The sequence below is a fragment of the Lampris incognitus genome, chromosome 18 (assembly GCF_029633865.1).
Source record: "Lampris incognitus isolate fLamInc1 chromosome 18, fLamInc1.hap2, whole genome shotgun sequence".
Classification (NCBI taxonomy): domain Eukaryota; kingdom Metazoa; phylum Chordata; class Actinopteri; order Lampriformes; family Lampridae; genus Lampris; species Lampris incognitus.
Window position 1 is genome coordinate 2,068,583 of NC_079228.1, and position 72,089 is coordinate 2,140,671.

General features: G+C 41.6%; 1 protein-coding gene across 1 annotated transcript; it reads right to left on the reverse strand.

The window, feature by feature from the left end:
• Nucleotides 1–22,551: 22,551 nt before the first annotated feature.
• On the reverse strand, nt 22,552–58,837 carry pex11b (peroxisomal biogenesis factor 11 beta). Its single transcript, XM_056298834.1, has 4 exons — nt 58,640–58,837; nt 27,077–27,192; nt 26,790–26,991; nt 22,552–23,735 (listed from the first exon to the last, which is right to left on the reverse strand). The coding sequence occupies exons 1-4, from the start codon at nt 58,693–58,695 to the stop codon at nt 23,309–23,311; spliced, it is 801 nt and encodes a 266-aa protein (XP_056154809.1). The 5' UTR covers nt 58,696–58,837; the 3' UTR covers nt 22,552–23,308.
• Nucleotides 58,838–72,089: the final 13,252 nt, after the last annotated feature.

A 72,089-nucleotide genomic window follows, 5' to 3' on the forward strand; every position in this document is an offset into this window, starting at 1 on the left:
TCACATGACGTGTATCATCATAGTTTAGATCACATGACGTGTGTTATCATAGTTTAGATCACATGATGTGTGTTATCATAGTTTAGATCACATGACGCGTATCATTATAGTTTAGACCACATGACGTGTGTCATCATAGTTTCGATCACATGACGTGTATCATCATAGTTTAGATCACATGATGTGCATTATCATAGTTTAGATCACATGATGTGCATTATCATAGTTTAGATCACATGATGTGCATTATCATAGTTTAGATCACATGATGTGCATTATCATAGTTTAGATCACATGATGTGTATCATCATAGTTTAGATCACATGACGTGTATCATCATAGTTTAGATCACATGACGTGTATCATCATAGTTTAGATCACGTGTATCACCATAGTTTAGATCACATGACGTGTATCATCATAGTTTAGATCACATGATGTGTATCATCATAGTTTAGATCACATGATGTGTATCATCATAGTTTAGATCACATGACGTGTATCATCATAGTTTAGATCACATGACGTGTGTTATCATAGTTTAGATCACATGATGTGTATCATCATAGTTTAGATCACATGACGTGTATCATCATAGTTTAGATCACATGACGTGTATTATCATAGTTTAGATCACATGTGTATCATCATAGTTTAGATCACATGACGTGTATCATCATAGTTTAGATCACATGATGTGCATTATCATAGTTTAGATCACGTGTATCATCATAGTTTAGATCACATGATGTGTATCATCATAGTTTAGATCACATGATGTGTATCATCATAGTTTAGATCACATGACGTGTGTCATCATAGTTTAGATCACATGATGTGTATCATCATAGTTTAGATCACATGACGTGTATCATCATAGTTTAGATCACATGATGTGTATCATTATAGTTTAGATCACATGATGTGTATCATATTAGTTTAGATCACATGACGTGTGTTATCATAGTTTAGATCACATGACGTGTATCATCATAGTTTAAATCACATGACGTGTATCATCATAGTTTAGATCACATGACGTGTATCATCATAGTTTAGATCACATGACGTGTATCATCATAGTTTAGATCACATGACGTGTGTTATCATAGTTTAGATCACATGATGTGTGTTATCATAGTTTAGATCACATGATGTGTGTCATCATAGTTTAGATCACATGACGTGTATCATCATAGTTTAGATCACATGACGTGTATCATCATAGTTTAGATCACATGACGTGTATCATCATAGTTTAGATCACATGACGTGTGTTATCATAGTTTAGATCACATGATGTGTGTTATCATAGTTTAGATCACATGACGCGTATCATTATAGTTTCGACCACATGACGTGTGTCATCATAGTTTCGATCACATGACGTGTATCATCATAGTTTAGATCACATGATGTGTATCATCATAGTTTAGATCACATGATGTGTATTATCATAGTTTAGATCACATGACGTGTGTTATCATAGTTTAGGTCACATGACATGTATCATCATAGTTTAGATCACATGATGTGTATCAACATAGTTTAGATCACATGACGTGTATCATCATAGTTTAGATCACATGATGTGTATCATATTAGTTTAGATCACATGACGTGTATCATCATAGTTTAGATCACATGACGTGTGTTATCATAGTTTAGATCACATGATGTGTATCATCATAGTTTAGATCACATGACGTATATCATCATAGTTTAGATCACATGACGTGTATTATTATAGTTTAGATCACATGTGTATCATCATAGTTTAGATCACATGACGTGTATCATCATAGTTTAGATCACATGATGTGCATTATCATAGTTTAGATCACGTGTATCATCATAGTTTAGATCACATGATGTGTATCATCATAGTTTACATCACATGACGTGTGTCATCATAGTTTAGATCACATGATGTGTATCATCATAGTTTAGATCACATGACGTGTATCATCATAGTTTAGATCACATGATGTGTATCATCATAGTTTAGATCACATGATGTGTATCATATTAGTTTAGATCACATGACGTGTGTTATCATAGTTTAGATCACATGACGTGTATCATCATAGTTTAGATCACATGACGTATATCATCATAGTTTAGATCACATGACGTGTGTTATCATAGTTTAGATCACATGATGTGTGTTATCATAGTTTAGATCACATGATGTGTGTCATCATAGTTTAGATCACATGACGTGTACCATCATAGTTTAGATCACATGACGTGTATCATCATAGTTTAGATCACATGACGTGTATCATCATAGTTTAGATCAAATGACGTGTATCATCATAGTTTAGATCACATGACGTGTGTTATCATAGTTTAGATCACATGATGTGTGTTATCATAGTTTAGATCACATGACGCGTATCATTATAGTTTAGACCACATGACGTGTGTCATCATAGTTTCGATCACATGACGTGTATCATCATAGTTTAGATCACATGATGTGTATCATCATAGTTTAGATCACATGATGTGTATTATCATAGTTTAGATCACATGACGTGTGTTATCATAGTTTAGGTCACATGACGTGTATCATCATAGTTTAGATCACATGATGTGTATCAACATAGTTTAGATCACATGACGTGTATCATCATAGTTTAGATCACATGACGTGTATCATCATAGTTTAGATCACATGATGTGTATCATATTAGTTTAGATCACATGACGTGTGTCATCATAGTTTAGATCACATGACGTGTGTCATCATAGTTTAGATCACATGACGTGTATCATCATAGTTTAGATCACATGACGTGTATCATCATAGTTTAGATCACATGACGTGTATCATCATAGTTTAGATCACATGATGTGTGTTATCATAGTTTAGATCACATGATGTGTGTCATCATAGTTTAGATCACATGACGTGTATCATCATAGTTTATATCACATGACGTGTATCATCATAGTTTAGATCACATGACGTGTATCATCATAGTTTAGATCACATGACGTGTATCATCATAGTTTAGATCACATGACGTGTATCATCATAGTTTAGATCACATGACGTGTGTTATCATAGTTTAGATCACATGATGTGTGTTATCATAGTTTAGATCACATGATGTGTGTCATCATAGTTTAGATCACATGACGTGTATCATCATAGTTTAGATCACATGACGTGTATCATCATAGTTTAGATCACATGACGTGTATCATCATAGTTTAGATCACATGACGTGTGTTATCATAGTTTAGATCACATGATGTGTGTTATCATAGTTTAGATCACATGACGCGTATCATTATAGTTTAGACCACATGACGTGTGTCATCATAGTTTCGATCACATGACGTGTATCATCATAGTTTAGATCACATGATGTGCATTATCATAGTTTAGATCACATGATGTGCATTATCATAGTTTAGATCACATGATGTGTATCATCATAGTTTAAATCACATGACGTGTATCATCATAGTTTAGATCACATGACGTGTGTCATCATAGTTTCGATCACATGACGTGTATCATCATAGTTTAGATCACATGATGTGCATTATCATAGTTTAGATCACATGATGTGCATTATCATAGTTTAGATCACATGATGTGTATCATCATAGTTTAAATCACATGACGTGTATCATCATAGTTTAGATCACATGACGTGTATCATCATAGTTTAGATCACATGACGTGTATCATCATAGTTTAGATCAAATGACGTGTATCATCATAGTTTAGATCACATGACGTGTGTTATCATAGTTTAGATCACATGACGTGTGTTATCATAGTTTAGATCACATGACGCGTATCATTATAGTTTAGACCACATGACGTGTGTCATCATAGTTTCGATCACATGACGTGTGTTATCATAGTTTAGATCACATGACGCGTATCATTATAGTTTAGACCACATGACGTGTGTCATCATAGTTTCGATCACATGACGTGTATCGTCATAGTTTAGATCACATGATGTGTATCATCGTAGTTTAGATCACATGATGTGTATTATCATAGTTTAGATCACATGACGTGTGTTATCATAGTTTAGATCACATGATGTGCATTATCATAGTTTAGATCACATGATGTGCATTATCATAGTTTAGATCACATGATGTGTATCATCATAGTTTAGATCACATGACGTGTATCATCATAGTTTAGATCACATGACGTGTATCATCATAGTTTAGATCACGTGTATCATCATAGTTTAGATCACATGACGTGTGTCATCATAGTTTAGATCACATGATGTGTATCATCATAGTTTAGATCACATGATGTGTATCATCATAGTTTAGATCACATGACGTGTATCATCATAGTTTAGATCACATGACGTGTGTTATCATAGTTTAGATCACATGATGTGTATCATCATAGTTTAGATCACATGACGTATATCATCATAGTTTAGATCACATGACGTGTATCATCATAGTTTAGATCACATGACGTGTATCACCATAGTTTAGATCACATGACGTGTATCATCATAGTTTAGATCACATGATGTGTATCATCATAGTTTAGATCACATGATGTGTATCATCATAGTTTAGATCACATGACGTGTATCATCATAGTTTAGATCACATGACGTGTGTTATCATAGTTTAGATCACATGATGTGTATCATCATAGTTTAGATCACATGACGTGTATCATCATAGTTTAGATCACATGACGTGTATTATCATAGTTTAGATCACATGTGTATCATCATAGTTTAGATCACATGACGTGTAGCATCATAGTTTAGATCACATGATGTGCATTATCATAGTTTAGATCACGTGTATCATCATAGTTTAGATCACATGATGTGTATCATCATAGTTTAGATCACATGATGTGTATCATCATAGTTTAGATCACATGACGTGTGTCATCATAGTTTAGATCACATGATGTGTATCATCATAGTTTAGATCACATGACGTGTATCATCATAGTTTAGATCACATGATGTGTATCATTATAGTTTAGATCACATGATGTGTATCATATTAGTTTAGATCACATGACGTGTGTTATCATAGTTTAGATCACATGACGTGTATCATCATAGTTTAAATCACATGACGTGTATCATCATAGTTTAGATCACATGACGTGTATCATCATAGTTTAGATCACATGACGTGTATCATCATAGTTTAGATCACATGATGTGTATCATTATAGTTTAGATCACATGATGTGTATCATATTAGTTTAGATCACATGACGTGTGTTATCATAGTTTAGATCACATGACGTGTATCATCATAGTTTAAATCACATGACGTGTATCATCATAGTTTAGATCACATGATGTGTATCATCATAGTTTAGATCACATGACGTGTATCATCATAGTTTAGATCACATGATGTGTATCATTATAGTTTAGATCACATGATGTGTATCATATTAGTTTAGATCACATGACGTGTGTTATCATAGTTTAGATCACATGACGTGTATCATCATAGTTTAAATCACATGACGTGTATCATCATAGTTTAGATCACATGACGTGTATCATCATAGTTTAGATCACATGACGTGTATCATCATAGTTTAGATCAAATGACGTGTATCATCATAGTTTAGATCACATGACGTGTGTTATCATAGTTTAGATCACATGACGTGTGTTATCATAGTTTAGATCACATGACGCGTATCATTATAGTTTAGACCACATGACGTGTGTCATCATAGTTTCGATCACATGACGTGTGTTATCATAGTTTAGATCACATGACGCGTATCATTATAGTTTAGACCACATGACGTGTGTCATCATAGTTTCGATCACATGACGTGTATCGTCATAGTTTAGATCACATGATGTGTATCATCATAGTTTAGATCACATGATGTGTATTATCATAGTTTAGATCACATGACGTGTGTTATCATAGTTTAGGTCACATGACGTGTATCATCATAGTTTAGATCACATGACGTGTGTCATCATAGTTTAGATCACATGATGTGTATCATCATAGTTTAGATCACATGACGTGTATCATCATAGTTTAGATCACATGATGTGTATCATTATAGTTTAGATCACATGATGTGTATCATATTAGTTTAGATCACATGACGTGTGTTATCATAGTTTAGATCACATGACGTGTATCATCATAGTTTAAATCACATGACGTGTATCATCATAGTTTAGATCACATGACGTGTATCATCATAGTTTAGATCACATGACGTGTATCATCATAGTTTAGATCAAATGACGTGTATCATCATAGTTTAGATCACATGACGTGTGTTATCATAGTTTAGATCACATGACGTGTGTTATCATAGTTTAGATCACATGACGCGTATCATTATAGTTTAGACCACATGACGTGTGTCATCATAGTTTCGATCACATGACGTGTGTTATCATAGTTTAGATCACATGACGCGTATCATTATAGTTTAGACCACATGACGTGTGTCATCATAGTTTCGATCACATGACGTGTATCGTCATAGTTTAGATCACATGATGTGTATCATCATAGTTTAGATCACATGATGTGTATTATCATAGTTTAGATCACATGACGTGTGTTATCATAGTTTAGGTCACATGACGTGTATCATCATAGTTTAGATCACATGACGTGTATCATCATAGTTTAGATCACATGATGTGTATCATCATAGTTTAGATCACATGACGTGTATCATCATAGTTTAGATCACATGATGTGTATCATATTAGTTTAGATCACATGACGTGTGTCATCATAGTTTAGATCACATGACGTGTGTCATCATAGTTTAGATCACATGACGTGTATCATCATAGTTTAGATCACATGACGTGTATCATCATAGTTTAGATCACATGACGTGTGTTATCATAGTTTAGATCACATGATGTGTGTTATCATAGTTTAGATCACATGATGTGTGTCATCATAGTTTAGATCATATGACGTGTGTTATCATAGTTTAGATCACATGATGTGTATCAACATAGTTTAGATCACATGACGTGTATCATCATAGTTTAGATCACATGATGTGTATCATATTAGTTTAGATCACATGACGTGTATCATCATAGTTTAGATCACATGACGTGTGTTATCATAGTTTAGATCACATGATGTGTATCATCATAGTTTAGATCACATGACGTATATCATCATAGTTTAGATCACATGACGTGTATTATTATAGTTTAGATCACATGTGTATCATCATAGTTTAGATCACATGACGTGTATCATCATAGTTTAGATCACATGATGTGCATTATCATAGTTTAGATCACGTGTATCATCAGTTTAGATCACATGATGTGTATCATCATAGTTTACATCACATGACGTGTGTCATCATAGTTTAGATTACATGATGTGTATCATCATAGTTTAGATCACATGACGTGTATCATCATAGTTTAGATCACATGATGTGTATCATCATAGTTTAGATCACATGATGTGTATTATCATAGTTTAGATCACATGACGTGTGTTATCATAGTTTAGGTCACATGACGTGTATCATCATAGTTTAGATCACATGACGTGTATCATCATAGTTTAGATCACATGATGTGTATCAGCATAGTTTAGATCACATGACGTGTATCATCATAGTTTAGATCACATGATGTGTATCATATTAGTTTAGATCACATGACGTGTGTCATCATAGTTTAGATCACATGACGTGTGTCATCATAGTTTAGATCACATGACGTGTATCATCATAGTTTAGATCACATGACGTGTATCATCATAGTTTAGATCACATGACGTGTATCATCATAGTTTAGATCACATGACGTGTGTTATCATAGTTTAGATCACATGATGTGTGTTATCATAGTTTAGATCACATGATGTGTGTCATCATAGTTTAGATCATATGACGTGTATCATCATAGTTTAGATCACATGACGTGTATCGTCATAGTTTAGATCACATGATGTGTATCATCATAGTTTAGATCACATGATGTGTATTATCATAGTTTAGATCACATGACGTGTGTTATCATAGTTTAGGTCACATGACGTGTATCATCATAGTTTAGATCACATGACGTGTATCATCATAGTTTAGATCACATGATGTGTATCAGCATAGTTTAGATCACATGACGTGTATCATCATAGTTTAGATCACATGATGTGTATCATATTAGTTTAGATCACATGACGTGTGTCATCATAGTTTAGATCACATGACGTGTGTCATCATAGTTTAGATCACATGACGTGTATCATCATAGTTTAGATCACATGACGTGTATCATCATAGTTTAGATCACATGACGTGTATCATCATAGTTTAGATCACATGACGTGTGTTATCATAGTTTAGATCACATGATGTGTGTTATCATAGTTTAGATCACATGATGTGTGTCATCATAGTTTAGATCATATGACGTGTATCATCATAGTTTAGATCACATGACGTGTATCATCATAGTTTAGATCACATGACGTGTATCATCATAGTTTAGATCACATGACGTGTGTTATCATAGTTTAGATCACATGATGTGTGTTATCATAGTTTAGATCACATGACGCGTATCATTATAGTTTAGACCACATGACGTGTGTCATCATAGTTTCGATCACATGACGTGTATCATCATAGTTTAGATCACATGATGTGTATCATCATAGTTTAGATCACATGACGTGTATCATCATAGTTTAGATCACATGACCTGTATCATCATAGTTTAGATCACATGACGTGTGTTATCATAGTTTAGATCACATGATGTGTATCATCATAGTTTAGATCACATGACGTGTGTTATCATAGTTTAGATCACATGACGTGTATCATCATAGTTTAGATCACATGATGTGCATCATCATAGTTTAGATCACATGATGTGTATCATCATAGTTTAGATCAAATGACGTGTATCATCATAGTTTAGATCACATGATTTGTATCATCATAGTTTAGATCACATGATGTGTATCATCATAGTTTAGATCACATGACGTGTATCATCATAGTTTAGATCACATGATGTGTATCATCATAGTTTAGATCACATGACGTGTGTTATCATAGTTTAGGTCACATGACGTGTATCATCATAGTTTAGATCACATGACGTGTACCATCATAGTTTAGATCACATGACGTGTATCATCATAGTTTAGATCACATGACGTGTATCATCATAGTTTAGATCACATGATGTGCGTTATCATAGTTTAGATCACGTGTATCATCATAGTTTAGATCACATGATGTGCATTATCATAGTTTAGATCACATGATGTGCATTATCATAGTTTAGATCACATGACGTGTATCATCATAGTTTAGATCACATGACGTGTATCATCATAGTTTAGATCACGTGTATCATCATAGTTTAGATTACATGACGTGTATCATCATAGTTTAGATCACATGATGTGCATTATCATAGTTTAGATCACATGATGTGCATTATCATAGTTTAGATCACATGATGTGCATCATCATAGTTTAGATCACATGATGTGTATCATCATAGTTTAGATCACATGACGTGTATCATCATAGTTTAGATCACATGACGTGTATCATCATAGTTTAGATCACATGATGTGCGTTATCATAGTTTAGATCACGTGTATCATCATAGTTTAGATCACATGATGTGCATTATCATAGTTTAGATCACATGATGTGCATTATCATAGTTTAGATCACATGACGTGTGTTATCATAGTTTAGATCACATGACGTGTGTTATCATAGTTTAGATCACATGACGCGTATCATTATAGTTTAGACCACATGACGTGTGTCATCATAGTTTCGATCACATGACGTGTGTTATCATAGTTTAGATCACATGACGCGTATCATTATAGTTTAGACCACATGACGTGTGTCATCATAGTTTCGATCACATGACGTGTATCGTCATAGTTTAGATCACATGATGTGTATCATCATAGTTTAGATCACATGATGTGTATTATCATAGTTTAGATCACATGACGTGTGTTATCATAGTTTAGGTCACATGACGTGTATCATCATAGTTTAGATCACATGATGTGTATCAACATAGTTTAGATCACATGACGTGTATCATCATAGTTTAGATCACATGACGTGTATCATCATAGTTTAGATCACATGATGTGTATCATATTAGTTTAGATCACATGACGTGTGTCATCATAGTTTAGATCACATGACGTGTGTCATCATAGTTTAGATCACATGACGTGTATCATCATAGTTTAGATCACATGACGTGTATCATCATAGTTTAGATCACATGACGTGTATCATCATAGTTTAGATCACATGATGTGTGTTATCATAGTTTAGATCACATGATGTGTGTCATCATAGTTTAGATCACATGACGTGTATCATCATAGTTTATATCACATGACGTGTATCATCATAGTTTAGATCACATGACGTGTATCATCATAGTTTAGATCACATGACGTGTATCATCATAGTTTAGATCACATGACGTGTATCATCATAGTTTAGATCACATGACGTGTGTTATCATAGTTTAGATCACATGATGTGTGTTATCATAGTTTAGATCACATGATGTGTGTCATCATAGTTTAGATCACATGACGTGTATCATCATAGTTTAGATCACATGACGTGTATCATCATAGTTTAGATCACATGACGTGTATCATCATAGTTTAGATCACATGACGTGTGTTATCATAGTTTAGATCACATGATGTGTGTCATCATAGTTTAGATCACATGACGCGTATCATTATAGTTTAGACCACATGACGTGTGTCATCATAGTTTCGATCACATGACGTGTATCATCATAGTTTAGATCACATGATGTGCATTATCATAGTTTAGATCACATGATGTGCATTATCATAGTTTAGATCACATGATGTGCATTATCATAGTTTAGATCACATGATGTGCATTATCATAGTTTAGATCACATGATGTGTATCATCATAGTTTAGATCACATGACGTGTATCATCATAGTTTAGATCACATGACGTGTATCATCATAGTTTAGATCACGTGTATCATCATAGTTTAGATCACATGACGTGTATCATCATAGTTTAGATCACATGATGTGTATCATCATAGTTTAGATCACATGATGTGTATCATCATAGTTTAGATCACATGACGTGTATCATCATAGTTTAGATCACATGACGTGTGTTATCATAGTTTAGATCACATGATGTGTATCATCATAGTTTAGATCACATGACGTGTATCATCATAGTTTAGATCACATGACGTGTATTATCATAGTTTAGATCACATGTGTATCATCATAGTTTAGATCACATGACGTGTATCATCATAGTTTAGATCACATGATGTGCATTATCATAGTTTAGATCACGTGTATCATCATAGTTTAGATCACATGATGTGTATCATCATAGTTTAGATCACATGATGTGTATCATCATAGTTTAGATCACATGACGTGTGTCATCATAGTTTAGATCACATGATGTGTATCATCATAGTTTAGATCACATGACGTGTATCATCATAGTTTAGATCACATGATGTGTATCATTATAGTTTAGATCACATGATGTGTATCATATTAGTTTAGATCACATGACGTGTGTTATCATAGTTTAGATCACATGACGTGTATCATCATAGTTTAAATCACATGACGTGTATCATCATAGTTTAGATCACATGACGTGTATCATCATAGTTTAGATCACATGACGTGTATCATCATAGTTTAGATCAAATGACGTGTATCATCATAGTTTAGATCACATGACGTGTGTTATCATAGTTTAGATCACATGACGTGTGTTATCATAGTTTAGATCACATGACGCGTATCATTATAGTTTAGACCACATGACGTGTGTCATCATAGTTTCGATCACATGACGTGTGTTATCATAGTTTAGATCACATGACGCGTATCATTATAGTTTAGACCACATGACGTGTGTCATCATAGTTTCGATCACATGACGTGTATCGTCATAGTTTAGATCACATGATGTGTATCATCATAGTTTAGATCACATGATGTGTATTATCATAGTTTAGATCACATGACGTGTGTTATCATAGTTTAGGTCACATGACGTGTATCATCATAGTTTAGATCACATGACGTGTGTCATCATAGTTTAGATCACATGATGTGTATCATCATAGTTTAGATCACATGACGTGTATCATCATAGTTTAGATCACATGATGTGTATCATTATAGTTTAGATCACATGATGTGTATCATATTAGTTTAGATCACATGACGTGTGTTATCATAGTTTAGATCACATGACGTGTATCATCATAGTTTAAATCACATGACGTGTATCATCATAGTTTAGATCACATGACGTGTATCATCATAGTTTAGATCACATGACGTGTATCATCATAGTTTAGATCAAATGACGTGTATCATCATAGTTTAGATCACATGACGTGTGTTATCATAGTTTAGATCACATGACGTGTGTTATCATAGTTTAGATCACATGACGCGTATCATTATAGTTTAGACCACATGACGTGTGTCATCATAGTTTCGATCACATGACGTGTGTTATCATAGTTTAGATCACATGACGCGTATCATTATAGTTTAGACCACATGACGTGTGTCATCATAGTTTCGATCACATGACGTGTATCGTCATAGTTTAGATCACATGATGTGTATCATCATAGTTTAGATCACATGATGTGTATTATCATAGTTTAGATCACATGACGTGTGTTATCATAGTTTAGGTCACATGACGTGTATCATCATAGTTTAGATCACATGACGTGTATCATCATAGTTTAGATCACATGATGTGTATCATCATAGTTTAGATCACATGACGTGTATCATCATAGTTTAGATCACATGATGTGTATCATATTAGTTTAGATCACATGACGTGTGTCATCATAGTTTAGATCACATGACGTGTGTCATCATAGTTTAGATCACATGACGTGTATCATCATAGTTTAGATCACATGACGTGTATCATCATAGTTTAGATCACATGACGTGTATCATCATAGTTTAGATCACATGACGTGTGTTATCATAGTTTAGATCACATGATGTGTGTTATCATAGTTTAGATCACATGATGTGTGTCATCATAGTTTAGATCATATGACGTGTGTTATCATAGTTTAGATCACATGATGTGTATCAACATAGTTTAGATCACATGACGTGTATCATCATAGTTTAGATCACATGATGTGTATCATATTAGTTTAGATCACATGACGTGTATCATCATAGTTTAGATCACATGACGTGTGTTATCATAGTTTAGATCACATGATGTGTATCATCATAGTTTAGATCACATGACGTATATCATCATAGTTTAGATCACATGACGTGTATTATTATAGTTTAGATCACATGTGTATCATCATAGTTTAGATCACATGACGTGTATCATCATAGTTTAGATCACATGATGTGCATTATCATAGTTTAGATCACGTGTATCATCAGTTTAGATCACATGATGTGTATCATCATAGTTTACATCACATGACGTGTGTCATCATAGTTTAGATTACATGATGTGTATCATCATAGTTTAGATCACATGACGTGTATCATCATAGTTTAGATCACATGATGTGTATCATCATAGTTTAGATCACATGATGTGTATCACATTAGTTTAGATCACATGACGTGTGTTATCATAGTTTAGATCACATGACGTGTATCATCATAGTTTAGATCACATGACGTATATCATCATAGTTTAGATCACATGACGTGTGTTATCATAGTTTAGATCACATGACGTGTGTCATCATAGTTTAGATCACATGATGTGTATCATCATAGTTTAGATCACATGACGTGTATCATCATAGTTTAGATCACATGATGTGTATCATTATAGTTTAGATCACATGATGTGTATCATATTAGTTTAGATCACATGACGTGTGTTATCATAGTTTAGATCACATGACGTGTATCATCATAGTTTAAATCACATGACGTGTATCATCATAGTTTAGATCACATGACGTGTATCATCATAGTTTAGATCACATGACGTGTATCATCATAGTTTAGATCAAATGACGTGTATCATCATAGTTTAGATCACATGACGTGTGTTATCATAGTTTAGATCACATGACGTGTGTTATCATAGTTTAGATCACATGACGCGTATCATTATAGTTTAGACCACATGACGTGTGTCATCATAGTTTCGATCACATGACGTGTGTTATCATAGTTTAGATCACATGACGCGTATCATTATAGTTTAGACCACATGACGTGTGTCATCATAGTTTCGATCACATGACGTGTATCGTCATAGTTTAGATCACATGATGTGTATCATCATAGTTTAGATCACATGATGTGTATTATCATAGTTTAGATCACATGACGTGTGTTATCATAGTTTAGGTCACATGACGTGTATCATCATAGTTTAGATCACATGACGTGTGTCATCATAGTTTAGATCACATGATGTGTATCATCATAGTTTAGATCACATGACGTGTATCATCATAGTTTAGATCACATGATGTGTATCATTATAGTTTAGATCACATGATGTGTATCATATTAGTTTAGATCACATGACGTGTGTTATCATAGTTTAGATCACATGACGTGTATCATCATAGTTTAAATCACATGACGTGTATCATCATAGTTTAGATCACATGACGTGTATCATCATAGTTTAGATCACATGACGTGTATCATCATAGTTTAGATCAAATGACGTGTATCATCATAGTTTAGATCACATGACGTGTGTTATCATAGTTTAGATCACATGACGTGTGTTATCATAGTTTAGATCACATGACGCGTATCATTATAGTTTAGACCACATGACGTGTGTCATCATAGTTTCGATCACATGACGTGTGTTATCATAGTTTAGATCACATGACGCGTATCATTATAGTTTAGACCACATGACGTGTGTCATCATAGTTTCGATCACATGACGTGTATCGTCATAGTTTAGATCACATGATGTGTATCATCATAGTTTAGATCACATGATGTGTATTATCATAGTTTAGATCACATGACGTGTGTTATCATAGTTTAGGTCACATGACGTGTATCATCATAGTTTAGATCACATGACGTGTATCATCATAGTTTAGATCACATGATGTGTATCATCATAGTTTAGATCACATGACGTGTATCATCATAGTTTAGATCACATGATGTGTATCATATTAGTTTAGATCACATGACGTGTGTCATCATAGTTTAGATCACATGACGTGTGTCATCATAGTTTAGATCACATGACGTGTATCATCATAGTTTAGATCACATGACGTGTATCATCATAGTTTAGATCACATGACGTGTATCATCATAGTTTAGATCACATGACGTGTGTTATCATAGTTTAGATCACATGATGTGTGTTATCATAGTTTAGATCACATGATGTGTGTCATCATAGTTTAGATCATATGACGTGTGTTATCATAGTTTAGATCACATGATGTGTATCAACATAGTTTAGATCACATGACGTGTATCATCATAGTTTAGATCACATGATGTGTATCATATTAGTTTAGATCACATGACGTGTATCATCATAGTTTAGATCACATGACGTGTGTTATCATAGTTTAGATCACATGATGTGTATCATCATAGTTTAGATCACATGACGTATATCATCATAGTTTAGATCACATGACGTGTATTATTATAGTTTAGATCACATGTGTATCATCATAGTTTAGATCACATGACGTGTATCATCATAGTTTAGATCACATGATGTGCATTATCATAGTTTAGATCACGTGTATCATCAGTTTAGATCACATGATGTGTATCATCATAGTTTACATCACATGACGTGTGTCATCATAGTTTAGATTACATGATGTGTATCATCATAGTTTAGATCACATGACGTGTATCATCATAGTTTAGATCACATGATGTGTATCATCATAGTTTAGATCACATGATGTGTATTATCATAGTTTAGATCACATGACGTGTGTTATCATAGTTTAGGTCACATGACGTGTATCATCATAGTTTAGATCACATGACGTGTATCATCATAGTTTAGATCACATGATGTGTATCAGCATAGTTTAGATCACATGACGTGTATCATCATAGTTTAGATCACATGATGTGTATCATATTAGTTTAGATCACATGACGTGTGTCATCATAGTTTAGATCACATGACGTGTGTCATCATAGTTTAGATCACATGACGTGTATCATCATAGTTTAGATCACATGACGTGTATCATCATAGTTTAGATCACATGACGTGTATCATCATAGTTTAGATCACATGACGTGTGTTATCATAGTTTAGATCACATGATGTGTGTTATCATAGTTTAGATCACATGATGTGTGTCATCATAGTTTAGATCATATGACGTGTATCATCATAGTTTAGATCACATGACGTGTATCGTCATAGTTTAGATCACATGATGTGTATCATCATAGTTTAGATCACATGATGTGTATTATCATAGTTTAGATCACATGACGTGTGTTATCATAGTTTAGGTCACATGACGTGTATCATCATAGTTTAGATCACATGACGTGTATCATCATAGTTTAGATCACATGATGTGTATCAGCATAGTTTAGATCACATGACGTGTATCATCATAGTTTAGATCACATGATGTGTATCATATTAGTTTAGATCACATGACGTGTGTCATCATAGTTTAGATCACATGACGTGTGTCATCATAGTTTAGATCACATGACGTGTATCATCATAGTTTAGATCACATGACGTGTATCATCATAGTTTAGATCACATGACGTGTATCATCATAGTTTAGATCACATGACGTGTGTTATCATAGTTTAGATCACATGATGTGTGTTATCATAGTTTAGATCACATGATGTGTGTCATCATAGTTTAGATCATATGACGTGTATCATCATAGTTTAGATCACATGACGTGTATCATCATAGTTTAGATCACATGACGTGTATCATCATAGTTTAGATCACATGACGTGTGTTATCATAGTTTAGATCACATGATGTGTGTTATCATAGTTTAGATCACATGACGCGTATCATTATAGTTTAGACCACATGACGTGTGTCATCATAGTTTCGATCACATGACGTGTATCATCATAGTTTAGATCACATGATGTGTATCATCATAGTTTAGATCACATGACGTGTATCATCATAGTTTAGATCACATGACCTGTATCATCATAGTTTAGATCACATGACGTGTGTTATCATAGTTTAGATCACATGATGTGTATCATCATAGTTTAGATCACATGACGTGTGTTATCATAGTTTAGATCACATGACGTGTATCATCATAGTTTAGATCACATGATGTGCATCATCATAGTTTAGATCACATGATGTGTATCATCATAGTTTAGATCAAATGACGTGTATCATCATAGTTTAGATCACATGATTTGTATCATCATAGTTTAGATCACATGATGTGTATCATCATAGTTTAGATCACATGACGTGTATCATCATAGTTTAGATCACATGATGTGTATCATCATAGTTTAGATCACATGACGTGTGTTATCATAGTTTAGGTCACATGACGTGTATCATCATAGTTTAGATCACATGACGTGTACCATCATAGTTTAGATCACATGACGTGTATCATCATAGTTTAGATCACATGACGTGTATCATCATAGTTTAGATCACATGATGTGCGTTATCATAGTTTAGATCACGTGTATCATCATAGTTTAGATCACATGATGTGCATTATCATAGTTTAGATCACATGATGTGCATTATCATAGTTTAGATCACATGACGTGTATCATCATAGTTTAGATCACATGACGTGTATCATCATAGTTTAGATCACGTGTATCATCATAGTTTAGATTACATGACGTGTATCATCATAGTTTAGATCACATGATGTGCATTATCATAGTTTAGATCACATGATGTGCATTATCATAGTTTAGATCACATGATGTGCATCATCATAGTTTAGATCACATGATGTGTATCATCATAGTTTAGATCACATGACGTGTATCATCATAGTTTAGATCACATGACGTGTATCATCATAGTTTAGATCACATGATGTGCGTTATCATAGTTTAGATCACGTGTATCATCATAGTTTAGATCACATGATGTGCATTATCATAGTTTAGATCACATGATGTGCATTATCATAGTTTAGATCACATGACGTGTGTTATCATAGTTTAGATCACATGACGTGTGTTATCATAGTTTAGATCACATGACGCGTATCATTATAGTTTAGACCACATGACGTGTGTCATCATAGTTTCGATCACATGACGTGTGTTATCATAGTTTAGATCACATGACGCGTATCATTATAGTTTAGACCACATGACGTGTGTCATCATAGTTTCGATCACATGACGTGTATCGTCATAGTTTAGATCACATGATGTGTATCATCATAGTTTAGATCACATGATGTGTATTATCATAGTTTAGATCACATGACGTGTGTTATCATAGTTTAGGTCACATGACGTGTATCATCATAGTTTAGATCACATGACGTGTATCATCATAGTTTAGATCACATGATGTGTATCATCATAGTTTAGATCACATGACGTGTATCATCATAGTTTAGATCACATGATGTGTATCATATTAGTTTAGATCACATGACGTGTGTCATCATAGTTTAGATCACATGACGTGTGTCATCATAGTTTAGATCACATGACGTGTATCATCATAGTTTAGATCACATGACGTGTATCATCATAGTTTAGATCACATGACGTGTATCATCATAGTTTAGATCACATGACGTGTGTTATCATAGTTTAGATCACATGATGTGTGTTATCATAGTTTAGATCACATGATGTGTGTCATCATAGTTTAGATCATATGACGTGTATCATCATAGTTTAGATCACATGACGTGTATCATCATAGTTTAGATCACATGACGTGTATCATCATAGTTTAGATCACATGACGTGTGTTATCATAGTTTAGATCACATGATGTGTGTTATCATAGTTTAGATCACATGACGCGTATCATTATAGTTTAGACCACATGACGTGTGTCATCATAGTTTCGATCACATGACGTGTATCATCATAGTTTAGATCACATGATGTGTATCATCATAGTTTAGATCACATGACGTGTATCATCATAGTTTAGATCACATGACCTGTATCATCATAGTTTAGATCACATGACGTGTGTTATCATAGTTTAGATCACATGATGTGTATCATCATAGTTTAGATCACATGACGTGTGTTATCATAGTTTAGATCACATGACGTGTATCATCATAGTTTAGATCACATGATGTGCATCATCATAGTTTAGATCACATGATGTGTATCATCATAGTTTAGATCAAATGACGTGTATCATCATAGTTTAGATCACATGATTTGTATCATCATAGTTTAGATCACATGATGTGTATCATCATAGTTTAGATCACATGACGTGTATCATAGTTTAGATCACATGATGTGTATCATCATAGTTTAGATCACATGACGTGTGTTATCATAGTTTAGGTCACATGACGTGTATCATCATAGTTTAGATCACATGACGTGTACCATCATAGTTTAGATCACATGACGTGTATCATCATAGTTTAGATCACATGACGTGTATCATCATAGTTTAGATCATGTGTATCATCATAGTTTAGATTACATGACGTGTATCATCATAGTTTAGATCACATGATGTGCATTATCATAGTTTAGATCACATGATGTGCATTATCATAGTTTAGATCACATGATGTGCATTATCATAGTTTAGATCACATGATGTGTATCATCATAGTTTAGATCACATGACGTGTATCATCATAGTTTAGATCACATGACGTGTATCATCATAGTTTAGATCACATGATGTGCGTTATCATAGTTTAGATCACGTGTATCATCATAGTTTAGATCACATGATGTGCATTATCATAGTTTAGATCACATGATGTGCATTATCATAGTTTAGATCACATGACGTGTATCATCATAGTTTAGATCACATGACGTGTATCATCATAGTTTAGATCACATGACGTGTATCATCATAGTTTAGATCACGTGTATCATCATAGTTTAGATTACATGACGTGTATCATCATAGTTTAGATCACATGATGTGCATTATCATAGTTTAGATCACATGATGTGCATTATCATAGTTTAGATCACATGATGTGCATTATCATAGTTTAGATCACATGATGTGTATCATCATAGTTTAGATCACATGACGTGTATCATCATAGTTTAGATCACATGACGTGTATCATCATAGTTTAGATCACATGATGTGTGTTATCATAGTTTAGATCACATGATGTGTATCATCATAGTTTAGATCACATGACGTGTATCATCATAGTTTAGATCACATGATGTGTGTCATCATAGTTTAGATCACATGATGTGTATCATCATAGTTTAGATCACATGACGTGTATCATCATAGTTTAGATCACATGACGTGTATCATCATAGTTTAGATCACATGACGTGTATCATCATAGTTTAGATCACATGATGTGTGTTATCATAGTTTAGATCACATGATGTGTATCATCATAGTTTAGATCACATGACGTGTATCATCATAGTTTAGATCACATGATGTGTGTTATCATAGTTTAGATCACATGATGTGTATCATCATAGTTTAGATCACATGACGTGTATCATCATAGTTTAGATCACATGATGTGCATTATCATAGTTTAGATCACGTGTATCATCATAGTTTAGATCACATGACGTGTATCATCATAGTTTAGATCACATGATGTGTGTTATCATAGTTTAGATCACGTGTATCATCATAGTTTAGATCACATGATGTGTATCATCATAGTTTAGATCACATGATGTGTATCATCATAGTTTAGATCACATGACGTGTGTCATCATAGTTTAGATCACATGATGTGTATCATCATAGTTTAGATCACATGACGTGTGTCATCATAGTTTAGATCACATGATGTGTATCATCATAGTTTAGATCACATGACGTGTATCATCATAGTTTAGATCACATGATGTGTATCGTCACAGTTTAGAAAACGGTACAACAGAAAGAAGGTATGGACTAAACCAGTGGTCCTTAATCCAGCCCTTGGGAATCAAAGTACTACCAGTATGTGATGACATCCACCTGTTGGTAGGCATTCGAGGCAGCAAGTGAAGACCTGGAACAGATGAAACAACTAAGTAAAAACACACAACAGCAGTAGTAAGCTCACTGCGGAGGACACCGCGGAACACAGTTCAGGTTCACACCTGCAAGGGCTTTACAAGACATGTTGAGTTGTTCAATAGAAACTAATAGTTCTTTTTACATCAAGAAAATAAAGTTACTGTACTCCTGAAAATTAGGTAAACCAACCTATATCTTGCACTGTTTTCATGTAACATGATCAACTAGCAACATAATCAATCAATCAATCAATCAATCAATCAATCAATCAATCAATCAATCAACCAATCACAGTTGCAGAAGTAAAGGCTTACTGTGTGATTATCACATGTGAGAGAACAAACCTACCGTCCTTATGTGATGAACAGGCTTTCTTACACAGTAACATCATCATTGTACACGCACACTGTTAAAATAACATCTCAGGTTGGAGGACCCCTGCCTCCCGCTCATCACAAACGCTTTAAAGAAATGTTCACATTCCAGGTCTACATGCAGGCGTGTAGTTATCACCAGGCAAAATAACTGAAGTCACATCACAGGTGTTTCAGCTTCACACTTAATGACACAACATGGCACACATGCTGTCATCATGTTGGCCACCAGGCAGGGATGCTCCTCAGCTGACGCTGCGCTGCTCAGTTTGGACAAGGCAGAACAATACAGAAACAAATCTGTTGTTGATCAAAATATCTGTAATTATATCATAACACAGTTATTACAACATATCTGTAATTATGTCATAACAGTTATTACAAAATATCTAATTATAATATAACAGTTATTACAAAATATCTGTATTTATAATATCATAACACAGATAATACATTAACTTTCCTTTATTTATGCCTTTGGGGGAATTCAGTTAGTGCAGATTAACCCATGCTAGCTGTGGTGTGTAGCTAGGAGCAGTGTGCTGCCGCACTCATACTGCGTCCGGGGACCAACTCCAGTTCTTTCCCCGCTGCCTTGCTCAGGGGCACAGGCAGGAGTATAAACCCTAACATGCATGTTTCTTTTTGATGGCGGGGGAAACCACAGCACCCGCAGAAACACCACCACAGACACGGGGAGAACATGCAAACTCCACACACAGGACGACCCGGGAGAACCCCCAGGGTTGGACGACCCCGGGGCTCGAACCCAGAACCTTCTTGCTGTGAGGCAACCGCTCTAACCACTGCGCAATCGTGCCGCCCAATTATATATATATATATATAACAACTCGACTGTTATCTGTATCCTGCTGACCCATACTTGACATTTTTCAACAACAGTTTGAGTGATAAAATGTCTTTATGCTTTATTCTTTACAACACAACTAGAGTGAATGCATGATGTCATGGAAGAAAATCTTGTATTCTTGGAACTGGAAGATGAAACAGTTAATCTCTGCTGTGAATGTGTATACCCGGTGAACCCTGGCAAACATTACTTAAACCTAGACACACAAATGTGCATGTGAACAGGTAAAATCACCACGACCGATGAAACGCATCAGTCACATTACTGTCTATGGATAAACCACTTAAAGTCGGTGCTTTCAACCAGGCTGACATCAAACACCAGGTTTTGTATGGCCTACTTGTATATATCTATATCTATGTTTATATATGTAGAAAAAAAACGTTTAATACATAGCAGTAAAAGCTTGTTTGGTGCATCGTGCACTCATCAGCTGCTACATTAGCCGCTGATGAGTGCACGATCTAGTTTTTTCCCTACATCGGTATTGATATTCCGCTCCTCATTAGTTGAGCACTTTTATCAACACCATTGACGGTTTCCGAAAAAAACAAAAAAACGCCATATATATATACACACATACAACACACTTATATAGCCATGTGTGGCCTTGCACAGACCTGTTTCTGTCACACAATAAAAATAAAATATACAACTGGCCTAACCTGAACGAGCTAGCTGTTGTTAAGTGCTTCAGAGGAAATGTAATAATAGCTAATTAAGTCTTTAGGATGGACGTAAATCACACATCCTAGAATGAACAGCAGGAACTGTCCTCAGGGCTTGAGCTTGAGCCAGGGGTGGACGATGGTGAGGATGGAGAGAACAGACGAAGCGAGGCCACAGAGCCCGATGAAGCCCGACCCTGTAGGGTAGATACCAAGCCTGTCAAGTGGGATGAAGACATCAAAACTGTTCCTCAGCAGATCAAGAAACAATGGTGGATTGCTGTGCAGGACTGTCACCAGCAGGCGGAGCTGTCTGCACAGTTGACCTGACAGGAGGGGCAGCACAGCGTTGGACAGGTTGACGGGGGAAGAATGTCTCGGCGACTGGAAGGACAGATCATCATCATTCACAGTTAAAGATGGGGAGGGTGCCCGGAGAGACTTGGAGGTATGGGAGTGACCTTCACACTCCATGAGGAGGCGTATCTCATATACATCCCGAGTCAGGTTCAGGATGAGAGCAAACAGGTAGTACCTGCAGATACACAATAGTTAAACAGGAGTGCAATCTGTACACACACACACCTACACACACCCCTCTCACTCGCTCTCCATACACACAGATCTTATATATATATATATAAATAATCCAGGATTATTTTGCTCCTTATTTGTTGAGCACTTTTCCTAGTGTTTCTTTTAACAAAGTTTTATATGTTATGGGTAACGTGAAAAAACGGTTAATGTGCAAACTACCCGGTTAATGTGCAGACTACCCAACGGGGTGGTTAATGTGCACATTAACCGGGTAGTCTGCACACCACCCGTTTGGATGGTTAATGTGGAAGGAACGAACCTGCAACTCATCTTTTTACGATATTTTGATATTTAAATCAGCAATAGGCCTTTAGCCTAACGAGTCATGAAGTGAGGCTATGAGAGGAATCACAAGTTGTGGTAAATGAAAGAACAGACGTTGGCGATATCATTCTGTCTTTAGATCAACGTCCCCCCCCACTTGTATAATGAGGCTATTAGCATCAAAAAACACAAACATGAGGCCTCCTCCTCCTCGCTCGCTATCTGATCCCTGATATGAAGGAGTAGCCTACACATTTGACAAGGGTGAAAAGAAACATCAGTCTCGGCCATCTCCCATCAGGCTGCTATAGCCTACTCTCACTGGAGACATGCGTCATTCAACCAATCCCAAATGGCAATCACTCCTTGGACAGACTGGTAAATAAAACTTTATGGAAGAGGGGTACTGGCGGGGGAAATACTAGATGATATGAAAACAGAACGAAATTCGTTTTATAAGCCCAGTATGTAGGAGCAGAAGCAGCGAAAACATATTTCCACATGCAATTCCTGTCTGCCAATCAGGCAAGACACATGAATAAACAGGCGATACCTTTCAGATGCACTTTTACACAACCACCAAAAAAGACAAAAAATGTGCCCGATCCCCTCCCTCACCTGGCTAATATAGCCTAGTAGCAGACTACCCAGTTAATGTGGATAATGTGGTTCGTTCTATCCACATTAACCGCCCAAGCGGGTAGTGTGCAGATAACCCGTTCTGACGGGTAATGTGCACATTAACCGCTCCGTTGGGTAATCTGCACATTAACCGGGTAGTTTGCACATTAACCGTTTTTTCACATTACCCGTAACATATATATAAAATATTAGTTGAGCACTTATAACACCATTGACGGTTTTGGAAAAAAAACGCTATATATAGTATATATCAACACAGATCAATCCGTGTTGATATTCCACTCCTCATTTGTTGAGCACTCACAAAGCCATTGACGGTTTTGGAAAAAAAACGCCATATATATATATATATATATATATATATATATATATATATATATATATATATATACATATATACATATATACACAGTGCATCCGGAAAGTATTCACACCCCTTCACTTTCCCCACATTTTGTTATGTTACAGCCTTATTCCAAAATGGATTAAATTCCTTTTTTTCTCATCAATCTACACACAATACCCCATAATGACAAAGCGAAAAAGGTTTTGTAGAAATTTTTGCAAATTTATTAAAAATAAAAAACTGAAATATTGCATGTACATCAGTATTCACACCCTTTACTCAGTAGTTGGTTGAGGCACCCTTGGCAGCAGCGATTACAGCCTCAAGTCTTCTTGGGTATGAAGCTACAAGCTTGGCACACCTATATTTGGGGTATTTCTCCCATTCTTCTCTGCAGATCCTCTCGAGCTCTGTAAGGTTAGATGGGGAGTGTCGCTGCACAGCTATTTTCAGGTCTTTCCAGAGATGTTCAATGGGGTTCAAGTCTGGGCTCTGGCTGGGCCACTCAAGGACATTCACAGACTTGTCCCGAAGCCACTCCTTCGTTGTCTTGGCTGTGTGCTTAGGGTCGTTGTCGTGTTGAAAGGTAAACCTTCGCCCCAGTCTGAGGTCCTGAGCGCTCTGGAGCAGGTTTTCATCAAGGATCTCTCTGTACTTTGCTCCATTCATCTTTCCCTCGATCCTGACTAGTCTCCCAGTTCCTGCCACTGAAAAACATCCCCACAGCATGATGCTGCCACCACCATGCTTCACTGTAGGGGTGGTATTAGCAAGGTGATGCGAGGTGCCTGGTTTCCTCCAGACGTGACGTTTGGCATTCAGGCCAAAGAGTTCAATCTTGGTTTCATCAGACCAGAGAATCTTGTTTCTCATGGTCTGAGAGTCCTTTAGGTGCTTTCTGGCAAACTCCAAGTGGGCTGTCATGTGCCTTTTACTGAGCAGAGGCTTCCGTCTGGCCACTCTACCATAAAGGCCTGATTGGTGGAGTGCTGCAGAGATGGTTGTCCTTCTGGAAGGTTCTCCCATCTCCACAGAGGAACGCTGGAGCTCTGTCAGAGTGACCATCGGGTTCTTGGTCACCTCCCTGACCAAGGCCCTTCTCCCCCGATTGCTCAGTTTGGCTGGGCGGCCAGCTCTAGGAAGAGTCCTGGTGAATCCTAATTTCTTCCATTAACGAATGATGGAGACCACTGTGCTCTTCGGGGCCTTCAAAGCTATAGAATTTTTTTTGTACCCTTCCCCAGATCTGTGCCTCGATACAATCCTGTCTCAGAGGTCCACAGACAATTCCTTTGACTTCATGGCTTGGTTTCTGCTCTGACATGCACTGTCAACAGTGGGACCTTATATAGACCGGTGTGTGCCTTTCCAAATCATGTCTGACCAATTGAATTTACTACAGGTGGACTCCAATCAAGATGTAGAAACATCTCAAGGATGATCAGTGGAAACAGGATGAACCTGAGCTCAGTTTTGAGTGTCATAGCAAAGGGTGTGAATATATTGCCGTACATGCAATATTTCAGTTTATTTTTAATAAATTTACAAACATTTCTAAAAAACCTTTTTCGCTTTGTCATTATGGGGTATTGTGTGTTGATTGATGAGAAAAAAAAGGAATTTAATCCATTTTGGAATAAGGCTGTAACATAACAAAATGTGGGGAAAGTGAAGGGGTGTGAATACTTTCCGGATGCACTGTATTTAAAAGAGTCCATGGTCATCATTCTCAATATTCACCTGAAGGACCTCTGGCTCCATTTATATTGGTCCAGTTTAGGCAAAAGGCCGAGTTTGCCAGCCCAAAGAACATTTTCGCAAGCAAAGTACATAGCCCGGTTGAGATGGGCCACAGTCAAGCACAAGCGCAGTATGCTGTCTGAGAGGTGGATTGCCCGCTTTGCAGCCTCTAGGGCCTCTGCCGAGTTCCCCAAACGCATCACTGGTAGAGAATGACAAAACATATCAATGAACAATTACATCATTGTTTCTCAGAAAGAAAAGCTCAGTCAAGCTAGGTAACTTACACTTTCTTGTAAGGCTCAAGTGGGCTTCCAGCCGACTGATAGTTTGTATGATGTCAGGACCTGCCCCACCTTTCTGAAGAGTGTAGCCAAGCAGAGTGCAAGCATACTGAGCAGCCCTGAGGGAACAAAGCAAAACACTGTTTTACACAGAGAAACCTGTATGTTTGTTTGAAATGGCAGTGCATCTGGTATAGTATAATAGGGGTGTAACGATCCTTCAATTTAAATTGGCACACCAGAATAAATGTTTAATATACAACTGCATTGGTTCAAATTGCGCGTATCTGGTAAAAGTTGGCTGGGGATTGTGCCTGATTCAACATGGGTGTCTCTGTATTGCTAAAGCCCAACACAGCAAAGTTATCTTTTTTAGATATGTATTTATTTTTAGAAACATTTTCAAATTAATTTCCTTTCACACTAATGAATTTTCACTCTTCCTCTCTCCCCCCTTTCTTGCTCCTTCTCTTCTTTTTATTGTTTTATAGAGGAACAACAAAAAGGTGCATCAGGGCCATCAACTGGTAAGGAGTGTGGATTGGGTTTCTTCAAAGTAAAAAACAAAAACAAAAAAACAAACAAACGAAAAAACAATAAACAAACCCCAAATTATGTTAATGCTCCTAATTTAGGCCCAGAGGACAAAAGTTTATTACACTCACAACCCCATTTTAAAGTCATGAAAATAAAATTGATGCACTTGACGTAACGGCCCTACATGTAATAATTTTAGTTTACAACATTCAAAATTTAACTTAAAATATCAACAGAATGTGAAGAAACAACAGTTTTGACATTATGTCAAACACGGCTATGTTTTCTATTGCAGAGATATCTACTGAAGTGAGCACGCTAACCAGCTAGCCCCAGCCCGTCCTGTCTCGTAATACCACTTTGTACCACAAGAGGTGAAAGTGAGTCACAGTGGCGTCCAGTCTGCCCTCAATGAGACATGTCTAACATGAGAGGATGAAGAAGTAGCACTGCTGCGAGGGTGTATTCTACCCTATTGTCAATCATGTTGATGGTAGTCAATAAATGAAACAGTAAATGCAACGATGGTTGAAACTCTTGGCAAGCGACCACCACCACCACTGCTCCCGGCAACAAACCCCTGTTCGGTGGCAAAGAAAAGAATGGGATGAAGTCTGATGCTGAACTTGTAACGTTTCTTCTAGACTGGCAAGCAGAGCCGGTCCTGACATTCCTGGAGCCTTAAGCAAAATTCTGCTAAGGGGCTCTCCTACCTGACCCGTGAGCCATTGCGACAGTCACACCTGACACCCCAGTGCTCCCACTACAATCCGCCGTCCTTTACAACAGTTTGCTCTATCTGTTGGTATAAGACAGACTTATACAGAACAAAACTAGAGGAGTGCACCCAGTAGAGTGCAGATCTCCACCAAGATCTCCACTTCTCCGGTGTTCGAACTTGGCGACAATCTACCGAAGGGAGATACATTTGCACACGGACAGAAAAAAAAATCACCTTATTCAGAGTCGTTTCTGTCAAAGTCAAGAAATGTAAAATCAATCAGAGACCTTTTCGATGAAAAGTTTACTACTCTGGAGTATGAGCTTCTCAAGGAGTGCCACAAAGTAGAGCTAAACATCATAGAAAATTGTGGAAAGGGAAACAATTTCATAATCAAAGGGAAGTGTTTTTTATAAACACAGAGCTGGAAGGGTTGATGCATCGAAGTGTTATGCAGCTAGTCATACTGACCCAGCCCAACCACCCCAGTCGCTCATCAAGACTACAAGCTACCCAATTCTACTACTACTACTACTTTCGGCTGCTCCTGTTAGGGGGCGCCACAGCGGATCATCCATTTCCATTTCTTCCTGTCTTCTGCGTCTTCCTCTGTCACACCAGTCACCTGCATGTCCTCCCTCACCTCATCCATAAACCCTCTCTTTGGCCTTCTTTTCCTCTTTCCTGGCAGCTCCATATTCAGCATCCTTCTCCCAATATACCCAGCATCTCTCCTCCACACATGTCCAAGCCATCTCAATCTTGCCTCTCTTGCTTTGTCTCCAAACCATCCAACTTGTGCGGTCCCTCTAATATAATCATTCCTAATCCTGTCCTTCTTCATCCTTCTTCCTTCGTTCACTGTCTCCAAAGCACATAACATAGCTGGTCTCACAACCATCCTGTAAACCTTCCCTTTAACTCTTGCTGGTACCCTTCTGTCACAAATCACTCCTGACACTCTTCTCCACCCACTCCACCCTGCCTGCACTCTCTTCTTCACCTCTCTACTGCACTCCCAGTTACTTTGGACAGTTGACCCCAAGTATTTAAACTCATGCCTTCGTCACCTCCACTCCTTGCACCCTGACCATTCCACTGTCCTCCCTCTCATTCACGCATAGGTATTCCATCTTGCTCCTACTGACTTTCATTCCTCTTGTCTCCAGTGCATACCTCCACCTCTCCAGGCTCTCCTCAACCTGCACCCTACTCTTGCTACAGATCACAATGTCATCCACGAACATCATCATCCATGGAGACTCCTGCCTGATCTTGTCCGTCAACCTGTCCATCACCATTGCAAACAAGAAAGGGCTCAGAGCCGATCCTTGATGTAATTCCACCTCCACCTTGAACCCATCTGTCATTCCAACCACACACCTCACCACTGTCACACTGCCCTCATACATATCCTGCACCACTCCTACATACTTCTCTGCAATTTTCGACTTCCTCATACAATACCACACCTCCTCTCTCCGCACCCTGTCGTATGCTTTCTCTAAATCTACAAAGACACAATGCAACTCCTTCTGGCCTTCTCTATACTTCTCCATCAACATTCTCAAAGCAAACATCGCATCTGTGGTGCTCTTTCGTGGCATGAAACCATACTGCTGCTTGCTGATCATCACCTCTCCTCCTCTTAACCTAGCTTCTATTACTCTTTCCCAAATGTTCATGCTGTGGCTGATCAACTTTATACCTCTGTAGTTGCTACAGTTCTGCACATTGCCCTTGTTCTTGAAAATCAGTACCAGTATGCTTCTTCTCCACTCTTCAGGCATCCTCTCACGACTACAAGCTCCACTCCTCAGGCATCCTCTGTGCAGCTGCTCCACTCAAAAAGTGCTCACCGCAAACGTGATCATTTTTCAAAATCTTTTCGGTTAGGCCATCTCGACTGATAGCAGCAAGCCACAGCTTACGTCATTCAGTTGACAGTTCTTCGGCTTGTTCTTCTTGGTGCCTAATGATTTTCGGAGCACGACAAAATGACAAGTGTTTATCGCTATTATTACCACATTTGTAAATTAAACAAAATGAAGGCATGTCTGACTGATTACGACCCCTGGCGGAGCCAGAGGGGTGGCTAGGGTGGCACGTGCCACCCCTGATATCTGATTAGCCACCCCCGGTACCACCCAAAATTTTAATCGCTGGCGTCTTTTTAATATCGAGGACGAGGACAATACTTCCAGAGTTCACGCCACTACACACAATGGGATCTACGTGAAAGAACAACACATGTTGAAGTAAGTTTTAAATAAAACTTGCATTGGGTTTGGTCCTTTTGTGATATTTATGTGGGATGGTTAAGATTAGCGTCTGATTGTTTCAAAAAGGGAAATGTGCTATAGATAAATTATAGCTAGCGAAAATCTTACTTATACAGCAGCAGCATTAACGTTAGCTAGCTGTGAAGCACGTGTAACCATCTGAAACAATCCATGGCTAATCTTGACCATCCTACATAAATATCACACAGTTTTACTGAAATATCATATAATGTGTATTGACTGCGCTGTATCATAGTACATTTTGTGATATTTATGTCGGATGATTAAGACTAGTCTGAGAAATTATAGCTAGCTAGCGTTACTTAACGTGGCCTACTACAGCAGCATCAACTTTAGCTGTGGATCATGTTTAACCATCTGAAACAATCCAAGGCTAATCTTGACTATCCGGCATAAATATTACACAATTTTACTAAAATATCATATATTATGTATTAACTGCGCTATATCAGAGTTCATTTTGTGATTTATGTGGGATGATTAAGATTAGTCTCTGATTATTTCAGATGGGTAAATGTGCTCCAGAGCTAATGCCACTGTCTTATTTTTGCATAGGGTCAAAAAAAGTCATGAAAAGAAAGAGAATTTCAGATTTCTTTCTAAAAAAGATAAAAATCAGATCAGGTGTGGTCACAGACCCCAGCCCTTGCATAACCACTGGACCCCAGAGCAGCTCCCTACCCAAGGATAATAATACTGAGAGTCAGTGTGGTCAGGCTTCACAGGCCCAGCAGCATAGTCCTCCACCATCAGGTCAGAGCATCTACCAGACAGCCAGTCACATGCCCAGTTCAGAATTTAAGTTTAGTTTCAACTAGCAACAATAGTTGATTTTTGTCAGATTGAGCCTCACTTTACTATGTTGATTCTTGTGTTTTTGTTTTAATGGCTGTGGCATTTGTATTGTGATTATACGCTGATGGTTCTTGTGTTAATGATGACACAGAGACCTCTGCATCTGAGGGAGACATCAAGGGAGACATCGAGCCCTTTCCAAGTGCAACTGCATCAAGGAGTCCTGTTCTAGGAGGACCCAATGGTAGGCCTCTACTTTAAAACTACAAATTTTAGTTGGCAGCTGTTGGTATGCAATCTTGTTGATTCTTCAATTACACATTTCCATAGAGATATGACACATTGTTTAATGTGTATTCCAGACATATCAAGAGACAAGGGTCCTGTACAGCCATCTTTGAAGTCATTTCCTAGGACGCAGCATGGTACAAGGAAGGGGGGTTTTAACAGCTCTTGATACATAGAAAATCCATGGGTTGAATATTCTGTTAATAGACGTTCAACCTATTGTTTTGCCTGTAGGCATTTTTCGCTGCCAAATACACCCCAATCTGCCTTCATGTCAAACGCAGGCTTTTGTAACTGGAAAAAAGGCACTGTTCAAAGATTCTGGTTTTAAGCTACATTCCAAGGCAACGCATCATATTAATGCAATGGAATGGAATCAACATAAAAGCGCCAGAGAAAGCAACTCTGATAGCATAAATGAGGACCGTAAAAATAAAGTTGAGGAAAACTGTACTTCCATGAAAACTATTGCAGATGTGCTCCTATTAACTGCCACTCAAAATATAGTGCAGAGAGGTCATCGAGAGTCTGATGATGACTCTCACAACAGGAGCAATTTTTTTAACAATCTTAGAAGAAATAGCAAAGCATGAAACTCTCATAGAGAAGAGGATGAATGAAACTGGCAATGCCAAGTACACAAGCCACCTAATACTGAATGAAGTTCTTGAGACATTAGCTGAGATGGTACAAAGTGAAATAATGAGAGAAGTGAAATCAAGTGAGGTGTTCAGTGTAATTGCAGTTGAAGCAAAAGATTTGAAGAAAAAGGAACAAATGTCTTTAGTTATGAGATACTATTACAACGGGACCACCCACGAGAGCTTTTTACAATTTAAGTCTGCTGAAAGCTTAGATGCTGCAGGTCTATCAAAAAGGATTATTGATTGCCTTGAAAAACATGGACTAGACTACAGAAATAATCTTGTGGGGCAAGGGTATGATGGTGCTTCGGTCATGAGTGGTAGGCATTCTGGTGTGGCTGCACGGATCAAAAGTAGTGCAAGATTTGCTTTTTATGTGCACTGTAATGCCCATCGTTTGAACTTAGTTCTTGTTGACACTGTAAAATCTGTGCCCAAGGCAGTTAACTTTTTTCCTCTTCTGCAGAAGCTTTATAATTGTGTATCTGGCTCATATGTTCATCCCAAGCGGCTTGCTGTTCAGAAAAGAGTTCTATCCTCAGCAGCAGCCCAGGGAACAACAAAGACTAACTGATACTAGGTGGGCATGCAGATACATGACATGCCGCTATCCGAGGGACAGGCTTCCAGCTGTTCTGAGACTGCTACAGGATATTGCGCTTGAAAATAGTGGCGATAGATCAGTGGAGGCAAAGGGCCATCTTTGTCAGATAGATTTACACTTCATAGGGCTTTTAGTTACCTTTTGTAAAGTACTAGGTGATGCCAAATGTCTTTCTGACATGCTCCAATCCAGCTCTCTTGACCTAGCAAGGGCTGTGGCTCTAGCAGATGCCCTAAAAGACACATTACATGACTGCAAAAGTGAGGGTTACTTTGGGGACTTGTGCAAAGAGGTCAAAGAGATTGTAGATCACTGCAAAATAAGGGTTCAAATAGGGTGTAAGAGACAGCCTACTACAAGCTCAAGATTCCACGACTCATTTATGATGAGCACTGTAGGACAGAAAAATAGTGACCAAAGGGATAATGAGAGCTTCCAAAGGACTATCTTTTATCAGGTGCGTCACTGTGTCACAGCTGAGTTGCAGAGGCGTTTTCAAAGAAGAATTGTGAGATAATGCAAGGGGTCCAGTCTGTCAACCCAAAGAGTACAACATTCTTGAGTGAGGAGCCTCTGTTTGCCTTTGCTCAGACTTTTGAGTCAGATTTAGAGGACCTCAAACACGAGGTTCATCAAACCAAGTGGCTTCTTGAAAGGAGAGAGAAAAGTGGAATAGACAGACTGTCTATACTCCTTGACTTTGTTGTTTCTAGAACCATGCAAAGAGTCTGTAAAGAGCTATTTCGACTTTGTAAGATTTCTGTTGTTACACCAGTCAGCAGTGCTTCCTGCGAAAGAAGCTTCTCTGCTTTAAAACTGACTAAAACCCACCTTAGGACAACAATGGCTGATGACAGGTTAAGTCACCTCGGAATTCTGTGTTGAGTCAAGGAGGGCACGCTCCCTTATCATGGATGAGTTTGTGAAACATTTTGCCAGTTATCACAAGAACCACAGAATTATGCTGTTTTAAATACCTATGAAAATTTGGCACTTTGGCGGTCCCCTCTGGTCATAAAACCTGTACTGTGTCGTCCCACTAGCTAGTACACTCAAAAATGATGGCCTAGAAAAGTCAATATATAAAATGTATGAGCATAAACATGATACCAGCAAAGAAAAGTCGATAATATAATCTCAAAATAATATAAAATGTGTTTGGTCCATTATGCCCATGTTACAGTGTTAATTGGCTTTGTATTTCATATTATTGGAAATTCTGTTTGACAACCTTTACGATGATGTCCAGCTTGTAAGGATCATGCATATGTGGAATGAGCAGCACAGCTGTTAATGTGGGTAACACTCTGCCAATGCTTAGCAGTGTATTCTACTCTTGGTACCATTTTTTTTTGTTTTTTTGGGTTGATTTTAATCAGTAACAAGGATCAAACAAGAAATATTTCTAATCATACATTTATTCATTTAATACACCATCAGGAGCCTCAACAGCGGCTGGAAGATCCATACGCTGCCACAACAGCCTGGCACCTCCTCCTCATGCTGGTCACCAACCTGGTCACACATTGCTGTGGGATGGCATTCCATTCCTCAACCAGGATGCTTTGCAGGTCAGCAAGCGTGATTGTGTTGGTCACTTTAACATGGACAGCATGTCTTAGCTGATCCCAGTGTGTTTAATTGGGTTAAGGTCTAGACTCTTATGACCAGGTTGGTGACCAGCATGAGGAGGAGGTGCCATAATGTTGTGGCTGTGTATGGATCTTCCACTCAAAAATGATAATTGATTGCCTTGAAAAACATGGTCTAGACTACAGAAATAATCTTGTGGCGCAAGAGCTCTATCCTCAGCACAGGTGCGTAGCCACTAATGGGCCCAAGTGGGCCAGTGCCGCCCAAATTAGTCACTGGCCCACCCATCCATGTTTGATCAAAATACATTAATTTGTTAGAAAATAAAATTGAAATAAATTAAAACTCATATATGAAAAGAAGTAAATATAAAATTGATTTTTTGTTGACATGTTATGAGTGTTTAATTTGTCCTCTGATTAAAACGGAACTGCTGAAACAAGTTGAAGGAAGCCTCCGCAACAATTCTGACAGTGACGCGGGGATTTTTTAGCTGGCGTAGCGTCACTGCCAGAACAATGGCTAAACAAAGTTCCTTAATGTGTTACTTTAAAAGAGCAAGAGTCGAGGAGGAAGCCACACAACTGCCTCCAACAACTGAGTCCACCCAGCCCAGTTCTACAGATTCATCAGCACACAAAAATGGAAAGTCACGGTGCTTCTCATCCAAGTGGTATGGACAGTTTTCTTGGTTGGAATACAGTGTGAAAAAGGACACGCTTTCTGTAAAATGTGCAGACATTTCCCCAGAGGAGCTGACGGCCCACTTGTGAGAGAGGGGTTTGTGGACTGGAAACACCTTCGTCAGGCATGTGAGAAACAAGAGAGGAGTAAGCCTCACTCAGTTTCACTGGAAAAGTTTCTAAACTACCGGGCCAACCAAAGTTCAGGCCGGGGAAATGTGCTAAATCAAATGAACTGTGATGCCATGGACCATTCATTCATCGAGAGGAATCGGGAGCATCTAAAAATCGTTTTGGATATTGTACTGTTTTGTGCCAAGCAGGACATCCCCCTGCGAGGACACAGGGAGGATGTGGACGCTCTCAATAAAGGAAACTTCCTTGAGCTGTTCAAGTTCATGTGCAAATATGATCCACAGATCCAAAGGCGTCTAGAGCAGCCGGCCAGAAACGGAACTTTGATGAGCCCCGATGTTCAAAATGAGCTGCTGGAGTCAGCTGCCTCTTTGCTGATGCGCAAGATCAAAGCAGAAATATGTGAACCGGGCACCTATTATCCACTCATGGCAGACGAATGCAAGGATGAGTCAAAACGTGAACTCGTAGCTGTTTGTGTGAGATACATTCATGGAGGAAAAATAAAAGAACGGGCGATCGGGTTCATGGACACAAGTGACATGAGCACAGGGGGTATTTCAGAGAAAATTGTGCAGGTGATTGAACCACTGCAGCCTGACCCATCTCTCTGTGTTGGCTTCAGTTTCGACGGGGCCTCCATTATGTCAGGACACAAGGGAGGTGTGCATGTTATTCTAAAACAAACTTTTCCACTGTAATTCTCACAGACTGAATTTGGTACTCTGTGCAGCATCAAACATGCAGCAGCAGACATGCAAGGTTTGTGGAGGTGCAAAAGGAGCTGCATCCAGGACGCGCGTACATGGAACTTGAGCGGTCAGTAGACACGCGCTGGAGCTCCAAATCTGGAGCAGTGAGCAAAATACTGACGTTACTCGACGTAATATTAGAGGTACTCGCTGAGTATGCTGAAAGCAGCGGACCAACAGAGGTTGAGGCGCAGTCCCTGCTCCAACAGATGCAAACAAAAAAGTTAATATTCTTACTCGTCACATTTGGGAAATTATTTCAAACGAGCGATTTTGCTACACGGGGTTTACAAAGCCCGACACAGTCAGTTTCTGAGTGCATCGACCTCATTGAGGGACTAAAAGAGAACTTTGCTCGGTTCAGAGACAATTCAAAGTGTGGTTTTGAACAAGTGATGAAGTTGACAGAAGAGCTGATGCAGAAATATTAAATCACGAGCCGGGACATCACAGCCGGGGCCAGAGGGAGAAGGCTCCCGGTGAGGCTCGCAGAATCTGTGGTCACAACACGTTTGGGAAAAGCAACAAGTGTGAGAAATGATGATAACCTGCGACACCTCTGGTATGACATTCTTGACAGACAACTGACAGAGCTGGACACTCGTTTCCAAGAGGATCAGTATGGAATAATGAGGGCAGCAGCAACATTTCTTCCACACTCTAAGACATTTGTGCAGAGGGAGTCCCTGCAGACCCCATGTGATCACTATCACATCTCGGTTGAGGATGCTGAGTTAACGGTATTCATTGAGCAACTGCGTCGGAAAGTAGCCAACGGGCTTGCATTTCCATTCCTCATGGAAGTTTTGGACATTTGTGCTTCTGACGTTTTTCCCAACCTCAATAAACTACTTCGAGTCATCGCCACTCTTCCCATGACTTCTTGTAGTGTTGAGAGACTGTTTTCCACTGCAGGTCGGATTAAAACGCACCTCAGAGCATCCATGAGTACTGCCCGTCTCAACCACCTGTCCATTTTGTCCTTTGAAAAGGAACTCTGTGACTCTTTGAACTATGATGAGATCATCACTGTATTCAATGCAAAACCCAGGCGTTTGCGCCTTGTTTTGTAGGCCATTAAAACAATAGGTAGGCCTGTTTTATTCATTTTCCACTGCTACATATTTGTGATGTGAAGGGATTTCACTTTAAATAACGGTGCGTTGTGTAGTAGCCACATACATGTAGGCCTGCTGTTAATATGCTACATTGTTTATTTTAAATGAGTTGCTAATTTTTTCCTCACAGAGGCTAAATTTCAACCAGATTTCAATGTATGTGTGATTTAGTTAGTAGAAATGAAGGAGGATGTTATTTCTTAATTCAACTCATGCTCAGCTGAGTGTTTTCATTCTTTGTTTTTTACTGCTGATTTATGAGAACAGCTTGCATATTTGCTGTCATTTGTGAGCACAAGGGATATATTACAGTAGTGCAATTAAGTCTGATGTATGCCATGTCATGCAATTGCTGTTTGGGTTCATGTTTAGTTGGCAACTTTGTGCAATAAAATAGTTAACAGTGCCATGCGCTGTAGAGCAAATATATTTTACTCTGATGTAATAGACAGGTTTTTGTCTATAGTGTTGTGCACAGCCTTTCCTGAGCTCTGTTGATTGAGCATGTCGTGTAGGCAGTGTTTTGCTATTATTGATTTTGTAAAGCAGAATATTACAAATAAAAGTGTCCGTTTCCTCAGTTTGTCTGTTTCTCCTTTAGTTTATTCTACTTTAGTTTTTAAGGCCTTTTTTCTTGGAAAAGTTGGCCCATCCAATTTTTTACTGGCCCACCCAAAATACAATTTCTGCCTACGCCACTGCCTCAGCATCAGCCCAAAGATGAACTGATGTTAGGGGGGCATGCAGATACATGGCTCATTCCACATATATGCATGAGCTTTACAAGTTGGACATCATTGTAAAGGTTAATGAACAAGTCTCTAAAAAATTATCATCAATTGCTTTGTAAAACATGGTCTGGACTCAGAAATAATCTTAAGGCTATGATGTGTGCACTGATATAAGGCAAGGTTTGTGTTTTATGTGCACTGTTATGGACATTGTTTGATTTTTTTTTCTTGTCAATGCTGTAAAATATTTTTTGCCTCCTGCAGAAGTTTTATAACTTGTACCTTTGTATAACTAATGGCAAAGAAAAGTTTATGTACAGTCCATTTCTGTTTAAATATTTTGTCCATGCATATCTTGTGTTTTCAGTCAGACAGACAAAAACATTGTTGACTTAACAAGTTGGTCATACCTGGTGTGTCAAAGCACTTTCATAAATAAACTGTAAAGTGTCACACACAAATCAATTGTTATCTTATCTCGCTGATGCCTTACGATTCAACACAGCTGTCTTCACTCACAAATCTGTCCGTATAAGTCTGTCTGTAACCAAGTTATTATCAAACCGAAAGCTATTGATTATAGAATTGGCCAGCCTGGATCTCCTCAGTCAGAAGTCTCAAATCTCAGCAGCATCAGATCTCAGCAATCTCAATCTCTTCAAATCACCCTCAGAGCTGTTAAGTTTTGTCAGCTGCATTTATACCCAGTGTGAACATAGTGATTCGTGACTCCACACAGCAACAAGAGATTGATTGATTGGTCATTACGTTAGTGCTTGCTCTGATTGGCAGCGAACACTACATACAGAATTTCATGTATTTTTTTCCCTTTATTGGACACCGGTGTTATATACATGTTAGACACAAAGAACAGATCAGTGTTTCGCAACCCCCCCCCTTTTTTTTGGGTGGGTTAGAACAGAGAACTACAATAACACCTTGTTTCCAACCCCCCACCCATCCCAAATTCTTAAAAGAAAACAGGGAAGAAAAAAAATAATGCACATACAGGACTGAATAAGTAAATAACACACACACACACACACACACACACACACACACACACACACACACACACACACACACACACACACACACACACACACACACACACACACACACACACACACACAGGGAGTTGATAAAATGAAATAAAATAAAGTAGGGAGGTCAATGCAAAAAAAAAGGATGCTCGGGATGCCCACCCCAAGGAATGGATTCATTGATAATCAGTTGGGGTCCAGAGAGGTAAGAGAATTTACATATGAGAGAATAGGCTGCCATTTTTTGTAGAACTTAGCAGTTGAGCCTCTTAAAGAATACTTCAACTTCTCTAATGGGAGAAATTACATTAAATCCTTTAACCAGGAGGTAGTGGAAGGTGGATTTGGGCTTTTCCACTGTAACAGAATGCGTCTACGGGCAATGAGTGAGGCAAAGGCAACAACATCAGAATTTCCCTTGGTAAGACTGGTGGGCATAGGGGGTTACCCCAAAGGTGGCTATCAAGGGGCAGGGATCCAGTGTAATTTTGAGGGCTTCTCCTATCATCTAAAAGAAAAGGGACCAGAACTCAACTAATTTTGGACAGGAGAAAAACATATGACTATGATCCGCCACTGATGAGCCACATCTATCGCAGGTATCACTCACACCTGGAAACAGCTATTCCGCTATGCAAAACCTTAAACTGAATTAATCTTAAACGGGAACATGTAGATGTAGCATTGATCCTGGCTACTGCCCTGTTCCACCATTCATCTGTCACATCACGTTCTAGCTCCTGTTCCCAACTACTCCTAACCCCTGCTAGAGAAGTCAAATCCGAGGATGATATAAGGTCATATAAAATTGAGATCCTGCCACGTGCCCTGGGGAGAGAAAGTACCTTAGAGACAAGAGAGCCCACTGGAAGCTGAGGGAAAGATGTGAAATGCGTGCGAGCGTAATTACGAGCTTGAAGATACCGGAACAAGTGAGACTGAGGTAAATTGTACTTTAAACAGGGATCATTAAAAGTGTAGAATTAGCCCTTTAAATATAAATCTGAGAAATGGGCCAGACCTCTCTATCTCTACAGACTGAAATCTGTATCTAAATTAGAGGGAGGAAACAAGTGGTTATTACAAATGGGGCTGCATGGAGTGGGGGCAGAAAGTTTGAAATGTTGCCTAAATTGTTTCCAAATTTTCAGAGTAGAGAGTACAATTGGATTTCTAATGTATTTAGGACAGCAAGAAGCCAGAGGGGCACAGACCAAAGCCCTCAGAGATGAAGGACGGGAGGAGTTATCCTCCACTATGCACCAATCGAGGTTGGGAGAGTTACACCAAGCATGAATTTTTTGAAGGTTGGCCGCCCAATAATAAAATAGAAGGTTAGGCAACGCAAGGCCCCCGTCCCATTTACCCCTCTGCAACACGGATCTATTAGCCCTCGGACTCCTGCCAGCCCAAATAAACTGTGAAATTGTTTTGTCTAACATTCGAATAAATGATTTTGGCAAAAATATTGAAAGGGACTGGAAAAGAAACAAGAGTCTGGGCAGAATGTTCATTTTAATAGAGTTGATTCTGCCCATCAGAGAGAGAGGGAGTGAATCCCAGCGCTTCAAATCAGATTTAATTTCCAAAACCAACTTCATGAAGTTATGTTTATGGAGAAAGGGGAGGGAGTGAGCAATGTTGACACCCAGATAACGGAAACTGGTGTGGGCCAGTTGGAATGGTAGGGTACCTGATGAGATTTGCTTCGCCACCTCATTAATAGGGAAACACTCGCTTTTGCTAAAGTTTAACTTGTAGCCCGAAAACGATCCAAAGGTTGTCAAGATTTGTAAAATATCGTCTATACAGTTAGCCGGTTCTGTGACATAGAGCAAAAGGTCGTCAGCATAGAGAGAAACGCGATGTTCCTGTCCAGCCCTGCAATACCAGTGAAGAGTGGGGAGGATTTGAGAGCAATGGAGAGAGGTTCTATAGCTACTGCAAAGAGGAGGGAAGAGATTGGGTAACCTTGGCGGGCACCTCTTTTTAGAGGGAAGTAGTCAGACCTTTGTGAGTTAGTTGTCATGTAAGCAGTAGCAGCAGAGTATAAAAGTCGTATCCAAGAAATAAATTTAGACCCAAAACTAAATTTCTCCAGAACAGAAAACAATAAGCCCACTCAACCCGATCAAAGGCTTTCTCTGCATCCAATGATATAATAATTTCAGCAGATTGAGAAGCACAAGGAGAAAGCACAATATTTAAAAGTCTTCTAATGTTAGAAGAAATATGCTGACCTCTAACGAACCCTGTTTGATCTTCAGAGACTATGTCTGCCAGGCAAGGATCCAACCAGCGTGCCAAGACCTTGGCTAGAAGCTTTACATCCGAATTTAACAAACGTATTGGTCTCCGGCTGCCACATTATTCAGAGTTCTTGTCTTTCTTAAGAATAAGCGAAATTGAAGCTTGGTTTAAGGTAGGGGGAGGGATCCCCTTTCCATCGAATCGTTGAACACGTCTAATAATAAAGGGGCAATAAGGTGGGAAAACCTCTTGTAAAAGTCAACTGGAAATCCGTCTGGACCTGGTGCTTTTTTATTTTGCATTAATCCATCTACAGTAGGGAAATCTAAACTATCTAAAAAATCATCTATTATAGTCTCGTTTAAAGGGGGTTCCGATTTATAGAGATTGGAGTAAAAAGAAGTGAAGACAGAGTTTATTTCAGTTGGATTGGCAGTTAGGGAGTGAGAGGAGTCATAGACTTGAGATATGAAGCGGGAGGTTGACTGACGTTTAAGTTGGCGCGCTGAAAGGCGGCCAGCCTTGTCGCCATATTCATAATATGTTCCTTTAGTATGTCTCAAGAGGTACTCTGCTTTGCTCGTAGAGAGCAAATGAAATTCAGACTGTAGTTTAACCCTTTTGATATACAGGTCTGGACTGGGAGAGTTGGAATACTCTCTATGCTGAAAATTGCATCAATTAGCTCCTGATGTTTTTGTTTATTTTTCCTGGCTAGATGTATGCTGTACGAGATAATTTATCCCCTTGTTACTGCTTTTAAAGTTTCCCTTAATAAAGAGGGTGAAGTTGACTCAGTCTTGTTAACCTCAAGGAAGGCACTGATTCTTTTTGAGATAAAATCACAGAACTCCTCACTAGCTAGTAGTCCGGTATCAAATCTGCATTGGCTCTTAGTGTTGGGCATGAGTGCTAAATCTAAAATAAGTGGAGCGTGATCGGAAATAATAATAGCAGAATACTCAGTAGATTTCACAGCAGAGAGAAGAGCCCTGTCTACACAAAAATAGTCAATACGAGAATACGCTTGGTGTACCTTCGAGAAATAGGAGAATTCTTTTGTGACCGGGTGAAAAAACCTCCAGGGATCTATGCAGCCCAACTGACTCATGAGGGATGACAGTGTCTGTGACATGGCGGAGGGTGTGAGTGGTCAAGTTTAGGGTATATAACTAAATGCATGCCCCCCCCTAAAATAAGACGGTGGGTATCCAAATTTGGAATACGGGAAAAAAGGGAGGTCATAAAATGTGGGTTGTCCCAGTTAGGGGCATAAACGCTGGCCAACACCACTGAAGTCTGATATAATGTACCACTTACTATGATATAACGCCCTCCGGGGTCATGTGTGGGGGAGAACTAGACATGTTTGTTATTCAAAATAGCAGCGCCCCGAGGTCCGCGTTGGTGTAGCGGTCTAAGCCTCGGCTTTGTGTCGATGCAGTTGTCAACTGGGGACCGGGGTTCACGCCCCGGTCTCGTCAGATCCGACTATGGCCAGACTCGATGAAGCAGCAATAATTGGCAACGCTGTCTTCGGGAGGGGGGCGGAGTCGGCTTGTGTTCGTCACATGAATGCATCTCTGTGTGTGTCGGAAAAAGCAGTGGTTCGGCCTGGAGTCACCTTGTCACGGAAGTGGTGAGGCGTCTCCTTCAAGACTGCCGGCCGGAGAGATGCAGTTGGCGAACACATGCAGTACGAGGGTGGGTGTTTGAACTAAAATAGGGATCGATTGGCCACTAAATTGGGAGAAAAGGGGAAAAATCAGAAATACATTTAGAAAAAAAAACAAAAATAGCAGCGCCCCTGGAATTGCTGTTAAGAGCTGAATAGAATATTTGCCCAATCCAGGGTTTACGCATTCTATTATGATCACTTACACACAGATGAGTCTCTTGCATTGCAGTAATCAATTTCCCCCCCCAAAAACAAAAACAAAAACGTAAATTTAAACAGTGAATTAATTTGAAATTAATCAACAAATAATTTCCTAAGCTCGCCATAACAGAACAAGACGAGTTGCAGGATAGGATAGTACACAACCGATTTGCTATGCAGCGGATTTCGCCTCTTGACAGTCCAGAATATACGTCATATGAACACTTTTAACGGTTAAATAGAGACATTGTAACAGGAATTGAAGAGCAGACAGAGATAGCAGGCCAGCCGAACTGATAATGTTTTGGGAAAGAGAGAAGAGAGAAAAAATAAAATCAAAATAGAGAGAGAAAAAGGAAAAAAATCAATGAAGAGACAAAAAACAGTGCAAGTTGTTAGTATGAAACAGCTCAGGGACTGCCTCTGTATCAGACTAGATATACACTCACCGGCCACTTAATTAGGCACACCTGTCCAACTGCTCGTTAACGCAAATTTCTAATCAGCCAATCACATGGCAGCAACTCAATGCATTTAGGCATGTAGACATGGTCAAGACGATCTGCTGCAGTTCAAACCGAGCATCAGAATGGGGAAGAAAGGTGATTTAAGTGACTTTGAACGTGGCATGGTTGTTGGTGCCAGACGGGCTGGTCTGAGTATTTCAGAAACTGCTGATCTACTGGGATTTTCACGCACAACCATCTCTAGGGTTTACAGAGAATGGTCTTAAAAAGAGAAAATATCCAGTGAGCAGCAGTTCTGTGGGCGAAAATGCCTTGTTGATGCCAGAGGTCAGAGGAGAATGGCCAGACTGGTTCGAGCTGATAGAAAGGCAACAGTAACTCAAATAACCACTCATTACAACCGAGGTATGCAGAAGAGCATCTCTGAACGCACAACACATCAAACCTTGAGGCAGATGGGCTACAGCAGCAGAAGACCACACCGGGTGCCACTCCTGTCAGCTAAGAACAGGAAACTGAGGCTACAATTCGCACAGGCTCACCAAAATTGGACAATAGAAGATTGGAAAAACGTTGCCTGGTCTGATGAGTCTCGATTTCTGCTGTGACATTCGGATGGTAGAGTCAGAATTTGGCGTCAACAACATGAAAGCATGGATCCATCCTGCCTTGTATCAACGGTTCAGGCTGGTGGTGGTGGTGTAATGGTGTGGGGGATATTTTCTTGGCACACTTTGGGCCCCTTAGTACCAATTGAGCATCGTGTCAACGCCACAGCCTACCTGAGTATTGTTGCTGACCATGTCCATCCCTTTATGACCACAGTCTTCCCATCTTCTGATGGCTACTTCCAGCAGGATAACGCGCCATGTCATAAAGCTCGAATCATCTCAGACTGGTTTCTTGAACATGACAATGAGTTCACTGTACTCAAATGGCCTCCACAGTCACCAGATCTCAATCCAATAGAGCACCTTTGGGATGTGGTGGACCGGGAGATTCGCATCATGGATGTGCAGCCGACAAATCTGCAGCAACTGCGTGATGCTATCATGTCAATATGGACCAGACTCTCTGAGGAATGTTTCCAGTACCTTGTTGAATCTATGCCACGACGGATTAAGGCAGTTCTGAAGGCAAAAGGGGGTCCAACCCGGTACTAGCAAGGTGTACCTAATAAAGTGGCCAGTGAGTGTATACTCTGGCTAGATTGCACGTAGAAGTAGCAGAACACTTAAAAATAACGGCAATTAACAACTGGAACTTATTGAAGAAAAATCGAAAAATAAAAATGAAAATAAATGAAATTAATTAAATCAAGTTAGCCCACTAGGGGTGCTATATTTCACGCAAAGAAAGCGATGGATTTCAGCATAGCCACATACACACGCCTTACATAGACAATTTCCTATGCAGAAATGCAACAACGCAGAAAACAGTTAACGCTGTGGATGGGCCATGCAGGCTAGATGGAAGTAAAAGTAGGTTTAACCTACTTCTACTTCCATCTTTCTTTCTTGTTCAGGCCATTGAATCCCTGCAGAAAGCCTCTGTAGCTGTCCAGCACTCATTATTTCAGCTGAAACGTGTTCTAAATGCTGATAAGACTAAACTTATGCTGTTTTTCAATTCTAGGAAGATATCACAAATTATCCCTTCAGTAACCACTTTAGAGGGAAATGAAATAGAGGTGGTCAATGTGTACAAATGCCTGGGTGTCCTGATTGATGACTCCCTCACTTTCAAGCCACATGTGGAGAATCTTGTGAAAAAGCTGAGGCTAAAACTGGGTTTTTATTTTCGAAATAAGTTGTGTTTTTATTTAAATGTAAAAAAGCGACTTGTTGCTGCCACCTTTTTACCTGTGTGGGATTATGGAGATCTTTTGTAAATGAATGCTTCTGCTCAATGTCTATGCACGTTAGACACTGCCTACCATTCCTCTTTGAGATTTATTACTAATTGCAAATCTTTGACACATCACTGTGAGTTGTATGCTCGGGTGGGATGGTCTGTTCTGGCCACCCGATGGCTCAGTCATTGGTATACGTTTATATATAAGGCAATCCTCGGTCTACTGCATTCCTACATTTGTGACTTAATTGCACTGAGAAGTGCTGGCCCTTACTCCTTTCGTTCTCTTGACTGTGTTGTTTTTTGTTCCACATGCCCGTACTGAACTGGGTAAAAAGGCTTTTGTTCATTCTGTGCCTTTAACCTGGAATATGTTGCAGAATGACTGGAAACTTACAGAGTTAATCTCACTGAACCATTTTAAATCCAAATTGAGAGTACTTGAAACTGATTTCACAACATGTACTTGTTTTTTATAATCTGCTTGTAATTTACTTTTTTTTGTCTTTTGTTTGTGTTTTCAAATGTGTAATTTTGCAACTGTGTTATTTTGTAACTGTGCTTTCTAATTGCTGCTGCCTAACTTGTCCAGGTCTCCCTTGAAAAAGAGGTTTGTAATCTCAACGGGATCCTCCTGGTTAAATAAAGGTTAAATAAATAAATAATGAATAAAAAAACCTTGTAAGCAGCACAAAGGCTGCACAATTTAGCAAAGCTTCAGGTCAAGAACGTCAGTGATATAAAACAATAGAGAAGATGATAAAGCAAGGACAATAAAACACTATCATATATAACACCAAACAGTGCATGACTTAGATTACCGCTCATATTCACCTAAGAGGCAAATAGAACTAACTTCCTCAGCCTGTTTCACATTACTATATTCGCGTCTTACCAGCACGGAGAGATAAAATAAAGACCCATATAACATCAAGTAAATCCGTGGCCATGACGCTTACTTAGCTTCAGTCGTACACGAGTTATGGATGTGTTTTTGGTAGAACTGCTCAGCTTGCTCCGGGGAGTCAAAGAAATGACCCACACCGCTGAAGGTGACGCGCAGCCGGGCAGGGTATAGCATGCCGGGTGCCACTCAAGTGATTAACCAGGCGTGTTACACACCTTATTTAGGTGTGCCACACACCTGCTTAATCACTCGATCCAATAGTATGAGACAGGAAATAAAAATGCTCTACAAACTTCAGGAAGTGTTGGAGCATGCCATCACCATGATAATAGCCTATTGTGTAGCCTACACTTGGCTGTAGCCTATTTGTAATTCTTATAATACATATTTCTTTAGACAATTTACCTGGTTCGAGTTTTTTTTTTTGTTCACACACCCAAAACCCAGTCTGGGTAGACTCCCTATATAGCCTACTCCGGACATCGGCGTCTGTGAGAGACTACCAAAACCCTGACCTAATCACCTGATTAATCACTTCATCCAATAGTATGGCACAGGAAAAAAAAGTTGCTATTAATGCCTTATTGCCCTTGACATCGATCAGGTCTAGTTGAGTATTTCAGAGAGCTGTGTAATAACGGCTCATGTGTGCTTTACAAAAATGCCTTTTTGTTATATTTTCAACATTCATCTCTTTTTTCATATTCTAGGAAGATGAGTCGACCTACACGGTTCCGAGGGAAGCAGGAGGCGTTTATCTGGTGAACACCTCCATGGGCACATGCACTTGTCCTGCTGGCAGCAATGGGGCTCTCTGCAAGCACCAGCATGGCGTAATGCAGGCCTTCAAGCGGCAAGAAGGCCACTTCCTTCCAGTGACCTCCTCAACTGCGAGGAGGTCCTTTTACGAGATGGCCACAGGTATTAGCTTGCTTGTCCTGAAAGGCCATTGATTAGTTTTCTTGTTTTGGGATAACCCTGGTCCTGGTGAAGAGTTTGCTTCTGTGCAAAATATAATAACTCATAACTCTTTGTACCTCTTGTGTTGTCTGTCAAAAAGGCCTGATCTCTCTCTCTCTCTCTCTCTCTCTCTCTCTCTCTCTCTCTCTCTCTCTCTCTCTCTCTCTCTCTCTCTCTCTCTCTCTCTCTCTCTCTCTCTCTCTCTCTCTCTCTCTCTCTCTCTCTCTCTCTCTCTCTCTCTCTCTCTCTCTCTCTCTCTCTCTCTCTCTCTCTCTCTCTCTCTCACACACACACACACACACACACACACGACACTCATCTTGTACACCCATCTTGTTTGTCCAAAAAGGGATGGACAACACTGCAGACGATTGGTTCAGGGCTTTGGCATTTGAGAGGGAGGACCAGCAGAATCCATCAATTGCAAGTAAGTTTTGTGCAACAGGGCTTGTTGGCACTACCAGTTTCTATGTTATGGGCTTTCTCATGCAAGCAAATTAAACTTTTTGTAGGGCCAGAGAACTGTAAAGTGTTTTAATGTGCAGTGTTCCAACACACAAATGTGATCTGAACAATACTCTGTGTCCTTGCAAAAAATAGGCGACCAAGAACAAAGGGCTGTCCTTCCAGCTGGGGAAGTGGATGGAGAAGGAAATGGAGTGGATGGAGAAGGAGGTCCCGAGTCCACAAGTCCTGGCGAAGACTCAGCAGCAGCTGGAGCAGGGAGAAAGGAAAAGCTAGAAGTCAGCCTCACAACTATGTTTGAGGAGCTCAGGGAAAAGCTCAGGCAGGATAGGTCATTCGAGGCTCCCATTGAATGTCTGCTCTCCAGCTACGCGAAAATCAAGATGGACAGTGGTCTGATTTCAGCCTGCTGTTCCTTTGGAAAGGAGAGGAGGAGCGCAGCCACCACCACCACTGTCAAACTTTTGAAAATGCGGGCTCAGAAATGCCTCCAAACAAGTACAGCCATTGGAGTGCAGCCTACTGCTGTGGCAAGGCAGAAGGCCTCGCTGGGAGGCAGACGCGCACTCCAGACTGGACGTCCACTGAAAAGAGCCAGGTAAGAGCACAGCTATGGCAAGATTAAGGAGGGGGGTAGTGTGCTGCCTAAAGACGGGCACCACATTCGGTCTCTCAGTGTGTGGCTGATGGTGTGGCCCTGGGTGGCAGCCATTCTAGGAAGTAATGTGGGGTGGAGAATCACCCCCTCCCTTCCGTCCCCCCCCCCATCTCTCCCTCCCTCACTCCCCCCACGTCTCCCTCCCTCTCCTCCGTCCCTCCCCCCTTTCTCCCTCCTTCTCCCCCCAACCTCTCTCCCCTCCCTCCCTCCCTCCATCTCTATCACTGTTCATCCTCCCTTGACAGCCCAGCTCTGCTAACCATCAACAAAATGAGCGACTCTTCCTGGTCTTTTCCTTAGTAAGACTTCTGTAAAACAGCGCCAACCCAGAACATTGCCCTATCCTGACCAGCTACAACCAAGTAATACCGGAATGCATTGCTCTATACTGACCAGCTCTAACCCAGTACTCCCACAATGAGCAGAGAAATTAGAGTACATAACATTGTTCTATTTGTGAAAGTCTGCCACAGTACAGAACGGCCGCAGCTAAGCTCTCTCTTCCAGCAGTCCCAGTCCCAGCTAATTCTCTCCCCCAGCAGTCCTAGTCCCAGCTAAGCTCTCTCTTCCAGCAGTCCCAGTCCCAGCTAAGCTCTCTCTCCCAGCAGTCCCAGTCCCAGCTAATTCTCTCCCCCAGCAGTCCCAGCTAAGCTCTCTCTTCCAGCAGTCCCAGTCTCAGCTAAGCTCTCTCTCCCAGCAGTCCCAGTCCCAGCTAATTCTCTCCCCCAGCAGTCCCAGTCCCAGCTATGCTCTCTCTTCCAGCAGTCCCAGTCCCATCTAAGCTCTCTCTCCCAGCAGTCCCAGTCCCAGCTAATTCTCTCCCCCAGCAGTCCCAGCTAAGCTCTCTCTTCCAGCAGTCCCAGTCTCAGCTAAGCTCTCTCTCCCAGCAGTCCCAGTCCCAGCTAATTCTCTCCCCCAGCAGTCCCAGTCCCAGCTAAGCTCTCTCTCCCAGCAGTCCCAGTCCCAGCTAATTCTCTCCCCCAGCAGTCCAAGTCCCAGCTAAGCTCTCTCTCCCAGCAGTCCCAGTCCCAGCTAATTCTCTCCCCCAGCAGTCCCAGTCCCAGCTAATTCTCTCCCCCAGCAGTCCCAGTCCCAGCTAAGCTCTCTCTCCCAGCAATCCCAGCCCCAGCTAATTCTCTCCCCCAGCAGTCCCAGTCCCAGCTAAGCTCTCTCTTCCAGCAGTCCCAGTCCCAGCTAATTCTCTCCCCCAGCAGTCCCAGTCAAGCTCTCTCTCCCAGCAGTCCCAGTCCCAGCTAATTCTCTTCCCCAGCAGTCCCAGTCCCAGCTAAGCTCTCTCTTCCAGCAGTCCAAGTCCCAGCTAAACCCTCTCTTCCAGCAGTTCCAGTCCGTCATCATCACAAAGCCCACCTTCATCGAACTCTATTTCACTCTCACAGTTTTGTTTTTGTCTCATGTTTACGGTGGCGGCTGGGGTGTGTATTCTAACCAGCTTGGTTAGTAGGCCTACTTAGCCAGCCTCTGAGGAGTTTGCACATTCAGATCTGTCAATCAATGGCTCGCTGTGTTACAATAAATACCTTCATTGTTTTTTTCTTGTTTTCGTAAATGTTCCACTCCTTTGATTCTTGGATTGCAATGTTTAACATAAAGCTGTCCCTTGTTCATATTGTGAAGGTTTCAGAGTTTCAGCCAACACATTTTTTTGTTTCCTATGGCTTGTCTTTTTTCATAATGTAGAAGATACACAGGATTATAAAGTTACAGGTGATTTGGACAAAGTTACATTTACTTGTATTTCTTATGTGAATATATTAAAACTGTGTGTGCGTGTGTTGAACCCAGCCACTGAGGATGCACAAGCAAGTGCATTCTTAGTGCCGGTCCCAAGCCCGGACAAATGGGGAGGGTTGCGTCAGGAAGGGCATCCGGCGTCAAATCTTTGCCAAATCAAATATGCGGATCATAAATAAGATTTCCATACCGGATCGGTCGAGGCCCGGGTTACCAACGACCGTCACCGGTACAGTTAACCACCAGGGTGTCGGTGGAAACTATGCTACTGTTGGGCGAAGGAGAAGGAGAGGGGGAAGGCATGTCCAGAGGGAGCTAGAGAGGAGGAAGGGTAGGCGTGTGGAGGTGAGAGTTGGAACTTTGAATGTTGGCGATGTGACTGGTAAAGGGAGAGAGCTGGCTGACATGATGGAAAGAAGAAAGGTAGGCATACTGTGTGTGCAAGAGACCAGGTGGAAGGGGAGTAAGGCCAGGAGTATCGGAGGTGGGTTCAAACTCTTCTACCATGGTGCGAATGGGAGGAGAAATAGGGTAGGGGTAATTCTGAAGGAAGAGTATGTCAAGAGTGTGCTGGAGGTGAAGAGAGTATCAGACAGAGTGATGAGTATGAAGCTGGAAATTGAAGGTGTATTGCTGAATGTTATCAGCAGATATGCCCCGCAAGTTGGGTGTGAGATGGACAAAAAAGAAGAATTCTGGAGTGAGTTGGACGACGTGGTGGAGAGGGTACCCAAGGAGGAGAGAGTGGTGATTGGAGCAGACTTCAATGGACATGTTGGTGAAGGGAACAGAGGTGATGAGGAGGGGATGAGTAGGTATGGTGTCAAGGAGAGAAATGTGGAAGGACAGATGGTGGTCGATTTTGCGAAAAGGATGGAAATGGCTGTGGTGAATACATGTTTCAAGAAGAGGGAGGAACACAGGGTGATGTACAAGAGTGGAGGAAAGTGCACACAGGTGGACTATATCTTATGTAGAAGGCGCCATCTAAAAGGGATTGGAGACTGCAAGGTGGTGACAGGGGAGAATGTAGCTAGGCAGCATCGGATGGTGGTCTGTAGGATAACTTTGGAGACCAAAAGGAGGAAGCGAGTGAAGACACAGCCGAAGATCAAATGGTGGAAGTTGAAGAAGGAAGACTGTTGTGTGGAGTTCAGGCAGGAGGTAAGACAGGCACTGGGTGGTAGTGAAGAGTTGCTGGATGGCTGGGCAACCACTGCAGAAATAGTGAGGGAGACAGCTAGGAAGGTACTTGGTTTGTCATCAGGACAGAGGAAGAAAGACAATGAGACTTGGTGGTGGAATGAGGAAGTACAGCAAAGTATACAGAGGAAGAGGTTGGCAAAGAAGAAGTGGGATAGTCAGAGAGATGAAGAAAGTAGACAGGAGTACAAGGAGATGCAGCGTAAAGCAAAGAGAGAGGTGGCAAAGGCAAAGGAAAAGGAAAAGGCATATGGTGAGTTGTATGACAGGTTAGACACTAAGGAAGGAGAAAAGGACTTGTACCGATTGGCTAGACAGAGGGACCGAGCTGCAAAGGATGTGCAGCAAGTTAGGGCGATCAAGGATAGAGATGGAAATGTGCTGACAAGTGAGCAGAGTGTGCTAAGAAGGTGGAAGGAGTACTTTGAGGGGCTGATGAATGAAGAAAATGAGAGAGAGAGAAGGGTGGATGATGTAGGGATAGTGCATCAGGAAGTTCCGTGGATTAACAAGGGGGAAGTGAGGGCAGCTACGAAGAGGATGAAGAGTGGAAAGGCAGTTGGTCCTGATGACATACCTGTGGAGAGATGGAGGTGTTTAGGAGAGATGGCAGTGGGGTTTTTAACTAGATTGTTTAACACAATCTTGGAAAGTGAGAGGATGCCTGCGGAGTGGAGAAGAAGCATACTGGTACCAATTTTCAAGAACAAGGGCGATGTGCAGAACTGTAGCAACTACAGAGGTATAAAGTTGATCAGCCACAGCATGAAGATTTGGGAAAGAGTAATAGAAGCTAGGTTAAGAGGAGAGGTGATTATCAGTGAGCAGCAGTATGGTTTCATGCCAAGAAAGAGTACCACATATGCGATGTTTGCTTTGAGAATGTTGATGGAGAAGTATAGAGAAGGCCAGAAGGAGTTGCATTGTGTCTTTGTAGATTTAGAGAAAGCATACGACAGGATGCCGAGAGAGGAGGTGTGATATTGTACGAGGAAGTCAGGAGATGCGGAGAAGTATGTAGGAGTGGTGCAGGATATGTATGAGGGCAGTGTGACAATGGTGAAGTGTGTGGTTGGAATTACAGATGGGTTCAAGGTGGAGGTGGAATTACATCAAGGATCGGCTCTGAGCCCTTTCTTGTTTGCAATGGTCATGGACAGGTTGACGGCGGACAAGATCAGGCAGGAGTCTCCATGGATGATGATGTTCGCGGATAACAATGTGATCTGTAGCGAGAGTAGGGTGCAGGTTGAGGAGAGCCTGGAGAGGTGGAGGTATGCACTGGACAGAAGAGGAATGAAAGTCAGTAGGAGCAAGACGGAATACCTATGCGTGAATGACAGGGAGGACAGTGAAATGGTCAGGATGCAAGGAGTGGAGGTGACAAAGGCATTTGAGTTTAAATAATTGGAGTCAACTGTCCAAAGTAACGGGGAGTGCAGAAGAGAGGTGAAGAAGAGAATGCAGGCAGGGTGGAGTGGGTGGAGAAGAGTGTCAGGAGTGATTTGCAACAGAAGGGTACCAGCAAGAGTTAAAGGGAAGGTTTACAAGATGGTTGTGAGACCAGCTATGTTATATGGCTTGGAGACAGTGGCACTAACAAAAAGACAGGAGGTGGAGCTGGAGGTGGCAGAGTTGAAGATGCTAAGATTTTCACTGGGATTGACAAAGGAGGACAGGATTAGGAACGATTATATTAGAGGGACCGCTCAGGTTGGACAGTTTGGAGACAAAGCAAGAGAGGCAAGATTGAGATGGTTTGGACATGTGTGGAGGAGAGATGCTGGGTATATTCGGAGAAGGATACTGAATATGGAGCTGCCAGGGAAGAGGAAAAGAGGAAGGCCAAAGAGGAGGTTTATGGATGTGGTGAGGGAAGACATGCAGGTGGCTGGTGTGACAGAGGAAGACGCAGAAGACAGGAAGAAATGGAAACGGATGATCCGCTGTGGCGACCCCTAATGGGAGCAGCCAAAAGTAGTAGTAGTAGTAGTAGTGCGTGTGTTGCTCATCAGTTTACATTTATGTGACAGTTTCAAAAGTAAATTTTGTAAAATGTAAAAATAATTGATTAAATTAAATGGTTGTTACTATTGTTGAAAAGTCTTGTTTTATTGTCTTTATCTGTGTTGTTTAATTGTGGAAACAGGATGTTCCAGTTCAACTAACTCAGGGTCCTAAGTGATTAATCTCAGGTGTGCAGCAGCTAAAGAGAAAGCAGTGCAAAATAAACAGCCTATACGTGGTTGTGTAATGCAGTTTTCCAGGCCAGTTTATAGCAGCTTCCTTCAGTTGTATTTCTCCCAGCTTGTCATCTCAGCATCCCCAGACACTCTCAAACAGAAGATGGAAAACAAAAAACAGTGGGTTCACCCATCCCCTCATTCACCTGTAAACCTCTCCCTTAGGCTACTCCGTGCCTTGCAGATGTGAGGCGCTTATTCGACTTTGAAGACAGAAATAGCTACATATTCCATAGGCTACACACTGTTTTGTACGCAATATGTATAGGCTACTATGTGTCAGTAGTGTCACAGGTTGTTAGGAGGGGGACTGTCAATAATACTTGGTAAATGACTGAGCTGAACAGGCCTTTAGCCTGGGAGATGGACATGAATATGAAGGCCTACCTAATGCAATACTTAGCCTAAAGTCTACTGGGCCAAGATCAGTTGGATCTTGCAAATCGGCAATGAATACATGATATCTAATACACGAATGAGTAACGTAGCCTATGCTATGGAGCTAAGCTAGCCAGGGCTAGCGCTAGAATAGCTACACTAGCAGCTGAAAGACTAAACATCATACACTTATTAAAACAGAATGAATAACACACACACATCACAGAAATGTGTTTAACTAGTGTTAGTTTAATATACGTTACAATATACGTTACATCTGCTTGAATTCAGCGATAAGTCTACCGAAATATTTGGCTAGATTGACAGGTGTCTGTCCAGAGTGAAGCCTATGTCACATTTCAGTACGCGGACATTCTGGGGACACTTCCCCTGCTGCCAAATAGCGGAATTGCAGCCTCTGCCCTAACCATCCTACGGTCCACAAGCACATGGCCTGGTCAAGATCAGGGCCGGATTCCAGCAGCGCGCCCCCAACGACTTCCTTGAATAAATCTGCCATGAATTTTCTGGAATCCTTGCCTTCAATACCCTCGGGCAGACCAGTAACTCTTAAGTTCTGACGCTTTGAACGACAAATCGGATCCTCCACAGCTGCTTGAAGTGTAGTTTGCTCTTCGGTCATCGAAGCCACCTTAGACCGCAGCTGCACGACTTCTTGCTCCAGGCTCGTAATGTTGTCCGAGTGAGTCGAGAGGGGAGTTTCCATCTCCGATAGAGTGGAGGTGTGTTTGGCCACGGTTGTGGTAATAGACTCAAGAACTGAATAAATCGGGGCGAGAGCCTCATTCGTCTTGGCTGTGAGTTCAGCAGTCCTGCTTTTCCTGGACTTTTCCAGCTCAGTGATCAGCGTCTCCAGCGTGAGAGGGGGTCCAGCCCTTCTTGCTAGCGTTAGTCTCGTCTTCGGAGAACAAAGAAGTCCGCTGAGCCTGACTTTCTCCACTCGCTCAGGTTGATGTGGTCATTTTGATGCAAATTAGCTGATTAAATCAAACCGTTGCACTAAAGGTATACCTTAAATATAGCCGTAATTAACAAAAATCGCTGAAATTGTATGAGAGGCGAACGCCACACATCTTTCCACTACATGGTCCAACCGGAAGTCCAGAATTTCATGTATTATATACCTTGCAGCAGAGCCCTAGAAAGAAGAGTTACATCAATGAGGGGTCAGAAGGCGAGAGGGTCACGTGGTTCATGTAGCCGCCGAATAGTTCCAAATGAAGCTTGGCGGGTCATTTAAATGAACTGTTAGCCGCGATTTCTGGTAACTACTAATCAATAATTTCAGATTTTTACATTTAAATAATTGGCCCATTGACGTCTACGGAGTTGACGTAACTCTCTCTTTCTAGGGCTCTGCCTTGCAGTAATTTAGTCAGGACATACTGACTAACAAGTTGACTAACAAACTTGATGCATCAAGCTTGAATAAAATTTTCATTATCAAAAAATATAATACCTGTTAGCTACCTAAAAACGCGCTAAAAATGCGACAAGAGGGCCTTAGCCGGGAAAATATTTACCCCGAGAAGATCGTGCCCAGCCCAGCCATCAGCGTTAAATCTTTCTCCCTCAACAAACGTCTGCATGTGCCCTCATTTGCAATGCCAAGTATAACTTTGTCCCTGATCAGTTCATCTCTCAGCGCCCCACAACCACATGTAGCAGCCTTCTCCCTAAGGCGAGCAACAAAACTGTCCATGGACTCACCGTCCTCCTGTTTACAACAGCCAAAGATGTATCGTTCAGAAATCATACTCTTGGTGGGTTTGAAGTACGCCTCCTGCACATCCAGAATTTTCTTAACATCTTTCTGCTCCTCATCAGTTAATTCGAGATTGTGCTTGTATACGTGCCTGCATTCAGGGCCCATTAGACTCCTCAGAGAAGCCGCTTGGACCTCAGCAGGTTTCTCGTGCTGTCCCGTCGCTAAACTGTAATCCTCAAAATCTGCCCTGAAGATGTCCCAGTTAGCACTCCAGTCTCCACTAAGCTTCAATGGAGCGGGAGGAGGAATGACATTCACTGCTGCCATGACTTAGTTCTGGTATACTCGCTAACTTTATCTTTACCCCACTTAAACTGGTAAGCTAATATTCACGCCCCTTGGGAGAAAAGGGGAAGCGTCGCCATTATTCACTCCTGGCACCAAGTTTCGGTGTTAAAACTAACGAGCCGCCTCACGAGTGCTGACTGGTAAGCTAACATTCACACACATTTAGGCAAAGTAACACATATAGGCAAAATTAAATAAATAAATAAATCACTGTTCAAGGGGACGAACGCCAGCCAGGATGACTGTCGGAACTGCCAGTCTGCATGGGTTAGCAGTTAGCTTAGCCCACCCCGCTTCTGCATCCTGTCAGACCGCCCTCGGCGTTTCCTCCTCGGCCGCAGCTTCAGGCAGGGGCCGTGGTCCCCGGGCCCACCGGACGAAGCAGACCAAGCTCTCCCAGCCGATCCAGTGCCAGCTCTCCCAGCCAGACACCCTCGACACACCTCCTCGCACTCCTCACGACGACATCAAAAACACAGCAGTCAACGCCAGGTGAGACCGCCGCCAGACCATCCCCGGTGTTATCGGAACTGCCGGTCTGCATGGGCCAGCAGTTAGCTTAGCCTGCCCCGCTCTCCCAGCCGATCCAGTGCCAGCTCACCCAGTAAAGCGCTCCAATTGGTGCAAATCGATAACCCTAGCAATCTGGGTAGTTTAATTACAAAATAATAAACACCAAAGTTAATTATTAATAAATATGAGACTAATTCTATGAAACTGGTTTGATAACAGTTGAAAATATGTAGTGATTAATCTGTAGCCTACATTGTTATGAAGAGATCGCATGTTGCTGTGAGCACATGTGCATTACATCAGGTTCATCACCATGGAAACACAACGTGAGTAATGTACACATCATCCACTAAAGTTTGGATTTTAACAAAAAATCCAAATCTGGCATCAAGACCTGCAGGGTAAATGTAGCCTTAGTGACTTATGAGTCCTCTCGACAACCCCTAACGTATCAGATTTAGCAGCTAGTCTTACAGCTACAATGCTTCAAGAATCACTCTTAGAAAAAAAACATACGAGTCTTAAAACCAGAACCGACACCCCCCATTAGTTTTTATAACTTTCTGCTAAATTCACCAGTTAGGAGCTACTTTTAACCTGATGAGGTTTCATGAATACGGCTAGAGCACTAGAATATATGCAATATGCAACATGCAATAAACGATAAGAATCCCACTTGTTACCCAGCCACACGGCGTTAGGGTCTGGTAGCAAGGTACGTCAGTAGCCCAGACAGCTGGATCATCAACACCAGCAGCTCGTGAGACTTTGCTGTGTGTAAGACTGGTGAAATCAGAAAAAAATCATATTCGATTCGACTAAAGTTGTAAGAGGACCTGAATAACACGAGAGGGGATTTGATATGAATACTTTAATTGAAAAAAACTAGAGGAATAAAACAGGAAAGAAATTGTCATAATTAGGGATTATTGAACTGATATCTGGCTTTAGACTTTTTAGTAGCCAGTAAAACTCATAACTAAATGTGAAATAGTTAAGAGGTGATTTGAAGTCGATGAAAACTGACAGCTATTGCAAAAGCCAATTGTAATATATGATAATAAATTATAATATATAAGGGCCATTATATAATATAGAAAATATAGGCTAGTGGCAATCCAATGACTGTGAAAGGTAGACGGTCAATCAGTAATCATAGAATAATTGATCTGAGTTTTTAGATAAATAAAATAGTCGCTGCAAGTTGAATATACGTAAATAGCCCTTTTATGACGGTCCCTACACACTCCCATAGAGAAGCGCTACTTAGACTAGTTCCTTCATTATCCATCCATCCATCCATCCATCATCCAAACCGCTTCTCCTGCTCTCAGGGTCGCGGGGATGCTGGAGCCTATCCCAGCAGTCACTGGGCGGCAGGCGAGGAGACACCCTGGACAGGCCGCCAGGCCATCACAGGGCCGACGCGCGCGCGCGCACACGCACGCACACACACACAATTTAGTGTGTGTGACCTACATGTCTTTGGACTGTGGGAGGAAACCGGAGCACCCGGAGGAAACCCACGCAGACACGGGGAGAACATGCAAACTCCACAAAGAGGACAACCCGGGACGACCCCCCCTAGTTGGACTAACCCGGGACTCGAACCCAGGACCTTCTTGCTGTGAGGCGACCGCGCTAACCACTGCGCCACCGTGATATTCCATCTATACATAGACTGATGAACTCATCATAACGAAGTCAATTTGCAATTCCGTCACAACCGCTGAAGCTGTTGAACAGGATTGTGGAATATCGGCTGCACTTCCTTCTACAATAAAAACTAACGTGGAAACAATCGGTTCCGAGTACATGACGCTATCGAGGTTAGAAAGGGAAACTACCAGCGAATATGAAACTAGTCACCGAGGTTTGGACGGCTATGTGGGTTAGCAGGTCGTCTTAGCGAGCGAAGTAAGCGCTCACCAGTCATAAGAACTGTTGTAGCTACCGTAGTATTCCAAACACTGGCGCAGCTATCTTATAGAATACCAAATACACTTACGTTACCTAAAAACTTTGTCTTTGGCTTGGCTTTGTGCACAAAAGCGAACCCAAGAATCCATACTGGTGTGGTCCGGCGTTGCTCAGATTCAAGCAAGGCTTGTAAATATGAGAATCGAACTGACGTACCGAGAAGTTCAGATGAATAAATGCGTTACCGTCCTGGTGCTACAGTACAACAAATTCCAAAACACTGTTGCTTGATTGGCACGATTTACATACTGGTTTTGTTTTCAGACTAGCGTGCACATGGGCTTCTTCTCTTTTACATTATAGCCAAGTGTGGATCAAGCCTTGGCACGTTGCTGCCCTCCTCAGGTCAAAGTAATAATAATAATAATAATGATAGCAACAGGCTCCAGCATCCCCGCGACCCTGACAACAGGATAAGCGGTTTGGATAATGGATGGATGGATGGATGGATGATAGCAATTCTTTTTTTTTCGTAGTGGTTGTCATCTTCTTTTTCCCCTCAAAACGTTATTGATAACATTCAGACAAACACCAGCAACATACGCACAAGTTCTAAAGAACAAAAAAGGAAACAGATTGCCAGGGAAATCAGTTATATAAAAATAAAAAGGGATTGTGCAAGAATCTTTTTACAATCAATAGAAGCAAAATAATATGTAGGAGGAAAAAAACCGCCCAGTGGTTAGCTTCTGCTTCTTCTGCTTCTTCTTCTTCTTCTTCTTCTTCTTCTTCTTCTTCGTCTTATATCGGCGATTGGCAAACATGCATGCTTTGGTGCATTACCGCTACCTACTGGACTGGAGTGTGAATCAATAGTAAAAAAAAAACCAACAAAAAAAACAAAAAACTCCATTTTCTCAACTAGGCCCTTGAAAGATTTATTACATGATGCCATGTTTTGCTGAATGATTTTCCACGGAGACCCTCCAGTGAAAAGTTATTGTGTTTTGTGTCATTCAGTGATGTGAACAATTTATTCCTCTCCTGCATTTCAGTAACATATTTTACTATCTCTGGTTTGTATACATTTTCAACAATGTATACGAATTCCTGTCAAATGTTTACCAATTTTATAAAGTGTAAAATTGAGCCCTGTATTTCCTATTCTTAATCGTCCTCCCTATTTACGCGCCACTTTTTCCCGCACCACCCTGCTTTTGTAGACTATATGGATGCTTGCCTGTTTCGCTGTCATCCAAGTATTCCTGCCAGATTTTTTTATATGGAACATTATGTGAACTTTGGCCTCAGCTCTACTTAATTGTATTTCCGATTTTATATTGTCCAAAACAAACTGTCCTGTCTACATGAGGACCTACCGCAAGTGAAACTAGTGAGTGTTAAGAGGCTATCAGAAGCAAGCACTGCTTAACTTACTCCGCTTTCTTCAATCCACTGCGAGGCTAGAACTATTGCTAAAAGCTTGACTATACATAATAACTAGAAGAACCCCGCTACAATGTAGCGGGTTGGTTATCCACCCGTCTAAATCTCCCTCCTCTTCATCCTGCCAGCTAACCGCCTTCCCCCTGCCCCTAAACCCCCCCCACTCCAACTCCCTCCCCCCAAATGCTCAGAATCATCTGAAATGCCGAGAAAAGTGGTTTTTAGCCATTTTTAGAAAATGCATATTTTGCATAATTATGCATAATTATTATAATTATATTTTAATGTTCTGCTATTTTCTGGTCCTCTCTGGAACAATTCCTACCACCTCCAAAAAAAATTAGGATCATAAGTGCATTTTTGCAAAAATGCATATATTTTGCATAACGCCAAAACATTTCTAAGTCCCAGAAATTTTTTTTATACAGGTGAAAAAATCAAAGATGCTCAGAATCATCTGAAATGCCGAGAAAAGTGTTTTTTTAGCCATTTTTAGAAAATGCATAATTATTATAATTATTTTAATTTTCTGCTATTTTTCTGGTCCTCTCTGGAGCAATAGCTACCACCTCCAAAAAAAAATTAACCACTGGGTGTTACTTTATATTAATTAAATAGCTGTTGATGGTGAAACCCAGCCAATAATAGCACCTAAGCCAGTGTTTCTCAACCCAGTCCTCAAGGACCCTATCCTGCACATTTTCATTGTAACCCTGCATAGGTAGCCCTGCTTGTACTTACTCGACCAATCATCTCGCAGCACTTAATTATGCAAGGTGTGCAACATCTGACATAATTCATTGCTGATTGGTTGAATAACTACAAACAGGTACCTATTCAGGGTTGCAAAGAAAATATGCAGGATAGGGGTTCCTTGAGGACTGGGTTGAGAAACACTGACCTAAGCCGAACTAAGCCTGCCCTATAGCATTCTAAACACAAACAGCAAGAGTAGGCCGAGGGAAATTGTAACGTCTCAAATTGCACCAATCGGAAAAATGAAAAACATTGTCACGTATCAGGAAAGAACCCAAAAGCAGACGGGACAACCAGGTAAGGGAAGAATCAAGTCTTTATTGAAGTAACCGATCTCAGGGGTAGAGCAGGAGTCGGCTCAGTGGCAGGTAGGCAGGCAGAAGTCCATGAAAGGCGACGTTCCAGAGAAGACTGGACCACAGTGGAGGCTTTTTAAGGGTGATGATCGCTTTGATGTCGAGGGAGAGCGGCTGACTGCTTTGATGGCCAGCTGGTGTCAGGGGCGAACGCTTTGATGTCAAGGGCGAGAGGCTGATTGCTTTGAAGTCAAGGGAGAGAGGCTGAGACAGGGGGGGGGGGTCAGCAGGTGTCAGGGGCGAACGATTTGATGTCAAGGGCGAGAGGCTGTGACAGTACCCCCCCCCCCGAGGGGCGCCACCGGGCGACCTACCAGACCCGTCAGGATGCGTCCTGTGGAAGTCCCGGATGAGGTTCGCGTCCAGGACCAGGTGACGAGGGGCCCAACACCTCTCCTCCGGGCCATATCCCTCCCAGTCCACGAGATACTGCAGGCCGCGACCGCGGCGACGAGAGTCCAGGAGACGGCGAACGGTGTAAGCCGGGTGATCGTTGATCATACGAGGAGGTGGGGGCGGGGGGACCGGAGGAACTAGAGGGCTGGTAGAGACAGGTTTGAGGCAGGACACATGGAAGGAAGGGTGAACCCGGAGAGTGCGATGCAGCTTCAGACGGACCACAGAGGGGTTAATGACTTTGACAATGGGAAAGGGACCAATATACCTGGGGGGACAGTTTCTTATCGTCCGATTTCAAGGGTAGATCCTTGGTAGAGAGCCATACCTGGTCACCGGGGGAGTAGTCCGGAGCAGGGGTGCGATGACGATCCGCCAAGCACTGGTAACGGCCGGAGGTCCTGAGCAGTGCGGCACGGGCTCGCCGCCAGGTCCGACAGCACCGACGGACATGGGATGGAACCGGAACGTCTACCTCTTGAGAAGGAAAAAGGGGAGGCTGATAGCCGTAAAGGCATTGAAAAGGGGACAACCCAGTAGCAGACGATGGCAGGGTGTTATGGGCATATTCTACCCAGGGGAGTTGTGAGGACCAAGAGGATGGGTTGGCAGACACCAGACAGCGGAGGACAGTCTCCAATGCCTGGTTGGCCCTCTCGGCCTGGCCGTTGGTCTGAGGATGGAACCCCGATGACAGGCTGACGGTGACACCGATGGCAGAGCAGGAAGCCTTCCAGACAGCAGAAGTGAACTGGGGGCCACGGTCAGACACTATATCACGGGGAAGACCGTGGACCCGGAAAACCTCCCTGACCAGCAGATCCGCAGTCTCTCGGGCCGAAGGCAGTTTAGACAAGGGCAAAAAGTGAGCAAATTTACTGAAGCGATCAACGACAGTCAGTACAACGGTGTTACCGTCGGAGGCGGGCAGACCAGAGACGAAATCCAAGAACAGATGCGACCAGGGATGGTGTGGAACAGGCAGGGGGCACAGCAGACCGGCACTGGCCCGAGTGGAGGGCTTATTCTGGGCACAAACAGGACAGGCAGAAACAAAAGACCCAGTATCCTCCGTCATGGAAGGCCACCAGAACCGCCTGCAGAGGAAGGCTAGGGTACGGGTTACTCCAGGATGGCAGGTAAGTTTGGAAGAGTGAGCCCACTGCAACACTCTAGATTTAACAGCATCTGGAACAAACAAGCGCCCAGGGGGACCGTTACCTGGGTCAGGCTGAGTCTGTTGTGCTGCCATGACCTCCCTTTCAATGTTCCAGGTGACAGCCGCAGCCGCAACCACACAGGTAGAGGGAACGATGGTGTCAGGTTGGAGCCTGGGCTCAGACTCCTTCCCATGCACACGAGACAGAGCATCGGGCTTGGCATTCCTGGAGCCAGGGCTTGACACCCGACAGGGGACAGACTGAGGCAGAGCAGACTGGAGGCATAAGGCATGACAGACGGGACTCCAACTTCAAATTCTGGCCGATGACCAATCAATATGGGGACTATGCTTAACCAACCAAGGATGACCAAGTATAATGGGAGCAAATGGAGAATTGATAACAAAAAACTTAACTCCTCTTGATGGTTTCCCGACAACAGGAGGCGCACAGGCTCGGTCTTAGAGGTTATCCGGGCCAGGAGACGTCCATCCAGGGCATTAGCTTCAAGAGGCTGGTCCAGACTCACAGTGGCAAGACCTAACTGCTTCACAACACTTGCATCCAAAAAGCTTTCATCAGCGCCAGAGTCAATTAAAGCCAAAAGTTTAGTGGACTAACCTTTAAAACTGATGGTAGCTTGCAACTGGGTACGTGGACGAGGAGACAGAGGGCAGACAGTTGGGCTCACGAGGATCCTCCCCCTCCCTCGTGAGCCTGCTAGTTTTGACGGACGGTGAGGCCAGGAGGCGAGAAAGTGACCAGGCTGACCACAATACAAGCAGCTGTTCTCGGTGATGCGGCGTTGACGCTCCTCCGGGTTGAGCCGGAAGCAGCCGAGTTGTGTCGGCTCCGAAGCTGGGGAAGAGTCATCGGAGGACGTCAGCCTCAGGCGAGCGAGCTCGGCCCCCAGAGTTCGGAGGTGTGGCCCGTGGTAAGTGGTTGTGACCAGGAAAGCGGCGCGTCCTCTCTCGCCTCCGCTCCCGGAGACGGTTGTCCACACGAATGGCCAGGGTAACCAATTCCTCCAACCCTCCAGGCTCGGGGTAGGAAATCAATTCGTCCTTTATGGATTCGCTGAGACCGTTGGAAAAGCCGGCCTGGAGGGACTCGTTGTTCCATCCGCTCTCCTCTGATAGCGTACGGAACTCAACTGAGTAGTCAGCGACGCTGCGGGAACCCTGGCGGAGAGAGATCAGTCTTTTTGACGCATCCTTTCCCCGCACGGGATGATCAAAAACCTGGCGAAAAGCAGTGGTGAACTCAGCGTAGGATGAGGAAGTGGAGGCCCGCATCTCCCACACCGCTGTAGCCCAATCCAGGGCGCTTCCCCGGAGAAGACCCATGATGTAAGCGACTTTGGCTCCATCCGTGGAATATGACTGGGGCTGCTGGTTAAACACAATCTCACACTGCATCAAAAAAGGGCGACAAAGTCCAAAATCTCCATCATACTTATCGGGCGGGACAACCCATGGTTCCTTAGCCGAAGTTGATGGCGCTGGGGGTGGCGGAGCTGGAGGGGCGCATCCCGGGCTAGCGGAGGCACTAAGTTCGGTCTGGATTCCGGAGATCTTTGAGCTGAGCCCACGGAGGGCGTCAGCCATCCCCTGTAGCACCTGGCTGTGCTGGCCGAGGACCGATTCCTGGTTGGCTACAGCCTGGCAGACATGTGGCCAGGTCTGTGGTGGAATGGTCTGCTGGGTCCATAGTGGCTGGAACGTACTGTCACGTATCGAGAAAGAACCCAAAAGCAGACGGGACAACCAGGTAAGGGAAGAATCAAGTCTTTATTGAAGTAACCGATCTCAGGGGTAGAGCAGGAGTCGGCTCAGTGGCAGGTAGGTAGGCAGGCAGGCAGGCAGGCAGGCAGGCAGAAGTCCATGAAAGGCGACGTTCCAGCCAAGACTGGACCACAGTGGAGGCTTTTTAAGGGTGATGATCGCTTTGATGTCAAGGGAGAGCGGCTGACTGCTTTGACGGCCAGCTGGTGTCAGGGGCGAACGCTTTGATGTCAAGGGCGAGAGGCTGTGACAAACATAGGCTATTCAATGAGCACATTTCTCACATGATGCATGCTGTTCATGCTATTTGCTATAGATATACGTGCGACTAATCGATAATGCAAATGCAAGGCTTACAACTATAATTAAAAAAGGGGTGGAAAAGGAAAAGCATTTTAATTGCCTATTACAAGTAGGGCTGGGCAATATATCAATAATATATTGATATTGTAATATGAGATTAGATATAGTCTTAAGATTTTGAATACCATAATATTGTGATATGGCATACGTGTTGTCTTCCTGGTTTTAAAAGCTACATTAGGCTCCAGTAAAGTGGTGTAATTTTCTGAACTTACCAGACTGGTCTAGCAGCTTTATTGTTTGCCTTTATCCACTATTAAATCCACATTACTGATTATTATTTATCAAAAATCTCATTGTGTAAATACGTTGTGAAATCACCAATAGTCAGGGGAGGAAACCCTGTCTTTGCATTTCATTTTGATCACGGTCTTGTTTCAATAAAAGTGCTTGTGACATGATGACTTAGCCTACAACTGAACATCCAGCCTACTTCACAGAAAATGCATATATGCAGTGTAGATACAGTGTAACCATATCGCCATTCAGCCTAAAGCGAGATATGATTTTGGACCTCAGTTACAGGCCTGGTCTAATGCTGGCTGTCTAACACGTGTCACTAAAAACGTAACGTTATGCCTGGTTTCTCAGGCAGACAGTGGATGGTGGTTTGTGCAGGACACTCAAAAGAACAAAAAGAAAAAGTGTATTTCTTCACCTGAATACTTAGTCTTTCCAACGTCCCCTAAGGTGGGCGTAACTGACGTTAACTCTAGCTGCTGTTATTTATTGAACTAGTGAACGTTATCATCCAAAGCTAGCATTAGCTAGTAACCCACTTGCTGCACATAATGTAAGCTAGCACTCTCTGCTCCAATTAAGCTAGCAGCTGATCCGACCTTAACGAACTGTTAACTAACTTCAACACACCATTACCTCCGTCTTTGCCCCGTTTCTCCTCTTCTTTTCTTCTTTTTCGTCCCTGGGCACCAGAGAGCTTTGGCCCTTCCGACATGACCGTCTGACAGCCGCGCTGACTACCAGTCATAGCCGAGCGGTAGTCGCCCATCCCCAACACAGTCAGGAAGAGCGCAAGAGAGCGGGGGGGGGTGAGGGGGGGGGCTCGATGAGTGAAGCTGCGCAATCAGGCCGCAAGCCAGGAAATAAAAAGGCTCTGCCTATGAATTAAAGGAGCTGGGCCTGAGAGTAGGAACATTGTACGCTGGCCTGATAGAGACGGCCTTGGAGTAGAAACACTATGTGCACCCAGCTCATTAGGACGGCCTTGGAGCAGGACCGCCATGCACATAAACCTGATTAGGACACGCGCTACACCTGCAAGACAACATGAGGGAAACGGGACCGACAGTGACGAAAGGAAACCAAGAAGAAGAAAATCACGCCTGTCTCCGAAAAGCACCATGCCTTGTTGTTTTAGTATATATCACTATTAGTCCATGGGCCAGACGATATTTCGGTACACTCAAGGTGGCAAAACTTACTTATAATTTTTGAAAGGATCCATGTCTGTAGATGATATTTTGGTATGATAACCATTCCTGAGTGGCAGCTGTATCACAGTTATCAGCTCATGAAGTTAGCCACCCGCTAAACTAAATTGCATTTTAGACGCTGGTGCATATCCTGGTTTAGCCTCATGGTCAGGACATTTTTCAATGTTCTATAATATTGTCTTTGGTATCATTTTAAAGGTGACCTTCTTAGCTTTCATTCAAGCCCTGTTGTGGATATTTCTCACAAATATAGAGGTCACTTGAGCTCTTCAACCCGTCAATAACACACATCTTTCTGCAATTTTCGCCTAAACTATATACTTTCTTTTAGCCCTGTGGCATCTAGGAATATCAGGGACACAAAACACAAAAACTGGAATACTCACAGGACTGTAAAGATTCAGGAAATGTATAATATACCCATACTATTTCATTGTGTGAGGTGATTGTGAGCCTTAAATGAGAACTAGACCAAAGCCAGTTAGGTCACAAACTGGTCTCTATACATTTGTTTAAATACACAATCAAAATACATGATAAAAAGGAATACCATAGTGAGGTAATGAACTATTTTAATATTTTAAACAACATTGACATTTACATATACTTAGTCAATGATACATGTAATCCCATATCATTAGTGGGTATATGTAATGGTAATGGGTAGGGTAATGGGTATATGTGAATATGGTTACATTATTGTTATCAAGCTCTGGGTAACCAAGTCCAGAATCAACATCCTGTGCATCAATAGACTACTACCACAGTAATACCATCAGAATCATCACACTGTCATTCATCAAACTGCTCGTTTCTCTCATCATCTGACTCCCCAAGTTCAAAGTCCAGTTCTGGACCATCCTGCTGTTTTTGGTTACTGCAGGTCTGTAACCTGCACATGTCTGTGCATGGAAGTCCATTTGACAGGCACATGCAGCTTGGCATTTTGCATGAATGCACACACTTGCATGTTAGCATTTCCAAGACCACATCTGGTGCAGGTGGGGAGCGCATCCAGTAAATGGCCAGCTTGCCTTCATCGTCTGTCCATCCATACTCAGTAGGGCTTGGCACCACAGGGTTAGCCTGCAGACAGCACTTCCATATTGCTGCCTGATAGTTGGCTCGTTGAACATGCATAAAGAGACAGTCTCTACATGGTGGCAGCTGGCTGGACTCAACCTCTCCCCTTTTGGTGCAGAAGAGCTGGTAACGCAGTTTGTTCACCTCAGCAGTGCTGCTATTAGCAACATACATCAGACAGGTTAACTGCTCAATTTTCTGGAACAGCTCATCACTCACATTCCATATCTGTCCCAGTTGACTGAAGGTCTCTTGGCAGGAAGTGTGCTTTCTCACTATCTTCAGGGCATTCAGCTTCCCTCGACCAGCGAATGCACTGACAGTGTCGCAGCCTGTGAAGGCATGTAAGCCAATTATGCTGTCACAGATGCTGTCTCCAAGTGAACTTGCCAGTTTGGTGATGTCGACAAACCGTGTGCGGTTCTGAGTCCCACACTTCTGGTAGATGGGACAGGTGATGTCCTTCTGGAAGCCAAGACAAAGCACCATGACATCAGTGTCCTCAGCTGTGATAACTGACTTTGAGCCCGCATTTGCTGCATGTAATGCATGCAGGAGCAGACGGGTGTCAGCTTCTTCATGTGTGGAGTGCAGTTCTGCTGCTTCCTCACACCCATCTTCTGTCAACTTGTAGCAGGTTTCCTCACAGGTCATGTACAACACCTTGCCATGCAGCATAGCTCTGTATCGTGGGAGTTTCCACTCTTCCACCAGAAACTTGATGAGACTGGTCTTGTTGGAGGAACTGCACAGAAATTTTCTCCACTGCTGGATGTGGTGTCCCCCTGCAAGATTCTTGTACTGGAGAGTGATGTCTCCACCCCGGTTCAGTCGTTCAGCATCTTTGATCGAAGTCTGGTGATAGACATCAAAAACAACATCAATCCTCCCACTCTGTGCTCCCTCATGGAGGACCTGGGTCAAGGCTGACTCTGCCACCTGTGCAAAGGTTTTGTTGTTGCCATTCATTTTTTGGACCAGGCTCATCCCATCAATGATGGAAGTAGATGGGATTGGGATGTCTTCTGCAGGAGATACATTCTTTTCAAGCTCTCTGGCAAGTGCAGCCTTGTTTGTTTTTCGTAAGGACCCATCAGCATTTGCCAGTGCCCATGGTAGTGGGCCCAATGGGTAGGCAAGGACATCCTTCAGATTCACCTTCCTGCTTTCAGCCACCAGGATCATGTGACTGAAAAGGTTTCTATCTGCCTTCAGAACCACATCCTGTGCTTTCTTTCCATGAGCTTGTTTTGTGCTGACATTGAAGAATGTTTTCAGACTTTGCTTGGTCATCTTGTCGTGGAATTTCACAGGTGGTGGGTCTGCATCTAACCTTGTTTGCTGGAATGCTTGGTAGGCCTCTTCTCCTTTCTCAAGAGCTCTCAAGAGATCTATGGTCACATCAGGTGGAGCCATGTTGCCAGTGGAGAGGCTAACCAAATCAATCTCATCAGGGGACATAGGATTGAGCCAGTTATTCTCCATAAGGTCCATGAGAGACTGGACATCTGCTTCATCTCTCTTGATCCTTGGACTCTGTAGATCTGGATGAGACCATTTGCACCTGCCTTGACCTGTCAGGTCTCTCAGCTGTCTGAGGTACATGCTTCTATACTCAGCCGCGAGATAATATTTGGTCACAACTCCTGGCTTCAAGCTGAATCCCTTTGTCCCTCCAGCTGTTTGGGTGTCTTTGTTCACCGTTTCTTCTAAAGCTTGGTCAACAGGGATTCGGCCAAAGGGATTGGTGGAGCCCAGTTGGACTGAGAAGCCTCCTTCCATCAATTCTGTGTACACATCTGGGTGTGTGATGGGCAGCTCAGACATCTGGGCGTAGTAGTAGGGGAGGTAGCGTGCATAATTCATCCTGTCATAAGCAAAGCACCATGGGATCATTGCTCGAATGCTAGCCAAGTGTAGCATCCAGTCTCCCTCTCTGGATGCTCGGATGAGCCCCAACAAGATTTCAACCATGTCCAAATAGGACATCCAGAAGTTCGAGAGGCTGCCGTTTCCACCTCTAAGGAACTCACGGTAGACTTCAAATAGATCCATGATGCATGTACAAGAGCTGTTCTCGAGGACCTCCTTCAAAGCATGTTGTGAGACTTCTTTCCCAAGGCTGTCAATGGTCTTCAGTGTCTCATTCAGGTGAAGCATGTCATTCCTGTGAGTTTCTTCCAACCAGGACAGGAAACCATTCAAGGTCAGTCGCATGAGAGCCTCATACAGGAGCTTGTGTAGTCGCACTGCCCTGTTGTACTTGCGGCCATCCATAACACCAGCAATCGAGCCTTCTGCAATCATGCCAGACTCAATGCAGAGGTCTTTGAGTCCAGCATCTTGGAAACGCTATCCTATTATTGCCAGCAGTGTGCAGATGGTTTGGAATACCCCAAGCCTAACGATGATATCATGGAACTTGTCATGGTGTTTCCATGTGATCTTGACAGCCTTGGCATACAGGGCTTGGTCAAAGACACAGACAACCTTCCTCAGGCCTAAGCACTGCATGATGCTCAGTGACTGGTTAAGCACCTCGTTGACAGTAGACATTTGTGTCGCTGGAGCATTGATGGTAGGCAGATAGCCTATATTGTCGGGGATGACCGTCATCTCTCCTCGAGTCAGGATGTTGAAGCCTGTCCAGCTGCTGACTGACTGTTCTTCTTGTTGTGACATGCGTGCTAGGACCCAAAGAAGGTTTTTCTCTCTGGCAAGCTTAGTATTGGCTGCAGTATCGGCATCTGACTTTTTGCTTTGTGGTGGCCCTACCCGTTGTCCAGCATTGTAAGTTGGTAACATTGGTGGGGGTCCATCAATGCTTCTCTTCTTTGTTTTGGGAACAGTGGGCATGGGTTGGACAGGAAGTGGGTTGACTGGCTTTGCTTGCACAGCAATCCCATTGACTCTGTGAGATGTTCCCTCACCACTGACAGTTTCTTCAAGACGGTCGATATTGTCCCAGGCTAAAGTTGTGAATATGCCAGGATGGATGTTAGCTGGAAGGGCAATGCCACTCCCTGATGATGAGAGTTTCTGGAGACACAGGGCAGTGTTGATCTCTTCCATCTGTGAATAGGACACACTGTGACCAAGTCGGTTGAGGATATTTATCAACTCTACATTTCCTGTCAACGATTTGACACTGAATGGCAGAACAATGTGCTTGGAAGGCTTGGTATTTCCACATGTCACTGCATATACTATGTCATGGTCAAATGACTGCAGAAGGCACTGCACTCTCTGGGATGCATGGTCAGGATCATTTGAGCCTGTGAGTAGAGAGTACAGGAAGATAATGAGCGACTCTGGAATGGTAGGACATTCTGCTTCTGGTTTGACTTCAGGCGGCCAGGTTTGAGGAACATCTTGACTTTTAATGTCTGCTCTCAATTTGATGGCTGCTTTGGCTATAACATCTTGTGCACTGACACTTTTCAGGGTCTGCAGCTCCCTTTTGAGAGACTGATTTTCTTTGGCAAGTTCCCTCATGGACAAGTAATCGGGATAGAGGAGGAATTTTCCTTTCTCATCAGGGAATATCTGCAAGGCTCCAGCAAACTCACTCTCCAGGTTTCGCCTTATGTGCTTCTTGGTTGATTCCTTGACTTGGGCAATGCCTTGGGAGTTCATTGAAGCTACCAGTCTAGAAGAGAGATCAGTCATTGTCATCACTTGAGGATTGCCAACAAGCTCCATCCTGATGAAGAGGAACAGCTCATTGTATGCCTTATTCACAGCAGCTTCATACTGGGCTGCAGCATCATCATCTTCATTGCTGGCAACCTCTCCTTTGGAAACCTCTTCTTTGGTGTAAAGTCTATAGCATGACCTGTGGTAGTGCCCTTCAGCTGCTACAAGGTCTCTACTCACAATGGCAAGGATTCTGCTGTCCCTTTTCTTTGTGGCTGCACTCCTGATCTTTGCATCAGCTCGCAGTTCTCGACACTGCACCAGTACTTCTCTCGTATTCTGTCTCTTGGAATATTTGCTGTTTTTCTGACAAAATATGCACTCTGCATCATAAGTCCTAGATGTACTTGGAGCATGTCGAGCTACTCTCTTAGATTGTTTCTCTTCAGCAGAGACACAACTTTTCTTTTCTTTTGCAAGGAGGCCATCAAGAATTTGCTTCATAGTGAAGATACTGCGACACTTTCTGTGGTAGTAGATTGCTGGAATCTGTCCCTCAGGAATGTCTTTTGCCAGTTTCAAAACTGGTGCATGATTTCGTATCTGAGCTGCCCTGAGCAGAGTTCTCCATGAGCCGACACTTTGTAGTGAGACCAGCTTATCTGTATCATCAGAACAGTGGATAATGCACTCCGCCCGTGGGCGCTTTGGTATTGGGTAAAAACTTGCTTGTTCACCAGTGGCCATATTCAGTCTGTTTTCACCTGCCACATACAAACAAATACATGTAACTTAGGTGTATGAACACTACTAAAACAAAGTTTACTTTGCTTCACCAGCGTCATATTACCATTATTTATCTTACATAGCCACAAATAGATACATTACCTAGTTGCTATGCAACAGCTGTATTTTGTCCACATGAGGCCGCTAAAATCAACACAAGATGAAAGTTCCTCGTAGCCACTTTAACTAATCACATTAACATATACATTAAAAGAACATGCTAACATTATGGGAAATTAGCTTACAATCTTCTCCAGAGTGAGACAAGAAGATAGATACCAGTTTCCTCTATATGTGTTTAGTAGAAAGCTATCTGGCTGCAC

Excerpts from the sequence above, each read along its gene's own strand:
- pex11b (XM_056298834.1), bottom strand. The coding sequence starts at position 58,695 with ATGGATTCTTGGGTTCGCTTTTGTGCACAAAGCCAAGCCAAAGACAAA. Across the intron at positions 27,193-58,639 it reads GCCAAAGACAAAGTTTTTAG|GGCTGCTCAGTATGCTTGCA; the intron begins GTAACGTAAGTG and ends TTGTTCCCTCAG. Across the intron at positions 26,992-27,076 it reads CTTGAGCCTTACAAGAAAGT|TGATGCGTTTGGGGAACTCG; the intron begins GTAAGTTACCTA and ends ATTCTCTACCAG.